This window comes from Dreissena polymorpha, chromosome 14 (assembly GCF_020536995.1).
Source record: "Dreissena polymorpha isolate Duluth1 chromosome 14, UMN_Dpol_1.0, whole genome shotgun sequence".
Taxonomy (NCBI): domain Eukaryota; kingdom Metazoa; phylum Mollusca; class Bivalvia; order Myida; family Dreissenidae; genus Dreissena; species Dreissena polymorpha.
Genome location: NC_068368.1, coordinates 2,459,669 through 2,522,464, shown reverse-complemented (window position 1 = coordinate 2,522,464; position 62,796 = coordinate 2,459,669). Strand labels below are relative to the sequence as shown.

General features: G+C 34.5%; 1 long non-coding RNA gene across 3 annotated transcripts; it reads left to right on the top strand.

Annotated features, from left to right (window-relative positions):
• Positions 1-19,510: 19,510 nt before the first annotated feature.
• Positions 19,511-28,280, top strand: LOC127858918 (uncharacterized). Of its 3 annotated transcripts, none has more exons than XR_008039193.1 (7): positions 19,511-20,046; positions 21,974-22,064; positions 22,324-22,469; positions 22,626-22,824; positions 23,372-23,392; positions 23,582-23,664; positions 24,720-28,280. It is a non-coding gene; the product is annotated as an uncharacterized LOC127858918 (long non-coding RNA). The 3 variants fall into 3 exon arrangements; XR_008039194.1 differs by lacking the exon at positions 19,511-20,046 and adding an exon at positions 23,101-23,122 and having other exon boundaries at positions 20,310-22,064; XR_008039192.1 differs by lacking the exon at positions 19,511-20,046 and having other exon boundaries at positions 20,310-22,064.
• The last annotated feature ends 34,516 nt before the right edge of the window (positions 28,281-62,796 follow it).

Sequence of the window (62,796 nt, the reverse complement as noted above, 5' to 3'; positions counted from 1 at the left end):
GTAAGCTTCAACTTACCCCACTTAAACCCAGTAAGGTCCAGGCTACGCAAGCCCCACTGATTGTTGACATGCGTAAATTAACAAGAAAGTGACCGACCATTCAAGTATAATTAAAACCCAGAGTGCCTTACAGTAAATTTACAGACGTTTTAATCTTAGGGCAAGTAAATATTATCTGAAAAGCGATTTTTGACTGGTTGCGTTAATATATTTAGCAAAATTTAGTTACTTAGGTTTTACAATAATGTTCCCAAAAAATACATTTTAAGAAATAACTATTCACGTGCATATGTTTTATTTTATCTGCATTTATATGCTTTACGTGACAATTGTAAAACATTTTTAGAAAAAAATATATGAGCCTTGCTCTGTGAAAATGGGGTTTTATTAATGTGCGTAATGTGTCGTCCCAGATTAGCCTGTGCTGTCCGCACAGGCTAATCAGGGACGACATTTTCCAACAAAACTGGATTTTTGCAAAGAAGAGACTTTCTGTATACGAAAAATACCACAAAAGCTGAAAGTGTCGTCCCTGGTTAGCCTATGCGGACTGCACAGGCTAATCTGGGACGACATTATACGCATATAAATCAAACCCCATTTTCACAGAGCGCTTCTCATATGTTTTCTTTTGCAATATTTATATGGTTGACGTGACAAAGATTACTGATACAGGTAAAACTAATTATTGTTCATCTGAACTTGCGGAAACAATTTTTACATATTTAGTGTATTAACAAAGTCAGTTGGTTATTTATATTTGTGAAGAGTTTTAACTTTAAAACAAATAAATTCATAAAACTTGAGATCTTCTCTATTGTGATCAATATGTTTCGCCATTCAACGTAAATACCCCATATGTTTTATTCCTTTCAAATAAAGGATAGTTACGAATATCCGAATACTGATAAAAGATAATCCGAATACTTGATTAAACTTGATTAAACTATATTACCCCTCTTGTAATGCACACAATATTCTTTATCGTATATTATATCGTATATTACGGCGCGAATTACTAGTATAACTCTCTTTTTCCACTTCCGTTTACTAAGAAACTGACATTGCTTGCCTCTTGGATCAGCACTGTCCCCCCAATTCCATCACACGAGAAGGCCGGTATGTTGGAACATAAGTATTCAACCATTTATGCCTTGTGGACTCTCCCATCCTTCTAAACTGGATCAATAAATTTCCAAAATTAGGGATTTCTAGTATACTTATTTCTATATTTAGAATAATTCTTACAGAAATTCCTTTAAGCAAATAACGTAAACCCTGATGAGACGCCGCATCATGCGGCGTCTCATCTGGGTCTACGCTGTTTGCCAAGGCCTTTTTTCTAGACGCTAGGCATAAATGGGTTAAACTCAGCGAAACAAAAAAACACGGTCTCAGCAAAAACGAACAGACAATAATACAAGCTCTGGAATAAAATAACGGTTTTTAAGTGATCAACATACTTCAAAATCCTACGATGAACTTCAGACAAAACATGTCATAACATTACGCGCTTGTGTATTTATTGTAAAACTAGGTCGCATAGTTCCAAGTAAAGTGTTTTGATTACGATGTTTTTATCTTATTTTATTGTATAAACATTTCTTTAACATATGGCAAAGGTGGTATTACGTTATTAGAAACATGTAAACAAAGTAAAAATTCACTTGCACAAACAGTAGAAAAATCTTATATAAATACGTTTTTCTTAAATTGTAAAAATAAAGCATTTGCAACAGTGTGACTCAGCACACATGAACAAGTCGCAACACAAACATATGTTACAAGCACAAAAACTTAATAAAAATACTCGGATCACGGCTTTGGAATATTCAATGTAAAGTATTGTGGTTTTACCGGGTTATAAGGAGCCAACTCTCACACTGTATATTGCTCAGGATTATGTACAAACAATTAGAGTGTAAATTAAAAACTTGGATGAAAGCATAACAATTCGAATCAAACAGTAGTAATAGAGAATACATTTCTATTTAATTTAAATTTAACTGCTCGTTTGTAAAACGCAAACCAGAACAATTGAAATGGAATTTAATTTGTAATTATAAATGCACATGACACGACATTATAATTGTTAACAACACGAAGTGCATTTGATCATGCAATCAAGTTCAACGTTGTTATGACGTCACATTTATTTATAGTACATCACTTCCTGTCATCATCCACATATCCCGAGAATAATTTGAACACGAATTGACACGTCGTCACCATCAACACCACAATCACAACACACAGTACCACGGCCTTTAGAAGGTTCGCATGCTGGAGAATGAAGCCAAATTTGTCGGAAAAGTTGACGTCGTTCGATGACGTTAATGTTGCGTTTTCTGCTGGAATGATCTCCTGTGTGTTAAGGATTTTCACCGAGGACATCAGCGATTCTTGTGTGTTACGAAGTGGTGCCATTATTGCGACGCTGATTAAAATAATATGCATAATCCAATGTAGATGTGTGGATAATTCGTTAAAGAATATCTCGGCCGTCGAACTGCATAAAATAAAAGGATAAACGCATCGTTATCGAAATTCATTCAATAAATTGTTAAGTCAATTCTTTTTATGAATGGTATGATACTATATTTCATCCTATACAAATATTTGCTTCAGAACTTTCACACTAGTATTTAAATTTGTTTTAGCTTATTTGTCCATATCATATTTAAACGCATTCCAATATTCCATATATTCCCATTCGTTCAAATATTTTAAATATCGAATCACTGAAATGTTTGCTTACCTTTAAAAACAAATTGTAGTGTTAAAGTTATTACTTGAAATCAAAAATACTTAAGCAAGTCCTTCACTGAGTCATTCAGAAAACTTCCTTTCTTTATAAATAACCACATTGAAAACGGTCTAAGCACTTCGTTTCTATAATATGCGAGAAATTGAATTTAATATGAAATTCTTGATATCCACGAGAGCAATAACTCACGATACTGCGCGCAAATACAAAACGGAATAACAGACGTGCCGAAAAATAACATTTCCGGCCGCTCTTCAATAACCCCAACTCACGTGTCTACATAACACATTTTCGCTATCTAGTCACATCAATGTATCAGAAATCCAAAATATTGGTACTGACGGACGAAGGCATTAATCTAATAAGCCGCCAACAATTACAGAGAACATTTGCCGGATATAAAATTGCTTCCAAAAACTGTTGTTATATCAACTACAGCAACACAATGAAACAATAAAGACACATCACATTTGGAGAAATCTTCTCCATATATCATTAGTACTAAATAAGTGAACTGATTTTATTGAAAATACCTGCTATGAAGCTCTTTTCACCTTGATTTTGTTTTTGTTTTTTTTTTGGGGGGGGCGGGTTAAAAGATTAACAATAAAACAAAAGGTGTTATAATAAACAAAGTGTATTGAATAGAAAGTAAAATACCGTCTTTGACGTAAATGACGTGAAGGCGTCGCGTGCTTTCGCGGGACGGTGTTTTGTGTATCACGTGACGGTGTTCCGTGATATGACGTGGCGGCATTCTTTGCAATCACGTGACGGCGTTCTGTCTTTCAAGTGACGGCATTCTTTGCTATGACGTGAAGGCTTCAATGCTATGACATGGCGGCGTGCTGTGACATCACATGACGACTTTCTGTGTATCACATGGCGTTCTTTTCAATAACGTTACGGCCTTGTGTGATATGACGTCACGATGTTCTCTGCTGTGACGTTAAGACGTTCTCTGCTATCACGAGGCGGTTTTCTGTTCTATGACGTGATGGCGTTCTGTGCTATGACGTTTGTGCGTTCTCTGCTATCACGAGACGTCGTTCTGTTCTGTGACCTGAAGGCATTCTGTGCTATCACGAGACGGCGGTCTTTGCCTTCACATGACGGCGTTCTGTGCTATCACGTGACGTCGTTCTGTGAAATGATGTTGCGACGTTCTTTTCAATGACGAGACGGCATTCTATTCTTTCACTTGACGGCGTTCTGTGCTGTGTTGTGACTGCGTTATCTGCTATTACTTGATGACGTTCTGTGCTATGACGGGAAGGCGTCGACAATTTTCAAAATGCTTCCTAAAGACCTAAAAAGGGAATAACACAAGTATTATCGCGATATATCACTTTTCAATGAACTAATTGTCAGCGCTATAAACTTCATTTTAGCTGTAACATTTCAAATTAAATTAAATTATCAATTAAATATTGGGGGTCAAGATCACATTGTACCACGTGAATATACCTACAGTTACTCCAGTGTTATATAAGGTGTATTTTCAACGGTGATTATCCTGGCGAATACAAATTGATTGGACACGTGTCAAATTATTTCTAAGAGGTGTCATTATGCCATCACATAAACATGTTGTGTGTAAATAATTTTTTAACGTATCTCCTTAAACATGACCATGAGGGAACCGTGGATGATAACATTATTTCCAAAAGTTTGTATCAGTCTAGTGGCTTGTACAATGACGTATCCCACTTCAGGTGAAGCCTCGAGTGTGATGCACTAAAGCGCAGGCCGCGAGACCACTACATACTATTTGAACGCTCGACCATTTGTTTGATTATTTACGTTCGCACACTTTTTTATAATGTTTATGTGGCAAACATTATTCCAAGAATACAGCATGGATTGTCTTGTCCTCTCTATGCAGTACAATGAAAACATTACAATCCAAGAGAAGAACTTCGGATGTTCTGGTCGGAGTCGGAAACACCGGATATTCTAGTAATACGGAATGTAAAAAACAGCGAGTTGCATGATGCGGACTCTATCTCAGTGATGAATAAAACTGTTAAGATATTAAACCTGTATATAATACTGTGTTGTGTCTATCAATTAAGTTAAAGCCAAGTAACCAAGAGTGTAAAATGCATAAACGTTTCTTTGTGTAAATAATTTTATCGAAGCTATTAATCCGATGCATTGTCGAGGCATATTTTAACGAACCATCCAGCCTGATAGTTGTCAAAAAATTAAAAGCGTTAACACTTTAGCGTTAAATGTTGCTGCAGTTCTTGTATTTAAGATTCATTTGTATCCCTTACGTAATTCCACCCATACATACGTCTAACCTGTATTTTTATTTCTAACATTGCATATGCTTATTCAATGTCGATGTATGTATTTGTGTCGTTTTTTATTGCCGTCATATTGGTTGGTAAATAGACACGCGCCTTAAAGAAATTAGGAACACGGGGTATACAAAGTAAGTTTTATTTCCGCTGAAGTTTTACTTTGTTCATAACTGTAAAATGGACGGAGATGGACAATTTACACTGGCATAATCCATATGTGTGCGCCTAAGTCAATTTTTCGGAAATATGTTCTTCTACAATGATAGAAGCCGCGCTGTGGAGAAAACCGAGCTTCATGCATGTGTCTAAATGGACGTCTCCGATTAGCCTTTGCAGTGTTGAGAGTGAAACCCGTTACCCGTAATGCGCTTCAGGGATCTAGATCACTCTGTACCAGACGACCTCATGGACCTTGTCCGGTAATTTTGCTGAAATGACGAAAACAAACAAATACGATGAGTGCGAACATTGTGGTAATTTCTCATGTCAGGTATTTCTTGTTGGCAAAAGGAATAATGTGAGTGTGATTCGCGTAATTAAGAGTGTATACAAATACTGGTTCGATGCAATGCATTTATAAATTTGATAGCATTGCGATTTTTTTCTACCAGTAACAAATATATTTATATACTTGTATAATATGTTTTACAGCGCACAATTTTAGTTTTCTTTAAAATTAAGAAGTATAAAGACAACTACATAAAGTTGTTGAATTTTGAAAAAAAAATCTTAGAAAATATCGCTTGCTTATACACAACTATTTAAATCAAGACAATACAAGGCCCATTTTCGTATCATGCGGCTCTTATGGTTAAAGCGTCAATTAGTTTCAGTCTGTTTTATTTATCTTAAATTGCAGGCCCGTATCCAGGGTTTTGAAAAGCGGGGTGCGAATCTTTGCCGTCGACGATTGTTATTGAGCAACGAAGTGGCGAAGGGGGTATGGGCGGGAGGGGATGTTCCTCCTGCAATCGGGGGCTTTGGAGGTCCTCCTCCTAGAAAATTTTGAAAATGAAACGTAAAATACTGCATTCTGGTCACTTTTTAACTGTATTTAGAGACTGAAGTTATAGAGCATTTTTATATGAAATTTCACTTTCATTGACCATACTCAGTGACTGATCGACATAAATATGATATAACATACATGTTTTTCCACCACGTTTTTCAACCACCTTTTTTATCAGTCACGGATATACAAAATTGTTTACGGTGTTTATTTAACCCGACACTGGTATGCGCGCACACACTTTGTTTACATATGCAACAAAACATTTATAAAATGTTAAATCAAACAATAAGAACGGTATAAAATATCATTATTTATTGGAATCTTGGAATCTTGATAAAATTGGTGTGTTTAACCATTCCAACATTCTACCATTCATAAATCGAGCAAATTAAATGGAAATATTTGATTTTTTTTTTTCAAAACAATATTTGTCTGCTTCTATGGATAGTACCAGAGGGTTAGCATTGCTCTTTACGTGCTAATAATGTATTGTACAACAAACACTGAATAACAAAACTGGGTCTTCTCTAATCTGCATCAATACTAAAAAGAAATTAAATGGTATGACTGGTTACTTACAAAGAAGTTATATTTATATAACACTTAAGGCTTTATTAAGACCCAATATCCACGAACTACTGGCCCTACGGTCTCAACATGCTCAAAGTCTTCAACAATGTATACCAGGACTTCGAAAAAAAAAGATGTACTTATTTGCCCATTATATGATCAAGATCCGTCACATTTGATGAACATTAAACGTTTACGACCACCTGATCATATGTTATAACGTTTTAAATTCATTATAACAACTGTTTGAGAGTAGGACATTCCTAGTTTCAAGTTTGACATAATTAAAACATTGTGAAAAGTTATGTATGTGGAGCAGAACAGATGCCATTAAGTGTTGGTAAACTACAAAAAAGCTACATTGCTTTGTAGAAATGATTTGTTTTCTTGTCATTCAACAACAAAATAAGCCTGTCTTGAGCTTATATTTGTGTTGCTGAAAAACCATTTAGGGGATCCGGAAATGGTTGTACGGGGATATAACAAAAAGACAACGCAGTCTATCGAAAATGCTGTGCACAATGTGTAATTGTTATAAGTCGTGGCTTCATCTTCTTGTTATGATATCTATTAAAGTTATGGCTTTAACAGTCATTAATAACGATGAAAAAAGTTTCAAAACAATCGTTTAGCATAAAATGTATATAAATAAGTATCGATCTTATACGGATTAGAGTGCCGGGTCAATAATTATGCATCATAAAGATAACAAATATCCATTTATAACAAAGATTCTAATTCCATTTTACGGGGACCGACTTCCTAGATCTTCTCAAATTTTGCTGTCAAAACTTTTATTGATTTCAACAATACTACGGTTAAAAATGATAAATAAAAATCGCGCGCTATCTTGGGATTGACTTAATCGAGAAAATAATTATATTATTTGCCTGTCGCACGCCGGATATGCGGATACTTTGACAACAGATGGCACTTCGATACCAGATAACAAAAAAAGCCACGCGCGAGAGTTGAGTTCATCAGCTTTTTTGCATTTATGTTTTGTTCATTGGTTTTCAGACACGTTTGGTCGATTAATGGAATAGTACTTTCGTATTGCGGAGCAAGAAAGTCGTGAACAAAAAAGTGGATCATAAAAAAGAAATAAAATTTCGTCGAAAATCGTCATGAATTCGATGATCAGTACGTATTTCAACAAAATAAAAATACTTGGAAATCAATCAAGAACGTGCCAACTAATCGAAATAAAAGATCAATACGTCCGTTAATGTTACAACATGTTAAATTTTAGTTGAATAACGTATTTGATAAAATTCATATGTTTTAAGAGTCGGATGCCAAATTTTCATGGACACTTCTTTTACCGATCATCTCAAAGACAATGGCACTTCGATTCCAGATAACTCGACACTTTTTACCAGATAAAACCCACTCTATTTAGTGAATCAGAAATGCAGAATTCGCTGTGGAATACTACTATAGTAAGCAGGCAATAAATAAAAATGTATGTACTGACGTAAATTTAAAAAAGAATTACCGAAACATGTTCTTTTCCCTTTGGAATATGATAATAAAAAGGAAAGGGAAATGTAAAGGGAAGTGCTTCCTATAAGTAGAGCTGAATATAAAGGGAGTTTTCCAATCTCTTTAAATTTTGTGACTACGCATTAGTATCGTCTTCATGATGCGATTCTAATGAGCACCAATGACAAAGGATTTTATGAGGTGTATTGGCCGCTTTAAGACCCCTTGCTCCCCTTATCTAGAGTCCTGCTATAATATAAGTTCAAATGACCACAGTCGTGTTGATCCACATGATCCGTTGTAATTTCAATTCTCTTAATCTCAATTTACCACTTAAAAACAAATGTATTATTTAGACAATTATTTTCGGTCGTCACTTGAAATATATTACTTCAGATATAAACATATGAATTTTATGTAAAAGTTGCACTTATTATTATATAAATTAATAGTAATACGATTTTTGAAACCAACAACGCCATTGGTTATATTTTACATGTGTATGTAACTACGTTATGCATAGATTCACAATGTGTCGGGCTTGACAATGCAATTTGATTCGTACTTCAAACTGTTTGGTAAGAATAGCCATAATATACATAAATTCATTTTAGGTAGAATATAAAACTCGGTTATCAGAGTGCCCAATTTGTTGAAAGTTTCTGTTATCCGAAGTGCCCTATATCGGGAATCAAAGTATCCGCAACTTCATGAATGCCACCTAATAAAACATGCTCCATCTTCGTTTATATTTCATTGAATACTATCAAAATTTCAGTATTTGAAGCACAGGGATTACTCTACATGCTGGAATATCAAACAACTTCTTGCAATATTTCTAAGTAGTTTTATTTAGTTGAAATGTTTAGTATTCCTCCAGTTTATGCTGTTTTCCGACCGAATTTTCTATTTTTGGGGGAAAAATCTACAATTCTTCCGTGATATTTTTCTTTGCAATTAAAAAGGATACACCATTTATAAACTCGACCATGCGCCTTGTCTAAAAAACTAATATTTATGATATAACTTTAAAAAAAACCGATGAACTTACCTCTCGCGCGTGGCTTTTTTGTTATCTGGTATCGAAATGCCATCTGTTGTCAAAGTATCCGCATACCCAGCGTGTGTCGGTTGCATATTGAATACAACATTATTTTAACGCATAAATACGAAGACTCACTGGGTTCCTGGAAAAAAAATAACCGTTTTTGCGTCAAATAAAGTTTGTTGCAACTAATAGTACATTTTTTACTCGTCAAAATAAATTTGGTGCGAACGCACCCAAGGCAACCCCCCCATCCCCCCCCCCCCGCCTGGCTACGGGTATGAATTGCGATATTGAATGTTCGGATATGTTTTGTATCGTTATATATCTTTATTTCTTATATTTGATACATCTCCATTAGACATGTATATATGTGCAATTCTAGTATTGAACTTTTTTTTTTTGTATTATACCCACGCAAGGGAGCTTATCTGATATTGCATTTTTATATGCGAGGAGAGAGTTACATACCTTTACGATCTCCGTTGCTCTAATATTCGAAAATCAAGCGTATTGATTTCAACAAGATGACACATAAGTAAGTAGTAGAAGAAATATCACCTAGTACAACTTCTCGTATAGTTTATTTGTGTGAAGCATTTGTTTTTGAATGCACGTATTTCTTTCGCCGTTTACGTAACGCTCATTGTTTTGTAAAATAGTATTATAAACCGTTGCATCACCGTATTAACAAACATAATGCATTAACAACAAAATCGATGCGTTGCAAATCTCTTCTTTAAAGAAAGCACAACGCATTTTCACGTTTTCAACCCATTTATGCCTATCGCCCAGAAAAAAGGCTTTTGCAAACAGCGTAGACCCAGATTAGACGCCGCTTGATGCGGCGTCTCATCAGGGTCTGCGCTGTTTGCTTACAGAACTTTCTGTAAGAAATATTCTAAATATAGAAATAAATATACTAGACATCCCTAATATTTTAAATAAATTGATCCAATTTAGAAGGATGGGAGAGTTCACGAGGCATAAATGGGTAAAACTCAGTCTTCTATCACATATACGTTGCGCACGGAATACATTTCAGGACACCGTTCATATAAAAAAGCTGATTGGACGTGTTACCTGTCATTTGAAATTTGATTCCGGTCGAAACTTTACTTGTTCGGTATCAACGGCCGAATAAGAATACCACATATGTCTTGTACGATAATGTTAACTCGCATGTTAACGAAATGAAACTGCAAAATGAATGAAGTAGAACTCTCTTTTTTATTTCATTAAGTTATATTTTCCTTCGATTTCATTATGTTATAATGTTTTAACATACAGCCAACATTGTTGTTAGACTCGACATGGAAGCACAAAATTATTCAGACTTACCAAAAATATTCTGAAATTACCAAATAATCGTTTAAGATAAAACGAAACTGCCTAGAAAATTCTAGGCGTTAGAAAAATACATTTTCAACAGATTAATCTGTTTTTCTTGCACAAGAACCAACCGTTAAGAGCTACAGCTAGAAGCTAGAAAAATAAGTACAAGATTAATATGCATGCACCCATTGGTCGATGTTCCATAAAGGTATAAACCAATGGTAGATGTTTACACAGGTGTATGTTTCTGTTTCTGTTGCTGATGCTTACCTTAAACATAACAAAGGAAGAGCTAATTGATGGCAGATTTCGGAATGAGACAGGACAATAAAGAAAATAGAATTTAGTCCGTATGTCATATCAATGACGTCAATGCAAGAGAATAATATATATGAATCAGCAACATATGGTTTAACTCACAACCAATGTGGAGTTGATGATTAAAAATGCAAAAGTGGTGGGAACGTTATTATTACTATAACATGATGTCGTCGCGGTACTATTAGATGGATTTTTTTAGCGAAATCGAAAACAATGACCAAAACGAATAAAATACGAAAGAACATGTATATATCTGGAAGCACGATAAACTGAACCCATTTATGCCTAGTGGACTCTCCCATGCTTCTTTATTGGATCAATTTATTTCCAAAATTAGAGATGTCTAGTACATTTATTTCTATATTTAGAATATTAATTACAGATATTCCTTTAAGAAAACAGCGCAGACCTTGTTGAGACGCCGCATGATGCGGCGTCTCATCTGGGTCTACGCTGTTTGCCAAGGCCTTTTTTCTAGACGCTAGGCATAAATGGGTTAATATGACATTATTTATGTACTTTACTATGTTATTTTATTTGGTAAACTGTATTTTTTAATTTTCATTCTCTTGTATTATTTTCAACATTCGGAGATCATATAACTAAAGCAAATGTAACCAAGCGTATTGTAATAAGTCATGATTTACCGATTGTAAATAGTTTCTATTGCGAATATCCTATTAGTTATTTTTGGTTCGAGGAGTTTACAATTATCTCTATTTTAACGTTACTGAAATGTTATTACAATTTATGCACATATTTACTTATAAACGCTAAATTTGACATAAAACTGACCGATATTTTATGAAGACCAAGACCACTACAATTTGGACGTTCAGCTTTGAATTAAGGATATTTTATGACGATATTAATTTCGACTGCTTGATAACAAAATTCCGTTTTATTAGTTCTCGTTGGTGTTACAATATTATTTTTCAACGCATGACCATAAGTCCTGTTTTGAATATGCCATAGGCCACCAGCCTTTAATTAAGGCAAACGGACCAGGTTCTTTGTCTTCATTATCGCAATATTTAATTGGGCGATTAATTTTTTGTGGTTATGTGTTTTGCCCTTTTAACCTCTCTGGCTTTCATTCTTCCTGTTTAATTGATGTGCATCCGAACGTGAAAAAGATTACTGTGTATCGTACATTTTGTCCAATTAATTCCATCAGTAATCAATCAAATGTTTATAAGACAAAACATTGTTACCAACACGAAATGCCCTTTGTCCCACTAGTAAAGACATCGTGCAATAATTTCGGGATGAGGATAAAGTGGCTGCACATGTGCTACTTGGAAAGACACTAAAAATGAACATTCAACCCACGTTAACCCATTTATGCCTAGCGTCCTGAAAAAAGGACATTGCAAACAGCGTAGACCCAGATTAGACGCCGCATAATGCGGCGTCTCATCTGGGTCTGCGCTGTTTGCTTAGAGGAATTTCTTTATAAAATATTCTAAATATAGAAACAAATATACTTGACATCCCTAATTTTGGAAATAAATTGATCTAATTTAGAAGGATGGGAGAGTCCACTGGGCATAAATGGGTTAATGCGGGAATAAGCTTCATATGGATACGGTCAGTTTATTTGATGGCAACTTTGTCGTTAATTGATTAATTCGAAATAATAATTTAATGTGTTACATAAGTTACCTTCTATTTGCATTCGATATCGATGTGTACTACTGAACACAAATACGATTAAAACGAATTCAAAAGGTATATCCTTCAGTGCGTTAGCAACCACACGATCACACTATGACACATGGCACAATGAAATAGCAAGAAAATAATATGAGCCGTGATTTGTAGAAAGGGGGTTTAATGCATGTGCGTGAAGTGTCGTCCCAGATTAGCCTGTGCAGTCCGCAGAGGCTAATCAGGAACGACACTTTCGGTCAAAACTTGAAATTTTGCAAAGAAGAGACTTTCTGTAAACGAAAAATACCATAAAAGCGGAAAGTGCCGTTTCTGATTAGCCTGTGCGGACACTACAGGCTAATCTGGGACCAAACTTTACTCACATGCATTACCTCTTTCAGTGCTGGAACCGAAGTTTGAAGGCCTTTGCAAACAGTTTGGATCCTGATGAGACGCCACAGAAAAAAATCGAAGAAAATGCTAATTTTATAAATTCAGCAGACGACATTTAAGCAGATGACAAATTTCCCAGCATGCAAAGGGTTAAACCCCATTTTTACAGAGCACGGCTTAATTATAAGCATCTTCACATATTGTGTGTCCTCTCCTTGACCTTAAGGTTAGTGCGTTTGGTGTTCGCACATGTTTAATTCTGCTTCACCTATACGCGTCCCGTCTAGATAGGTAAATGGGAGAAATGCCTTTCACTTAAGAGCTCGGCATTTCAGAACAGGAATGGGAATCAACATACCGCGTACGTGTCTCTTTTTTTAATGGACCTTTTCACGTTTTTGTAAATTGACAAAATAAAACAAAATGTTACAGATTCGCAAAATTTCGTTTTAGTTATGATATTTGTGAGGACACATTAATACTGAACATTTACCATGCTCTAAAATATCCATTATTTGCATCTTTTGTCGATTTAAAAACCTGGAAAGTATAAAGCGTTGCAACGCGAAACGATTGAATAATTTGGAGAGTTCTGTTGTTGTCGTTATATTTTGTAATACAACGAGGATTGCTTATATTAATTGTGTCAATACGGATGGCCGAGTGGTCTAAGCGATAGACTTTTACTCCAGGGTTCAGTGGGTCGAGCCCAGTTAAGGGTTGCTTTTTCCTTTCTTTAATTTTATTCTTGTTTTTTACTGGAGCTTTTTAGATCCAATGTTTACATTTATCAATATAAAGCATTTAATGACAAACTTCAATACACGCCAACGTCTGTGAAAAGGCCCCTTTAATGACGGTGTGATATTAACCCATTTATGCCCAGTGGACTCTCCCATCCTTCTAAATTGGATCAATTTATTTCCAAAAGTAGGGGTGTCTGGTATATTTATTTCTATATTTAGAATATTTCTTACAGAAATGTCTTTAAGCAAACAGCGCAGACCCAGATGAGACGCTGCATCATGTCCTTTTTTCAGGACGCTAGGCATGAATGGGTTAATCGTGAATGGTGCCACTGGTGTAAATACACATTTTATGTGTATGAACTTGATGCTAAATAGGTTTGCAAGCCCTAGAATTGTGACACAAAGCCATCATATACACTCATTGCAGGTTAAGCAATACGGAAATTCTTTCATGTCGTTTTTTTGTTCAATTGCTTAAATAGTCTAGGCGTTTTGCGCTTATATGTTTAAAGCCATCGTATAAAAACACTATATACAACATGTCTTGCATTGTCTCAAAAATTAATAGTTTCCAAGAGCGGCATGCAGAAAAAGTTTATAACCGAATTACCTTTGTTTATTATTATAACTTATCAAAGTGTATACATGCAGCTAGTCATCAATTAATGCATATAGGTTATATGGCGTATCTGAAGTTGGGTGAAAAAGGTACAAATTAGTATAGCAATGTTAAAAAAATGTGGGAAAAATGAAATATTTCTTTTCTTGAGATGGGGAAAGAAAATATATTATTGGTATCCTATGTTAGACTTTTTCCACTATTTGTATTTTTAATATAACAGATATACACAAGCGTTTATAAAATACGTCAAAATCAGACGGACATTTAAATACTTTTTAGCAAATGTGTTAATTGCAAATGTACTCAAGTGAATGGGGCAATGACTAACTTGAACATGGCCCCCAGTTTTGACCCTATATACATGGCGGGTACATTTAGAGTTTACCCTTCTTAAATATCAAATAACCGACACAGTAACCAACACATCATCTGAAGTAAATTTGCAAAATACTCAGTAAAATGTTATTTTCTGAAAAACAATATTGAAACATGAACCAAAATTTAGTCATGGGTTTTAGAAGCACAGCTCCTGTAACCAGCGACCTTGCAGCAAATTTTACCATATTTTTTTTAAATAAATTATAAATGGTTCTATGGCGTATTATCAATGATATGTACGAGTCTATGGTTGTACACCATGTAAGCAAGTGTTGCAAAGATTGATTGAACTACCTTCTTTTTAAATCCACGTAACTTAGTGTTGACACCTTATGGATAACAATAACATTTTGAGGTACCATATTTAAAAGTTATGAAACTTACAAAATAACTTGCACCTACTGCACAACACGCAGTAAACATGTACCATTTAGACAGAACTACATTTGAATACATGTATAACATATTCAGACATCAAAATTGCGAACGTTTAATTGAGTTGAAATAAAACGGCGATGGCTGTGCGTCTTTGTCTGGAAGGCCTTACCATTTAGTAGCCAAAAACTTCAGCCTTGCCAGTCAAAAATCAAGCAAGACTACGTTTATACCATTCAATAGCAGTTAATGATATCTATAAAGCAGATATATAGCAATAAAGCTGCATGCATTTTCAGTGATGTACCAGCAAGTAAGCTAGATGCATAAAATCTAGCTATTAAAACAAATACGAAAAGCAGTCAAAGTATTCATGCCAAGAAGTATTTTCAAAGAAGTATTTTTTACACACAAAATCATGCAAACTAGTTCAGTTATTTGGTGGCATTGTACCCCCACTGAATCAATAATATATACAATATTCCATTAATTATACGCGTTCTTGCTTGCTGCCAATACTTCTAATATACAACACTCCTGTTGTAAGACATAGAGAGAAGGGAGACGGAAAACGACAACGGGGGAGGCATGGTATGGTATTGCGCAAGGGGGGTTAGAGGGTTAGGGTGAGGGTTTGGGTTAGTGTTAGGGGTCGGGTTAGGGTTTGGGTTATCCTTAACCCAACCCTAACCCTAACCCGACCCCTAACCCTAACCCTTACCCTCACCCGTTTTCCGCCTCCCAGAGAAACACTCGTGTGTGTTGTCTTACGGTACATTCAGGTAAAGGTTACTAAACCCCCATATTATTGTGAGATAAATACACACACACATGCTCCGACTTAATTTTATACATCTGAGTGTATTTAATGTAACCCATTTATGCCTAGTGGACTCTCCCATTCTTTTAAATTGTATCAATTTATTTCCAAAATTAGGGATATCTAGTTTATTTATTCATATATTTAGAATATTTCTTACATAAATTCCTTTACGCAAACAGCGTAGACCCTGATGAGACGCCGCATCATGAGGCGTCTCATCTGATTCTACGCTGTTTGTCAAGGCTTTTTTTCTAGACGCTAGGCATAAATGGGTTAAAAATAAACATAATGTTGCAATAAAGAACTTATAATACAATAATGATGGCAAATTAAACAAATATGACACAAAACATAATTGTTCGTGGTGGTATAAAAACACAGTGCTGTTGAATGCAAAACGCGATATTTCCGACACGAAACAAACTTAAAACAGGACTAAGGAATGTTTTGAGCAAAGACTTTCATAAGTTCCGTCACATGGTACAAGCACGTTTTGATAACGACGAAAAAATATAACAGTACTACATACTTTATGTTTCCTGACATGGAATCCTCGTCAAACAAACGGTAGTTATTCCCAGTATGACGTTTCTCAAACACCAACCTACCAACTAACCTACCAACTAACCTACCAACTAACCTACCAACTAACCTACCAACTAACCTACCAACTAACCTGCCAACTAACCTACCAACTAACCTACCAACTAACCTACCAACTAACTTACCAACTAACCTACCAACTAACCTACCAAATAACCTACCAAATAACCTACCAACTAACCTACCAACTAACCTACCAACTAACCTACCAACTAACCTACCTACTTACCTACCAACTAACCTACCAACTAACCTACCAACTAGCCTACCAACTAACCTACCACTAACCTACCAACTACCTACCAACTAACCTACCAAATAACCTACCAACTAACCTACCAACTAACCTACCACTACCTACCAACTAACCTACCAACTAACCTACCAACTACCTACCAACTAACCTACCAACTAACCTACCAACTAACCTACCAACTAACCTACCAACTAACCTACCAACTAACCTACCAACTAACCTACCAACTAACCTACCAACTAACCTACCAACTAACCTACCAACTAACCTACCAAATAACCTACCACTAACCTACCAACTAACCTACCAACTAACCTACCAACTAACTTACCAACAACCTAACCAACTAACCTACCAACTAGCCTACCAACTACCTACCAACTAACCTGCCAACTAACATGCCAACTAACCTACCAACTAACCTACCAACTAACCTGCCAACTAACCTGCCAACTAGCCTACCAACTAACCTGCCAACTAACCTGCCAACTAACATGCCAACTAACCTACCAACTAACCTACCAACTAACCTGCCAACTAACCTGCCAACTACCTACTAACCTACCAACTAACCTGCCAACTAACCTGCCAACTAACCTACCAACTAACCTGCCAACTATCCTGCCAACTAACCTACCAACTAACCTACAACTAACCTACCAACTAACCTACCAACTAACCTACCAACTAACCTACCAACTAACCTACCAACTAACCTACCAACTAACCTGCCAACTAACCTACCAACTAACCTGCCAACTAACCTGCCAACTAACCTACCAACTAACCTACCAACTAACCTGCCAACTAACCTACCAACTAACCTACAAAATAACCTACAAACTAACCTACCAACTAACCTACCAACTAACCTACCAACTAACCTACCAATTTGGGATCATTGTATCTTTAACCCTTTCAGTGCTGGAACCGAATTTTGAAGGCCTTTGCAAACAGTTTGGATCCAGATGAGACGCCACAGAACGTGGCGTCTCATCAGGATCCAAACTGTTTGCTATTCGGATAGTATTCTTTGAAACAAATCGAAGAAAATGCTAATTTTAGAAATTCAGCAGACGACATGTTAGCAGACGACAAATTTCCCAGCATGCAAAGGGTTAACCTACCAACTTGAGATCAGTGTATCTTTAATGTGTGAGACCGCGTTAACCTTGATATATCTTAGATGGTAAAGACTCCAGAATAGATAGATTACTTGTGATCCGGCCAGCACGATCATTAACGGTGTGGGTACATATGCAATAATTTGGCAATTACGGTAATATGAAACAGAGCATGAACACAATAATGACGCAGACATACATTGCTTTGTAAATCTCTTCTTTATGTCATTGGAATGAATAGCACATGTGTCGAGCATGTTCGGCCAATCAAGCGGCGTCGCATCTCATCAGTTTAGAGTGAGGCCCCAAACTCCTGTGCTGTCACTTTTCGCACATTTTGTTGCAAGTAATTTAATGACCGCAGACCAATGAAATAACCATAAGCCACAGCAGGTTCCTCATTATCTCTGACAGTTGCTTGATGCCTAACCCCTCGTTTACAGCCCTTTGCAGGGATCAGCAATTGCCATACAGTGGTATCAATAAATAGATAAACACATGTATACATCTGTCTGGCATTTTCGTATTAAAATCAGCATGCTGACCGCTTAAAAAGAACAGATTACACCATTGAAGCAAGCTCTTGAAATAGCAAAATAATGTACTTAAATATTTCCAAGAAAGGTTTAAACAATATATATAATTTAATGGGCGTGATATTTCATAATAATTTCTTAGCTTTAAGTACAGTGATGCCTGGTTGAACTTACTCAATATGGCTAGTATGTAACTATCACAAAGTTCCAGTGTATATTATGAATATTAAGAAGAAAAAGTAAAGAGATGTAAATAAAATTTCCTTTACAAATGTACTTAAAACCAACTATTTGCGGTACTTAAAACGAACTATTTGCGATACTAAAGATATTAAATGCAGCTTGTATTTGAGAGTAAACTTAACATAAAATGCATTTCGGTTTTGCATTGTTTTTTAATAAAGAGTAGAAGCGTAGAGGAGTTATTTACAAACAACAATTACAAATGTGAATAATTAACAAAAATTTACTAAGTATGAAATTTCATTATCTAAAAAGATCACTCTTCCATACATATAATAACTTTGAATTATAAATATAACTTAAAATCTAAATCAGTTGTTTAAAGCATGACTAATATCATTGTTTTACTCACAGTAAAATGAGCACTGTTTTTTTTTAAATCTTCATTCAAGGAATCAAAGAAACATCTGGCCTGAGCTAATCAGCCCTGTTGCATATGATTAATTAATGTAATTGATACAAGATAGTGGGAGAGTAGTTTCTACTCTCTCTCTTGGGCCTGACGTAGAACTGTCATGCTCAATATGACGAAATGGCTATTTTATTGCTAAAATATGGGCATTCCGAGTTTTCAAAAAGATACATAACATATATTTCTTTTTGGTATAAAAGAGTGACTGCATTTGACATAAAATTACATAATGTTTGGCATTGCAACTGTATTGAAAAGATATTCATAAACTTTATTGTGACTTGATTTCATAAAGCACCGTCGAGGTTTTACGCATTTTCATTTTTCGTGTATTTATTTCTCTTAGCAATGTTTCATATATTGGACTTATATTTACAAGAGAAGTTAAGTTGAATATTTTATATCTCTAACTTTAGGACATTAATAATATTGCTTTGTCGAAATGAAAGATAAAACATGTACGTGTGTGCGTGCGTGCGTGCGTGTATGTGTGTGTGTGTGTGTGTGTGTGTGTGTGTGTGTGTTTTTGTGTGTGTGTGTGTGTGTGTGTGTGTGTGTGTGTGTGTGTGTGTGTGTGTGTGTGTGTGTGTGTGTGTGTGTGTGTGTGTGTGTGTGTGTGTGTGTGTGTGTGTGTGTGTGTGTGTGTGTGTGTGTGTGTGTGTGTGTGTGTGTGTGTGTGTGAGTTTGTAAAACCTACCAACCGGGGAAAATCGTATGAATACACACCAACAAACCGGGGAACACCTACCAACCGGGGAATTCCCCGGTTGGTTTTAGGCGCAAATCTATAATCTACGTGTATAAAATACCAAACTGTCAATTTAAATTAGAAATCCAACGCCTTCCCCGATTAGCGGGTTTGTGGCATGCACAAAATATACACAAATCTTGACCAAATTACAATCGAGTGTGTATCCAGGCATATAACAGTTCCCCGGTTGCGCTGTTTAAAAATCATACACTCGGTATTTATATCATTTAGTGAAAGTAAGTTGGAAAAATGGAGTTTCGAGCGAACAAACGCATTAAACTAAGGTAAGTTTTTTATTTATGTTTTCAACTTACAATTACTATTGAAAAGCGTTTTTATGTAAACGTTAAAGTAATACTGGAAGACGAATTCTAAAGATCGATTTATATAAATATCATTTGATTACAAAGCTTGTTTTACGGTACATATTTCACGAATATATTTTATAAATATACGTTAAACAAAGTAGAGCTCTAGGCAGTTTTTCGTTAGTTATATATATATATATATATATGTATATATACATATATACATATATATATATATTAGAGCTATCCTACTCACCCCGGCGTCGGCGTTAGCGTGAGTGTTGGAATGTTAAAGTTTGCGTACCACCTCAAATATTGTCTATGTCCCTTGACATATTGCTTTTATATTTAGCATACTTCTTTACCAACATGACCCCAATCTATAAACAAAAGCAGACAACTGTTACAAGCATTTTGTAAGAATTATGGCCCCTTTTTCCACTTAAAATATGCATATTATTGATAAATCTTTGTTAAAGTTTACGTACCACCGCAAATACTTTCTATGTCCCTTGACATATTGCTTTTATATTTTGCATACTTCTTTACCAACATAACCCCAATCGATAAACAAGAGGAGACAACTGTAACAAGCATTTTGTAAGAATTATGGCCCCTTTTCCACTTAGAATATGCATATTATTGATAAATCTTTATTAAAGTTTGCGTACCACCTCAAATATTTTCTTTGCCCATTGACATAAGGTTTCATATTTTGCATACTTCTTAACCAACATGACCCCAATCTATAAACAAGAGCAGACAACTGTAAAAAGCATTTTGTAAGAAGTATGGCCTCTTTTTCACTTAGAATATGCATATTATTGGTTATTCTATGTTAAAGTTTGCGTACCACCTTAAATATTTTCTTTGTCCCTTGACATATTGCTTTCATATTTTGCATACTTCTTTACCAACATGACCCCAATCTATAAACAAGAGCAGACTACTGTAAACAACATTTTCTAAGAATTATGGCCCCTTTTTCCACTTAGAATATGCATATTATTAATAATTCTTTGTTAAAGTTTGCGTACCACCTCAAATATTTTAATTGTTTCTTGACATGCTGCTTTCATATTGTGCATTCTTCTTGACCAACATGACCCCAATCTATAAACAAGAGCAGACAACTGTAACAAGCATTTTGTATGAATTATGGCCCTTTTTCCACTTAGAAACTTTGACTATTTTGTTAAATTTTGTGTTTACATCGACTTTACTTCTAAAGTATCAAGGCTATTGCTTTCAAACTTCAAATACTTTCTTACTATCATGAGGGTACTGCACCTGGCAAGTTGAATTTTACCTTGACCTTTGACCTTGAATCTGAAGGTCAAATTAATAAATTTTGATTAAATTGCCATAACTTCTTTTTTTAGGATTAGATTTGATTCATACTTTGACAAAACAACACTTACCCCCCCCCCCCCAAAAAAAAAAAAATGTTTTTGTTGTCCTTATTTTTTTAACATGTTAAAAAAAGCATTTTTTTTCTTAAGACCGTCCAACCACCCCACCCAGCCTATTGCAATCAAACTTGAAATACAATCTTATTAGTTTGTTTTATGTCTTTACAAATGTTCAATACATATGTTTTGTGGAAACCTGAACTCAGAATCGTCTATAATGTACCACTTCTTTAAAACATAAGCGATCAATATGTTTGGTTTAAGCTTATTTATTAGGACATAGTAACATATTCACAAGTTACATGACATTGACATAGGATCAATATGTTTCAATTATGGTCCTCTTCCAGTTAGAATATGACTATAGTACCTTGACCTTATTGAATATGAACAATTTCCCCATGGTGGCTTACTTTATACTGTCAAGCACTTGAATAGTCGAGCGCGCTGTCTTCTGACAGCTCTTGTTGTTTTTCTCATCGACATTTCAGGGTCCAAGTCCCCTTGATCTCGCAAGAATGTACTGCCAGAATTACGTTGATCCACCAGGTTTTGAAGTAAAAACCGTCAATGATGTCATAGGTACAAATATTTTTGTATATGGTTATGTTTAAAGTCGTTTAGAAATTATAAAAGAACATCGTAGCCCCTTTCCATTAAAACGAAGAAAACAAACATGGACTATTGGGTTACTTAATACTGGGCAGAAGTATGGAAGTAGCATAAAGATTTATTGATTATTTATGAATAAAACACTATTGGCGCCTATATCTAGCCTTCAATTATATGACCAAAATGATTATTAATATAAAATGTCTACAAATATAAATATTTTTTAAAGCTTTTTAAAAAAGGAGACTTTCTTCTCGAATACAAAGGGGATCTGATAACACGAGTAAAACATGCACGGCAATTAGAAAAGGAGTATGAAAAGGAGAGTCAAGGCAGCTTCATTTACTTTTTTAAATACAGAGACAAATCTTGCTGGTAACTACAAATTATCTTTACTTTGCACATCAAACGTTTAAATCACGCCATTAAAAGAAGAATTATCTTTACTTTTTTCACCATAATAATTAAATATGGCATGCGCTTTATTTTAGTTTAAAGCACCAGAAGTGTTTATTTAAATGTCTTATTCAGCATTGACGCTACCAACGATATATTTCATGAGGGTCGAATGATAAATGATGCCGAAAATGGAGACGCAAAACAAAATTGTGTAATGAAAATAGTTGAAGTCAACCAAGCTCCCCATCTATGCACTTTCGCCGACAGAGACATTGCAATTGGCGAGGAACTCCGATATGATTATGGAGTACCAACACTTCCATGGAGAAAGGTACATTCTATTGTAAAGATGTCAGTTGTGATGGATTTATTACTGATATTTATCACATTTTAAATTAGCTTTAAATGTCTTTTGAATTATTATTTTTATAAATATAGCCAATCAGTTTTATGATAACATTCATGTTCATTCATGAGTTATTCATTTTAAATACAGATATTCAAATATCTTTTTGCCGTGAATTAAAATGTTTAATCATTGAACGTCGTCAAGCTCTACTTTAATGCGGTCTGTCTGATAATGTGTATTTGTTATTTGAATTGTCAGAATTGCACGGAGCAAAAAATGGGTATGTTTCACAGTGATTTGTTATTAATACACATGCATTAATACAAATGCGTTGTACTTAATGGTTTCATAACTAACGAACTTTCTAACACTGACTAGATTATGTGGAATACCAATTTTTATTGTTGTTTTGAATAGGCAACACAATACCTTTGAGCCGTGAATTAAAATGGTTTATCATTGAACGTCGTCAAGCTCTACTTGAAATGCGTTCTGTCCGATAATGTGTATTTGTTTTTTGCATTTTCAGAAATGTACGGAACAAAAAAGGGTATGTTTCACAGTGATTTTGTTATTACTACACATGCCTAAATACATATTATGAACATCATTAAATTATTGTAATTGTTGTACAAGGAATTAATGCCAATGTGTTGTACTAAATGGTTTCATGAATAACGAACTTTTTAACTCTGACTAAATTATGTGTTATACCATTTTTTATTGTTGTTTTGAATAGGCAACACAATGACTACTAGATCTACGGACAGCCAAGAACCAGGACAAACAACATCCGTACACACGGAAGAAGTCGATGAGACGGTTTGTAATATTTCACTATGTCGAAGCTACTAAGGCGTATTTTCTGGTTTGGTTTAGTCTTCAGTGAAATGGGCGTAATTTTGCCGTAAATTATATTGTGCCAATATTTATTCCGGGTGATGCTAATTGGTATTTGGGCTGAACATAACACGTACGTCGATGATCATTATATTAACATGTTATAGCACACGTTATGCGAATTTTAAAAGAATAAAATATTGTTTACCAGTTGTAGTGACTATGAACTACTTGTCTTTCAAAATCTTCATATACACAAAGAATTTAGAATTTACACCTGTCAATGAAACTGGTGAGCATGTGTATAACCACTGTAGTCTATAAACATCGAATTCATCATAATCACAAAAACGTTAATTATCGCTTATCCAAGAAGTGTAATATCATTAATTTTAATTTTCAGTATAAGACTTATACGCTGCCAATTACTGTGTATGAAACTCTGAGACATTAGGAAATTTAACTTGCGTGTTACATATGGACATTGATTGATATTTTATCTTAACGACAAAAAAACAATAGCGTCTACTCGATATTTTGCTATACGATACATTCTGACATGGGTAAGAAAAGATAGTTCATGTTATACCCACCACCGCACAATACATACAGGATTTACCGTGAACCACAGTTCGTTAACCAGTTCTTTTTTCTTCCAACACATTTGTCCAGAGAAGTACAATATCTTTCATTTAACCGTGCATACATTTTGTCTTATTAGTATCTGAAAAAAATATTCATTGTATACTTTTTCGAACTTTGATAACATGTTTGGAACAACCTGGTATATGTTATGACATGCTACGTCGGTGTATTCAGCCAATCTTTAAAAAAGTAATTGTTTGATTCATTAGGCAAAAAAATGTTTCCAAATTTGTCGTGTGACATCGATGTCATTATCAGGTGCCGTAAGTACCTGGACGCTTTTGTCGTAATTTTGCTATGAAAAATTGTACTGAAGTATATATATATTCAATATGAATATTTGACACATGGCAGTTAGCGACGTCATATGGTGTTTTATTATCCATGTACAGAAAAGGGTACTTCAAATACCAGGAGAACAAAACAGGCAGCCAAAAAGCAATGGAGTGAAAACGAAAAAGGAGCTGTTCACAGACACTTTGATCGTTTTTTGATAATGGGTAAATTACCAGGGAAAAAAAGAAATACTTGCATGTATTGAAAGTGAGAATGACCTTCACAACAGAAGTTGGAAAAATGTCAAAGACTTTTGCAGAAATTTAATTAAAACAAAAAAGCGACGGGGACTTTTAACTTAAAAAAAATATTACACATATAATGCACGTTTAGGAGAATACGTTAAAGGATGACGTTGCCACATTTTTTGTGTTTTCTTGTTCTATATACTCTTTTCGAAAACGATATATGTGTGCTTCTTGTATTTGAATGTGTTATTAATACGGTTCAGTCAAAAACGATATTTGTTAATAATCATATCGCCGAACAAATTAGGAATGGTATATAGTTCGGCCAAAGAGTGTTTCTTTGTACTTTCTATTACGAGTTTCTACGAGTTACTCACTATACAAGTTTTTTTTACCCTAAACTTGGTGAATATGAATGAATATAGCAAACATGATAACAAATCAATCTAGAAGGCTAAACGTTCAGAGAAGGCACAAAAAAATTCAGTCGGATAAATGGAAACAAACATTTTGTTCAAGCATAACAAACAAACACTTTTAGATGTAATAAGATAAATGTAAATAACATAAAAAAACTACTGCTAAACTACTGCTACAATATGAAGAATACAAATGAATATTTTGTCAATTTTTTCAAAATTTGTTTTGAATGACAGGTGTCTGACTGGCAGTTGAGTACTTAAGAGTTATTTTAAAGTAAACATTTACCAAAATGTAAATTATTGCGTAAATATCGCACTAGAATTGATTAAATAGTTGTTAAATATTACAATAATTTCCTACACAGATTTTTGTGCATTTGTTTTGCGTGTAGATATTCACATTAGCTATCAATTCACATATTTGCTTTGTGTATATAATTGGTATGTTTATATGTTTTTCATATCAAAATTGCTTGATCTACAAAAATTCGCGAGGAGTTATGCATTGTTTCCCATGTTTTTGATTGAAGTTTATAATTCAACGACGATGAAAATTACTAAGATGCCAGATTTAGTTATGTTTTTGTCTCATTTATGGTTAAAAATCAATTAACATACCCATTTCCCAGACTAAGATATTGTTAAAACAATTAATCGCGTTTGCGACTGACCTCTTTTATGCATTCTAACACAAGCTATTTACTTGTTTTTCGAATACTCTTCATATACACACACTTGAACAAGCTGTAGATTACCTAGAACAAAACATATTTGAAACATATATTTATATGTGATATGTAAATGCATGCACAAAGCTAATAAGTAATCATGTTTATACACTTTGCGATATTATGCTATAATGTCGGTTGTTTTAAGTGATTAATCATTATGTTAACCATGTTATCTGCCATCTGGAATGTAATTAAGTGTTTTGACATGTATGCGAAATTGATCTTGTTCGGTTTGGTGCTGAATATTCAGAATTGAGTCACACTGTTATAATTTTCCTCTTGGTACATATTATTTTTAAGTTGGCACCAACAAGACACTAACAATTGATCCACATGTGCACTCCCAGTAAGTATATATACTATAATGTAAGTGATTTAAAATAATATTAAACTACGTGTTTGATAAGTGTTTGCTTTGGTTCATATTTAATTATTAGTGTTTTTATATAATGATAATGCTGTCAAAGTCAGCGGTGATTATACGTGTATAACAACATTAATTATAACTTTTATATTGTTTTCAACAAATAATATATGGATGACACATCGGCATAACTTTTCAGTGCTTAAAATACACTCTTTCTATTATATTTTATGCAAAAATTAGGTACATAAGTTGGTTTACATAAAGGTAGTTTGAAAAAAATACGTGAATTCAAATCTTAAAAAAGGTGTTTGGTTTGCAAGGGAAAACAAAGCGATTGCCAGTGACTATTTTCCTTAAAATATAATCTGTTATTTCGACAGGTAGAATTAAATGTAAGTTCATTATTAACGTTAACCCGTTTTTGGCATTCTCTACTCAAACAAGTGCATACATACTGTATTTTTTTAATACAGCACATGTGTAATGGTATCACAGTTGTAGAATAGGAATATATATATTATAACAATAAATACTGATCATTATTCAGATTGACCTACCGCCGTAGACTAAGTCACTGGCGCATCAAAATGCATTGTTATCAAGTCGTTTTGCTAGTTTACTAAACTATTTAGTTTCTCAGGCCTCGCCACATTCGTTGTGAAACGTTCATGATTGTTTAAAGTTACAGATTTTATTATTTTTGAAAATGCAATAAATGTATTTAAGACAATTTAAGTGAAGTGGAAGTTGCCATGCGTGTGAATGAATTTTCTGATGTTTACCTGTTTCAGGGGATTAAATGCATGAGTTATTTTATAATGTCAGAGTAAGGACAAAGTAAATTTACACTACTCAATCTACATGCATATGGGCAGTTCTACTTTTTAGGATAAAAATCTTCATAGTACGTGAAAATCGTGAATGCTTTTTTTCTGATGGAAAAAGGAATTAAACAAAAAAGCCGCCCCCCCCCTCTTCTTCATTCGGTTTGACAAATAGCGTGGCCTGAAAAAAAATAACATTATTTTTTAGTTTTAAGAACGAATTGTATTCATTTGTTGATTAATTGCACCATGATTGTTATGGTATAATGCAGCACTTGCATGCTTGTAGTCGGCTTATAGCTGATGAAGTCATAAATGTATTGTTTGATTTGCGTTATGTCTCTTATGCTTATTTTGATGTGAATAATATTTGAGTCAATCAAATAAGGCATTTTTGCATAACTTATATAAGGTCATATGATAAACATATTTAATTTAAATATTGTTTCATACATATTCTTTTCAATTTTTGTACTAACTTAAATATTATCCATGAACGTGCACGCCATTGTCCTATTAACAACGGTACCATGATTACACACAATTACCCCTGTTGGTAAACGCAAATTTCCCGTTGGACATTATTGAAGTTCCACGGTTATAGCGCGCTTAAGTTGCTCTCTTGGTTAACACAATTCCCCTGTTGGCACACATTAAAGTTCCACGGTTGGTACGCACATAGTACCCCTGTTGGTATACACCGTTCCCCAGTTGGAACACATTGAAGTACCACAGTTGGAACGCACTAAGTTCTCCTGTTGGTATACACCATTCCCCTGTTGGTACACATCGCAGTTCCTCATTTGGTACGCACATAATTCCCCGGTGTGCATGTAAAATTTTCTTTGATTTATTACCCTATTTATCATAATTTTTATATCAAAATCTTATTTCAGGTTCGAAACTTGTCTGTTCTTTATCACTTTCAGCTTTCTAGAATATGTGGAAATGGTGGTCCCCGGTTGGTAGGTTTAGAACACATTTCCCCGGTTGGAAGGTTTTACAAGTATGTGTGTGTGTGTGTGTGTGTGTGTGTGTGTGTGTGTGTGTGTGTGTGTGTGTGTGTGTGTGTGTGTGTGTGTGTGTGTGTGTGTGTGTGTGTGTGCGTGCGTGATAGAAAACCGGACTACCTGGAGGAAACCCAACATGCCCGTTATGGTAGCCCCCAACTAAACTAACCCTCCCCAAACCAAACATGCCCGTTATGGTGGCCCCAACTAAACTGACCCTCGCCAAACTCAACATGCCCGTTATGGTGGCCCCAACTAAACTAACCCTCGCCAAACCCAACATGCCCGTTATGGTGGCCCCAACTAAACTAATCCTCGCCAAACCCAACATGCCCGTTATGGTGGCCCCAACTAAACTAACCATCGCAAAACCCAACATGCCCGTTATAGTGGTCCCAACTAAACTGACCCTCGCCAAACCCAACATGCCCGTTATGGTGGCCCCAACTAAACTAACCCTCGCCAAACCCAACATGCCCGTTGTGGTGGCCCCAACTAAACTGATCCTCGCCAAACCCAACATGCCCGTTATGGTGGCCCCCAACTGAACTAACCCTCGCCAGGGGTGGTGATTGCACCGGGTCACCTTGGTGAGGAGCGCTTGAACCAACCAATGATATAACAGGGTCACCTTGGTGAGAAACGCTTGTACCAACCAATGATATAAAAAGGTCACTTTGGTGAGAAACGCTTGTACCAACCAATGATATAACCCACCGGGTCACCTTGGTGAGAAACGCTTGTACCAACCAATGATTTAACCCACCGGGTCACCTTGGTGAGAAACGCTTGTACCAACCAATGATATAACCCACCGGGTCACCTTGGTGAGAAACGCTTGTACCAACCAATGATATAACCCACCGGGTCACCTTGGTGAGAAACGCTTGTACCAACCAATGATATAATCCACCGGGTCACCTTGGTGAGAAACGCTTGTACCAACCAATGATATAACCCGCTGGGTCACCTTGGTGAGAAACGCTTGTACCAACCAATTATATAACCGGGCAGCCTCGAGCCGGAATAATAATATTGCAATAGAAAATGTTGCGCAAAGTTACCAGTAGCTTCAAACGTGTTTTTGTAAATAGCAACATGTGTGCTAAAAACATTTTCAAAACGTGTAAACATTTTGTCACAGATTCACAAAAATAAATTAGTTTGTGCATCAGTGAGCGAAATAACACTTATGACATAGACTTGTACTGAAAATACATCTTCGTTTACGAATAATAATCGTTAGAAATTGATAGAATTGTAAAGCGTTAAAAAAGCGAAACATTGAATAAGTCGGGTAGGTCTGTTTTTTTCTTTATATGTTTTACATTACATGGATTGCTTATATAAAGTATACACATGCCAATAAATATATCTTTATAGATGACCTAGTGGTGAAGGCGCTAGCATTTAAATATGTAGGTCACTTGTTCGAACTCAGGTGCTTTTCACTTTTTTTCGTTTTTTCTTGCTAAAGTTTCATTCCTGTTTTATACTCGAGCCCTTTAGTTCCGATGCTTAAATTTATAAATTTAAAACATAAAATAGCACACTATAAAGCATACCGAAATCTGTAAACAAGTCCCTTTGAAAAACATCATCAAGATTACCGACATTATATTTTTCATGTTACTGCTAGTATTTAAACAAAGCGGAACTCTTCAATACTTAAAATTTTCAATAACAGGTGCATTCAATTTTTTTTCCATATTTTTACCGTCATGGGGAGGTCCCTAGTGATAGAGACCCCATGTTTAATGCACAAATTCGTAACCGTTTCTGCTAAAATAGTTTGCATTAATAATAAAAGATGGCTGCACCTTCAAACAAATACATTTCTAAAACTGAAATGAAAACCATTTTAAAGGGGCCTTTTCACAGATTTTGGCATGTTTTGAAGTTTGTCATTAAATGCTTTATATTGATAAATATAATCATTAAAATTTAAAAGCTCCAGTAAAAAATCAAAAATAAAATTTAAAAAAGGAAAGAATAGTAGCCCACAGCAGGGCTCGAACCAGTGACCCCCGGAATCCTGAAGTTAAAACGCATTAGCCAACTGAGCTATCCTGCCTTGCATATATAAGATGCCTATTTTATACGTTATATAAGCAATCTTCGTAGTTTCACAAATGTAAACGACAACATCAGAACTCTCCAAATTATTCAATCGTTTCGCGTTGCAACGCTTTATAATTTTTAGTCTTTTAAATCGTCAAAAGATGCATATAATGGCTATATAAGACCATAGCAAATGTCCAGTAATACTGTTTCCTAGCAAATATAGTAACTAAACCGAAAATTTGCGAATCTGAAACATCTTTTTTTCAATTTTGTCAATTTACTTAACCGTGAAAAGATCCCTTTAAACAGAAGAACACAATGGCGATATCAGTCATCCTGTGACACAATTAGTGTCAATTTTATGAATTTGTATAATCAATTATTTTGTGTGCTGAAATATTCTTACTCTACACGTGAAGCTGAAGATTTCCTTCATTTTATTTGTAAATTCATAAAGTAAAACTACTTTCATTTTGTGTATATTCCACTATGTGCATCGCTATGATGACGCTTGTCTGAGTTATTTTGGAAAGCAGTAACGTCCAAATTCAGAATTGGACGTTGCGCATGTAAATTGTCATTATGTACTGCAGTTTGTTGTCAGTCGAAAAATAATCAAATAAATGTAAGGATTGTGGTTTATTCTAACACGACATGTGCCTAATTTCATATAAACAACGAACAAACTCGTCTATGGGTTATTCTGCAATACTTATGGGCGGAGCTCATACACTGAACGCACGCGCTGTAACTAAACAAAACATGCCGATACATTTCCACCAGCGTAATAATAATGTATTTAATGAATGAAAGTCGATCTGATCGACAGAACAGACGAAAGTTTTTTTATGGGCGGAACTTTACATAAAATAGTACACAAGAAAAATAAGATACATTGTATAAATCTGTAGTAAAAACCGTGTTAGAATCGAAATAATTCGTGAACGTTATAGTTTGTTGTCGATTCTAACACGGCAAGTGACTTGTTTTCTATAGACAAAGAAGGAAATCAAGCGTGGGTTATTCTGCAATAACTTATGGGCGGAGCTTATACACTGAAAGCACGCGCTGTAGCTAAACAAAACATGCCGATACATTTTCCACCAGCGTAATAATCCGGTATTTTATGAATGAAAGTCACGTGACAAAATACTACGCTATGAACAGAAATGCGTATACTTGACCCAATTTCCCACGGTGTTCGTCTGCTGCTTCGATACTGAAATGGCTGAAGTTCGAATCGGAGTTGTTGTCTTGTAGATTCAACACTCTTGCGTTAATTTAAAGAGTACAATGAAAACATATTAGTTTACGCAAGTTGTTGTTCTTAGTTAACCAAACGTGAGAAATGAAATGGGTTTTTTTCCATCCAGTTTGGCTGTTATTGAGGGCGGAGATCTGACCAACAGAACAGCCGAAAGCTATTTTTATGGGCGGAGCTTCACATAAAATAGTATGCAAGAAAAATAAGATACATTCTATAAATCTTTAGTAAAAATCGTGTTAGAATCGAAATAATTCGTGTACGTTATAGTTTGTTGTCGAATAACCCACGGCCGGAAGTTTAGATGCGTGGTTTCAAATCACTCGTGCTTCGCACTCGTGATTTAATCCCTACGCATCTAAACTTCCGGCCGTGGGTTATTCGACAACAAACTATAACGTACACGAATTATTTCTTAAATAACCCACGGCCGAAAGTTTAGATGCGTGGTTTCAAATCACTCGTACTTCGCACTCGTGATTTAATCCCTACGCATGTAAACTTCCGGCCGTGGGTTATTCAACAACAAACTATAAAGTACACGAATTATTTCTTTAATATCAAAACATTCGGTAATTTAATTGAACGCCGGGTTAGACTAATCCTTGAGGGTACGTACCGTAAGAACACAGATCATGGTTTCAATCAACTGTTCAGGCATCATGAGCATTAAGTTATCATTATTTATGGACTGAACCTGGGAATACCTTTGAATTTCACTTTCCACTTTGAGTTTGATGTGCTTGACTTTAATAGGGTTAAATGATATTCAGGGCAACAATCGTCATGTTTTAATTGGGCAATGCTCTGTGGAAAGGGGGTTTAATGCATGTGCGTATAGTGTCGTACAAGATTAGCTTGTGCAGTCCGCAACCCCATTTTCACAGAGCACGGCCCAACTGTATTGAGTAAATGTTATATTAAGTTCAGATATTTGAATACATTTTTATTTAAAAAAAGCACATTTTGAAATTTGCTATTATTGCATATTTTAAATGCAAGTTTAAATCGATTTTTTTTTCATTTAATTAAACCATTTGAATAATGCATGCCGATTTCGATTGTAGCACAGTGTACGATGCAGTTTTTTTGCTGGGGATGCTCATATATGTATGCTCACAGTAATCAGCGTTCGAAAGTCATATACCTTAAAATTGTATGTGTATACATGATCATGCAAAGATGATTGCTTCAATGGCTGATCAGCAGATGCAGGCTCTTAAGAACAAAGATGTACTCGTACTGAAATAACACAATACGTAGCAGCGGCAATCAGTTCTACTGTTGCACAAGATTAATGGTTGGAACAAAGATATAATTAATTGAAACAATTGCACAAACACTAACGAGATGAACGCATGAATATTTACTCTATAATACGTTCACGCGGGGGGGGGGGGGGGAGCATCCATAATGTTTCATTAAAAGCATAAATGCACCTTGTTCAAAACATATGCAGTATCCACACAATTGTTCAATTCTATATAATTATTTATATTGTACACTTGAACACTTTTATAATTGTCATTAAAGTCCATCATCAACGCTAAGAGGGTCTTGTTTACAAAATGAAGGACGAATTGACAATTAATCGATTGTTTTCATTCATATGTTTCATATTTTAATAAAGATAACGCACTTACTCCAAGTAAATACTGCCGGCTAGTCAGCATGATGCCCCAGCAAACAACTAGTGTTTAACCCATTTATGACTAGTGGACTCCCCCATCCTTCTAAATTGGATCAATTTATTTCCAAAATTAGGGATGTCAAGTATATTTATTTCTATATTTTGAATATTTTATAAAGAAATTCCTTTAAGCAAACAGCGCAGACCCAGATGAGACGCCGCACTATGCGGCGTCTCATCTGGGTCTACGCTGTTTGCAATGTCCTTTTTTCAGGACGCTAGGCATGAATGGGTTAAGGTTGAATAAGATAGGCAACACCATGTTTATTTTTTTTTTAATTTTTCTTTCGTGTTAAATGTATTAGATTTTAACATTTAAGTTCAAAACTTAAATCTGTCTTTGAGTTAGTATCTGTTCATTTTATCTTAATAGCGCTACTTAACTATTAGTATTTGTTCATTTTATCTTAATAGCGCTACTTAACTATTAGTATTTGTAGCATTGTTATTTACAGAGTCATTTTGTATAAGAATTGTCCTCATTGGATTGTAATAACATTGTTTGTAAACTTTATATATCCTTAATCTTAACTTCATAAAGGTGCATGTTATCAATGCAGTTTTGATGACGCCACATCCATCCATCCATCCATCCATCCATCCATCCATCCATCCATCCATCCATCCATCCATCCATCCATCCATCCATCCATCCATCCATCCATCCATCCATCCATCCATCCATCCATCCATCCATCCCCGACATTTGTCTACCAATCCATCCGTGCCTAAATTCGAAAAAAATGTAATTATTATCATACATGTATGACGCCTTGCATAACCGAATGTTATACAACTTATACAAGTTCATTTCTTTTTCGGCCGAATGTGCAAATCGTTCGACGAAAGTAATTAGGTACATTGCGGAATGGTTCAGCGTATGCATGGAAATTACTGTGCCAAATGTGTATGCATTTATATCACATTATAAAGTGGTTTTCCGTGTAATCATAACATAAAGCCAATAACAGATGCAATCTTAATAGGCGTTGCTTGATGGATAAGTACCAGTTTTGTTCAGACTAGCATGTAACGATTATTACAGATTCATTAATATTGAACACACGCAATGTGTTGTTTTAGCCTGGAGTCATCAGCCTTCTTGACGTTAGGCTCTTTTATGTTTGAAACCATGTATATGAGTCGTGTTCTGAGAAAATTGGGCATCATGCATGTGCGTAAAGTGTCGACCCAGATTAGCCTGTGCGGACTGCACAGGGACGACACTTTCCGCTTTAATGGTATTTTAAGTTTCAAGGAATTCCCTCCTTACCGAAAATCAAGTTTAGGCGGAAAGTGTCGTCCCTGATTAGCCTGTGCGAACCGCACAGGCTAATCTGGGATGACACTTTACGCACATGCATTAAGCCCAATTTTCTCAGAAAAACGCTCATATATCCACACTTCAAGCGGCTATAAAGACATCATGTACGTGCGCAGGTCTGACACATCGTACATTGTGAACAACGGCATGGTAGATCAATGAGCACATTAACCCATTTATGCCTATTGAACTCTCCCCTCCTTCTTAATTGGATCAATTTATTTCCAAAATTAGGTATGTCTAGTATATTTATTTCTATATATATAGAATATTTCTTACGGAAATTCCTTTAAGCAAACAGCGCAGACCTAGATGAGACGCCGCAACATCTACGCTGTTTGCCAAGGCCTTTTTTCTAGACGATAGGCACAAATGGATTAATACACTTAAAGACTTTTCTACGGCAACACGATTTTCTTTAAATTTGCACCGATAATATTTCAACGGATATATGATAATTGCTTGAAATATAATTGAAATTGATTGACCAAAAAAATAACAATTTAAAAACAACAACATCACTTCAAAAGTCAATTTTCGCAAAATGGTAGAACTTACAATAATAACAATGTGAAGAGTCACGAAGATCACAAAGTCGAGTGGCTAATACCTTGTATGTCCTCCCAGGTCTCTAACAACGTGCACACATCACGTCCTCATTGACATCACGTAGTTAATACAGAACAGAACAGACCAGAATTCTTTATTTGTAAATACAGGCCTCCGGTCCAACCAAAATACATGTCATTAACCCATTCATGCCTAGCGTCCTGAAAAAAAGGACATTGCAAACAGCGTAAACCCAGATGAGACGCCGCATGATGCGGCGTCTCATCTGGGTCTACGCTGTTTGCTTTAAGGAATTTCTGTAAGAATTGTTCTAAATATAGAAATAAATATACTAGACATCCCTAATTTTGGAAATAAAGTGATCCAATTTAGAAGGATGGGAGAGTCCACTGGGCATAAATGGGTTAATACAGAACAGAACAGAATTCTTTATTTGTAAATACAGGCCTCCGGCCCAAAATACATGTCATTAATACTGTTATAAGTGTTTGAGTTGTGTCAAATTTCAATTTTCATGAGATATCAATAACATCAAGTGGTACACATAAAGAGAGACTTGCTTAACAAAATAGCATCTTGAGATGACATCAGTACATCGAAATCTTGAGGATCAATACCATGTTTATACCAGTTAAACAAATATGAATTTCTAACATCATCATATTTATGACATTTAAAAAAAGGCATGAAATTCACAATCAATAACTAACGTGTTTAAATTTTGTAGACAATAACTACATATACGGTTTTCTTTCAATATACCACTATGTCTACCGAGTTCAATATTTCATTTATGGTTTGATAATCTAAACCTGGACATGGCTGTACGGTATTTGAAATAAATGTCTATTGACAAGTATTTCTCAATATTTAAAAGACTTTTAAAGTGGCTATAGTGATAACATCTACTCGAATTTTCAACAGAAGCGTACCACTCTAGCGTACAGCAATTAATAACACGCTGTCTTAACATTCAAATAAAGTTAATTATGTTTCCGATATCTTGACTTATCCATATGAACCCCAAGCCATATTTGTATAAGAGAGTTTTGACCTTGGTTACCCAACATGTTCTGCCTACATCGTCAAACGATTTCAACATATTGTGACATTGTTTGTGTATCTGTGTGATGGCATGATTAATAAAGTACACCAGTATCGAATACAATTGATTAAGTATGTCGTGCATAACGTTAATTTACCACGTTCCCCTAGAACCATACACGTGTTTGTGGATTTTGCAACGTGCAGTATATTTTGCAATATTTGTTTTGAACAGCTTCAATAGAATCAACGTTTTCATGACCCCAAATTTACGACGCATAACAAAGAATTGGCTTCACCATAGAGTCAACATTTTTTAATGAGTCTGGAGTTGAAAAATAGCCAGAAGGTTTTTGAAATGTTTTGATCGAAAATAGAGCTCTTTGAGATTGTGATATTAGTTTTGAGTAGGCAGACTACCATGAGAGACTTGATGTTAGCAATATACCCAAATATTTATAAACGGAAGATACTTTGATTTCATTTCCGCAATTAAACCAGTGTTCGTATTTGCGAAGAGGACCGCCATTTCGAGAAACGGTTATCTTAGTTTTGTCCAAATTAATTTCCATACCAGATTCATAACAAAACTTGGTAGTGATATAGATGGTAATTTTACTTGTATCTCAAATGATTGTGCAAGTGTAGTGGACTACATGTTAGCGTCTTCCGGTTTATTTTATAACATAAAGGATTTTTGTGTGATCGATCGAGATGAATCTGACCATTTCCCAATCTCATGTTTGCTTTTACTTAACCAACTACCTGACCAAACACCTGTTAATATAATGACAGGGAATCTTCTACCTATTAAAAGATTTAAATGGAAACAGGACAAACTTATACAATTTACGGCTGATTTTAAGCACTTGCTACCAATCATATATGGGGTAGGTGTGGTTCCATATTTTTGCACGTGGAAATGTTAAAACGCGATTTAATTCTAGTTTTATTTAAATCGAATTAATTTAAGTGGGTTCTTACACAAGGAAAACATAAAAGTAATTTACAGAACAATATAGCTCGTATGAATATTCAGGAGCGAAATCGCGCGCTTTGCATTTTACAGGCTATCTTTCCCACTTGCTCAAGCGTCCGATCGTCACGGATGAATGATTTAATCGTTAGCTTGCACATATTGTAGTCAAATGATCACATGTGCAATTTTAAATAAAAATATTTACTCATAACTGAGAAATGTAAGATTTAAAGCCTGTAAAATGCAAAGCGCGCGATTGCGCTCTTGAATATTCATACGAGCTATATTGTTCTGTAAATTACTTTTATGTTTTGCGTAATTTTTTAATTAATTGTAAATTACTTCTATGTGTTGCGTTAGAAAAATCACCGAGTGCGGTAAAAGGCGATATACATGTTATTTAGAGGATAATACACGGCTGAGCCGGGCCGGCTAGTGATAATCGGCCCGCAGGGAGCATAACGGCCCGAGGGCTTTAGCCCGAGGGCCGTTTGCGACCTGGGGCCGATTATCACTAGCCGGCCCGGCTCAGCCGTGTATTAACGTCTATAATATATATCTTTCTTTTATACTAAATTATAGATGGGCACAGGTTTTGAGTCATAAAATCATACTATTTTGGTCCTTCACTAAAATTTATGAAGAACCAGCTTTCCGTACTTATATTTTCATTGAATTGATTACGCAATTTATGACGTATCTCATGTGACGTAATTTAAATGACGAAACTAGCTAGACGCTTTGGATTTAAGGACAACAACAAATCGGACTTAGAGCGTTTTTATTTAACCGTTAAATATTGTTTAAGCATTGAACAATTAGTGTGTGAGCGTGTTTACGATGGATTATTATACTTTTATGAATGTGAATAACAGTGTTGGGATATAAAACTGGAATGAAACTGGTGAGACTGCATTTTCGATTTCGTTAAAATGTCGAATAACGCGATGTCTTGTTGAATAATTGATTGATTAAATTTAAGAAAAGTGTTAGTGAATTGTTCTTAAACTGTTCGAAAGAAATCGATGTTGAATTAAAAGGGTAATTTCTTTGATGAATGAGTCGTTCCTTTGTCAGTCGATCAAAGAATGTCTATCCACAAAGAATTGCCTGCTTGCATCCAGTGCTTTAAAATGGAAAAGGTGGATGGCGATGAAGAAATGTGTCCAAAATTTTAACTCGTCATGGAAGCAAATTAAACTTTACGAAAATAAACATGCCATGGATATTACACAACTTCGGTGAGTAGAACAATAACCTAGATGTTTTACTTTTTATGGCAAAGACTGAATGTGGACGCCATTTTTTCCAGTTCAACGTCACGCGCACACATTCTGAGGGCCGAATATAAATAATCGGCCCTAGGGCCGAATATTTATAATGACCCCACAATGGTGATAATGGCATGAACAACTGTACAAATTTGTTAATATATATAGTAAGGTATGTATTATTCCGATATAATACATACCTTACTATATTTAGTAACAAATTTGTACAGTTGTTCATGCCATTATCACCTTTGCGGGGTCATTATAAATATTCGGCCCTAGGGCCGATTATTTATATTCGGCCCTCAGAATGTGTGCGCGTGACGTTGAACTGGAAAAAATTGCGTCCACATCCAGTCTTAGCCATAAAAAGTAAAACATCTAGGCTATTGTTCTACTCACCGAAGTTGTGTAATATCCATGTTTATTTTCGTAAAGTTTAATTTGCTTCCATGCCGAGTTAAAATTTTGGACACATTTCTTCATCGCCATCCACCTTTTCCATTTTAAAGCACTGGATGTAAGCAGGCAATTCTTTGTGGATAGACATTCTTTGATCGACTGACAAAGAAACGACTTATTCATTAAAGAAATTACCCTATTAATTCAACATTGATTTCTTTCGAACAGTTTAAGAACAATTCACTTACAATTTTCTTAAATTTAATCAATCAATTATTCAACAAAACATCGCGTTATTCGACATTTTAACGAAATCGAAAATGCAGTCTCACCAGTTTCATTCCAGTTTTATATCCCAACACTGTTATTCACATTCATAAAAGTATAATAATCCATCGTAAACACGCACACACACTAATCGTTCAATGCTTAAACAATATTTAACGGTTAAATAAAAACCTTCTAAGTCCGATTTGTTGTTGTCCTTAAATCCAAAGCGTCTAGCTAGTTTCGTCATTTAAATTACGTCACATGAGATACGTCATAAATTGCGTAATCAATTCAATGAAAATATAAGTACGGAAAGCTGGTTCTTCATAAATTTTAGTGAAGGACCAAAATAGTATGATTTTATGACTCAAAACCTGTGCCCATCTATAATTTAGTATAAAAGAAAGATGTATCTATAGACGTTAATACACGGCTGAGCCGGGCCGGGCAGTGATAATCAGCCCCAGGTCGCAAACGGCCCTCGGGCCGTTATGCTCCCTGCGGGCCGATTATCACTGCCCGGCCCGGCTCAGCCATGTATTATCCTCTAATTATTTTCAATTGCATAATTCAAGGTAAGTTTTTACACATGAAAAACATAACATTAATTAAAGAAAAACAATATGGCTCGTATGAATATTCAGGAGCGAAACGGCTCAATCGGCAGGTTGCAAGCCGGTCAGTTATTAATACGTGTAAGTTTATGCCTTTTACTTTTCACATCGTTATTATTTAAAGTTGTACGAGTTTGCGAATTTGACTTTTGAGGTGATGTATTTAATTTGTTAAGTTTTATATTTTGTTGTCTTTCAATTTCAATTAAATTTTCAGGAATAATCAGACATGCGTTGAATTATTCTTGGTCCAAATTTCAACACAAGCCGTTCAAATTTAAGGGAGCTATATTGATCTGATTAAGTGATGCGTTAGAAAAGTCTCCTAGTGTATACGAACAGTGTAATGATCTCAGAGCATAATTATAATTATGTTATATAAAAATATAATGCAGATATTTTCCATAACACATAATTATCAAATTATTCAGAAATAAACAATTGAATATTCCTTATTTTTTTAATGTACATCTATTAATGTTCATATAAACACGTTGAAATAGCATAAATAGTATGCCACATAAACTTTAGAGAATTATTGTCAATTTATAATAAAAATTTATAATTTTTATAGAATGATCAGCTGCTATATACATGTATATTTAGTACTGTCATGATTGTAACCCAAACTTTTCTAGCAAGGAAATTTCGTGGAAAAAAACATTAATTTTTACTCCAAATACTTCACCTTTGTAATTCACATAACAAATGTTCACATAATATACATGCCAGGTAACTATGTTACTAATCAGTAAATTAAAAAACATTTTTTTAACAATCAACTTTACTGGAATTATCAACATGAGTATCCAACATGATATTTGCTAGTAGAGTGTTGAACTGGGCTTAAATTATATAATTAAATGAATTAATGGGATGTAGTCTCCTGTGGTTAATACATATTAAATACCAATATGTCTCAACTTAAAGATCAACATGAATTTTCCAAATATAACACCTGGGTTCATTTATTATCGCCAAGCAGGCTGTTGTCAGCCTGACAGGGGAGTGTGCTTTATGACCACAGAACAGTTAACACTAATTAGTTCTGCTGATAAGCCGTTGGCTAAAATCTAGCCGTCCTGGGAGTAACTTGGTAGGGGTGCCATGGTGTAAGAATGAGGCGAAATAGCCGCCTAGCTCGTAGTCCCGAAGCCGCCTAACAACAATTTTAGTTCAAACGGGTCTACCATGCATTCCAATAATTGATGCGCCGTTGTAACCTTTTAGCGAGGTTTCCTCGGCACATCTTCTGTAAAATGAGCACATTTATAATTTAAAATAAAAATCTTGGCTCCTTATTGTGATATAAAAGTTTGAAAAGTGTTGCGTTAGAAGCATCTCCAAGTGTATAAAAATATGGATGTTAGATGAAGAACAAAGAACATTTAAATAGAATTAATAAATTCATCAAATTAAATAAACGTGTGCGGGCGCAAATTAATGCAACCGGCATTTCTGAAACAAGTTTCCTATTTTCGAACAAAAATCCTCAAAATGATATTTGTGCGAGTAGACACAACTCCATTAAATACACTGTCGATTCTGTAACACACAATCTCTTTGAAACTTAATAATAAATTGTGTTTTTTTGTGTCTAAAACATATTCTCCATCGTTGATGTATGTGCAACACACAATGTTACTAATAAATTAAATATCTATTTGCCTCAACCAATACCATGTGTTGAGGGAGTGGCACGTGATTGAGGGTCGACACTGAGCAACTTTAGGCCAACCATAATGTTTGTTTTGAAACCAAACTATCGACATGAAGAGGTAAACAAGTAGTGAAAAAAATATGGACCACATTCTCGCTAAATTAAATGTTGATTTACTGGAACGCTGTAAACCTTTTTAACTATTTGAAAGTGTTGTACATGCAAATGCAACGCTTGTGATTTACAACGGTTTGTTGGCATGGCTATTGTACGTAGATGCACGTTCCAATATGAGTCTTCCAAGTGTTCTTAACGCTCGAGAAAAAACACACTCAGGCGCATTCTTAGCATTCAGGGTCGACACTTTCCGCCTAAATTTAATTTTTCTAGGAATACAGTTTCTTTAAACGAAAAATATCATAATATTTTTAGCGGAAAGTGTCGTCCCTGATTCGACTATACGGACTGCACAGGTTAATCTGGGATGACACTTTACGCACATGCATTAAACCCCCTTTTCACAGAGCACAGTCCAATTATATTATGTATGTTAATTTCATTCCGACGTACGTCAAGCCATCGTGTATATCTAGGTTTCCATGACAACAAAACCATTTTTAAGCATAATCTTAATGTTCCTCCATTTTAAACATTTCGTATATCTATAATGACCTTCAGTTTTATACTATTACACACAATGCTCGAACTATAAAGTGCCGTTTGCAATCCGTTTACCGTTTTGGACATTAATGCTGATTCATCGGCCAACATTAATACAACTATTTCCGTTTAATATGGGAACACTTTCCTCTTGGTTCATAATCGCCACAACATCATACTGCTAATTAATGAACAACGAAAACTGCATCGGACAAAAGCAACAGTCCTTACGTAATGCATGTTTAAACATGTATGGTATAAACTGGATGTCATAATATAAACACACACATGTATTAAGTACTGGAGCTAAACGCATATTTGTATACACCTTATGCAACGTCTCCACATTCCTGCCCATAATGCCGAGCAATGCATGTGATATGTGTTCAATTAGGAAACTATGAACTCAACTTGGCCCTATCCGGATTCTGTAATGAACACTCGACACAAACACTCACACTCACAGTTATTGTGGTTGAGCCTAGCTTGTGCGAGAATTGCTTAATACCTGTAATGACTGATAGTTCCACTGAGCCTTATCCTGTTTGCTATATAGTAGTTTATCCATAAAAAACAATTTTCTTAACCCATTTATCCCTAATGGACTCTCCCATACTTCTAAATTGGATCAATTTATTTCCAAAATTAGGGATGCCTAGTATATTTATTTCTATATTTGGAAAAGTTTCTACAGAAATTCCTGTATGATAGGAAATATGATAACGTGTTGCCGTAGAAAAGTCTCTAAGTGCATTAACCCATTTGTGCCTAGCGTCTAGAAAAAAGGCATTGGACAACAGCGTAGACCCAGATGAGACGTCGCATCATGCGGCGTCTCATCTGGGTCCTAGGCTGTTTGCCTATGCCTTTTTACTAGACGCTAGGCATAAATGGGTTAATATATATTAATCGGATGAAATATTTACCAAGTAAACGCATATACAGACATAATGAGTTATCTGTTTGAATATCAAAACCATCATTCCATGAATTATTTTAGTCATAAAACCTCATTATTTCATGTTTAAATGTAACCCTTGTGACCCAATGTAACATTATTAGTGTTTTTAGTAATTTGATGTTTTATACATTTTCATTTCGATTTAATAAAACGGATATAAAGCGCAATTTCATTTAAACATGAATTGCATTGCAGGGAATATATTGGTGTATCATTAAAACGTTCTTCCAGAGTCATTTGGTACATTTGAATTCACCTATTTCAATATATTGAGTGTCGAACATAAACTCTTTTTATTTTTGCATATATGAACAGCGTGAGAAAATTCTAAAACAAGGATTTACAAATAAATTCATCTACCCCCCCCCCCCCCCCCCAAAAAAAAAGAGTCGAACAACAACAAACTATGATAGTTGCTTTAGCCGATGTTAATAAATTTTGTATAAGATTAAACTTAGCAAAAGCTCATAAATCAGCCGTTCATTAACATTTCATATATAATTTAATTAGATAGACGTATAAAGGTTATAAATTGTTTTAAGGATAGTCATCTCATCTGCTTTTGAATTTCGACAAAACCATTATTGAACTTACAAAGTTTTTCCTTTTGTTTTGCATTGAACACTCAAGGACGGCAGAAGCGAGAGCGAAAACGGAGCGTGAGGCAGCACACGGCGATCTTCCACTAAATGTATTATTACCTTACCTTGAACATTTGAATAATTAATGTGTTTAATATATTGAGTTTAACATTATTCGTTTTATGATTATACGATTGACAGGAAACCCACAATTAGCTTAGCAGAAGCACAATGGGCTGAGTAACGTCAAAGGGATTTCCATTTAGTTATGTTCGTATTGAAGTTAGTGATGTATAGTTAAAAGGGCCTTTTCGCAGATTTTGGCATGTTTTGAAGTTGGTCTTTAAATGCTTTATATTGATAAATGTAAAGATTAAATTTTAAAAGCTCCAGTAAAAAATCAAATATAAAATTTAAAAAAGGAAAAAAAGTAGCCCGCAGCTGGGATTTAACCAGTGACCCCCGGAAACCTGAAGTAAAAACGCATCAGCCAACTGAGCTATCCTGCCAATCATACATAAGACACGTATTTTATACGCTTTATAAGCAATCTTCCTAGTTTCACAAATCTAAACGACAACAACAGAACTCTCCAAATTATTCAATCGTTTCGCGTTGCAACGCTTTATAATGTTTAGGTTTTTAAATCATCAAAAGATGCATATAGTGGCTATATTAGACCATTGCAAATGTTCAGTAATACCGTTTCCTCACAAATATCATAACTAAACCGAAAATTTGCGAATCTGAAACAACTTTTTTCAATTTTGTCAATTTAACAAACCGTGAAAAGATCCCTTTAATGGCGATTGGATGGTTTAATAGCTCTATCGGTTGTTATGTTTTAGTTTTTTATAAATCAAAATGAACTTATATATCTAGGGACAAATACATGATATTAATGCATCAATTGTGTATTTTGTTTTGAAATGAAGTCTACCAAATACTGTTTAAAAAGATTAAGCATACCATATATTTCATCGTTTAGGTCGTCGAAGGTAAAATGTACAATGTGTAGGGGAATGGACCCGACATCCGTTCACTGACCTTTGGTACCCTGATTATAATGTTTGTATAAGGATGTGAAACATTCGTACATCTCGTGGTAAAAAATAGCAACGATTTTTAATGTAGTTTATTTGTCATCTTCGTAAAATATAATTATTTACCATAATTATTTAGCATTCGCGGCCATGCCGTTATGTTGTAATGCCTTATTGTGTTACACTAGCATACTATCTACGTGCACTCACACTGTTATGTAAATGCTATACTTTGCGATTATGCACCAACAAATAACAATTAATGCACGCTTGGTAACGAAAATGCATACCTTGTTATAACATGGTTGTACACTTGTATTATCTCAGTCTTTTTCATTTGCTTCTTTGTAAACATAAACATCTTCTGGGTTTAATACTAAAAAATCAGAATCCAGTGAGTGTGAATGCGTTTGCTGTAATAAAGTTTGGATAAGGATAAGCATTAACATAAGGGCATTGTATAATCAACTGACTCTATTCGCATGAACGTTCTTCGTCGTTTCATAATTACATGCGTTTACACGATGAAAACAAAGTGCAAAACAACTACGGATCTTCACTATAATAATAAAAATACAAAATGCATTTGTGGTTAGGTGAATTATTAACGCATTCTATTTGCGACAATCAATTTTATGACATCATTCAGTATTAGCTTCACAATTAATAACAATGAAAATAAAATGAGAACAAAATATGACACATATCGATTAAAATCGTTTTTTTTTGAACATGTTTCTGACTATATCTGGCAGAATGACACATGTTCAACACTGTCATTTTACTGATTATTGCTCCATTTTTAGAGTTAGTCATACACCACATGGGAACTACGGAAATAATCAAGTAGGCTACTAAAACATTTTCTCAGGCAATTAATATTCGTATTTATTTTTCCTCCGCTGACGTGCAAGCATCAATAAGGATATTAATAGAATCGCTAACTATCTTCTAGATCCTAATTGCATCTGATGTTCGTACACCATCAACACCATGTATTTTGATACAATCTGCGCAACACGCATTTTGCATATGAGATGTGCTCGGTTAAAAGAAGGTTTAATGCATGTGCGTAAAGTGTTGTACCGAATTAGGCTCGATTGGTCATTGTCGGCTCGGGTACTACTTGTATGTACCCCGGGTACTCTTAAGTATACTTACATGTACACAGGGTACGGTAAATATACTTAATCGTACCCGGTCGACTTTATCTGTACCCGAGTAATGTTTCCGCCCCAAATCCGATGTCGTAAAACGCGCTACCGTTTATGCTAAACCAACTTCTCTTTAAAAAAATGCATCAACATGCTTTTTGAGTTTCGATTAAGATGGAGGCCATTTTACAGAAAATTGACATAAATGTGAATATAATACATTAAAAAAAAAGCAGACAACGACCGATTTCGGCTAGGCCGATTTAGCTTTAAATTTCCCGGGTACGTTTTAGTATATTTACCGTACCAGGGGTACATGTAAGTAAACTTAAGAGTACCCGGGGTACATATAAGTTGTTCCCGAGCCAACAATTACCAATCGAGCCCGTATTGGCCTGTGCGGACTGCAGGGACGACACTTTCCGCTTTTAAAATATTTTTCGTTTCAAGAAAGTCTCTTTTTGGCAAAACGTCAGTTTAGCCGGAAAGTATCGTCCCTAATGATCCGTGTGGACTTCACAGGCTAATCTGGGACGACACTTTACGCACATGCATTAAAACCCTTTTTCACAGAGCTCGGTCCATATTTTTAAGCTGTGTGCCTTCAACATCTGGCAAATCACACGATCATGAAGAAATAACAAATAATTTGAATAAATAAGCATGTTTTGAATGATATAAGAAAATGTTTGTAAATGTTTTAATATATTCGGACGATAAACGTTTACACATATTAAGCTACTTATACAGGAATTTAAGTGCATTTCATCGAATATATTATATATACCAATATTCTCGTGAAGACGTCAAACAGTTGACATGAGTATTCAAGGAAGGTAACTGACTCAGGTCTCTTATTGCATATTGAACCTTTATTATACGTTGCATGGTTATATATCTGAAATACCCAGATCGCACGTGGTTAACTCAGCGTTATAAGTAAATCGATCAATGTGTGGGTACACGTGTAAAAACTCAATAACGTTAATTGGACACAAATGTAGAACACCTTGCTGACGAAGACATGCATTATTCTCAATCGTGTACACTGTATTTCTGGAATGTATAAAATATGTGTCAAATAGTAATTTGGTCCATAAAGAGGCGATTTATATTTAACGCAATTGCCTATATGTCTATTACAGTTACATTATGGGCGCTCAATGTCTACATAAGAGTATTAAATCATCTACGAGATACATAACTTGATCTTGGGTTGTCAGTTAGAGTGCGTGGCAACACTTCGCTTCGTTAAAACTGGATTGCAATAATTAGTGAGTTCATTTGCCGTGACTATATACATGTGTATATATCACCTGTGATGTTTTACACACTACCGAACTATTGTCTTTATTGCCTTAGGTAAAGAAACATACAATATGGAAATGTTTCAGTTAACTGTTATTGTGATACAAAACTAGCTCACATAGCACGCCGATATTATTCAGGAAAAGGCTTTTACGCATTCATCATTCATATATTTACAAAACGGTTACGATGGATATGATTTCATAAGTTGTTTTCGTATAAGACGCGATTTTAATCGATTAAAGCGTACCGTATATGTATGAAGTTATGTACCCAATAAACTCGTATAAAACACATACAACAACGACCGCAGTGGTTGAAACAATCAAATAGTATATTTTTTCTATATGGAGTGACAGGTTAACTATTTTTCTGTTTTTAAAGTGTAACTAAATTGATTTATCAAATCCTTAGTAAGAAAAATCAGCTTAACTTATTTACATAACGACGTTTTGTAAGTTAGTCCTAATAATGACAACGAATTCTATCTATATACTTGTATACTAGTTCAAGGGATGTGACACAACACATTATAGAAACACATTAATAAATAACAAATCAAACCGAAACCTGCGTATGTTTTTCAGTGTTTCCTTTTTGTTCTCTGACTTTTGCATAAACACCAGCTATAAAAAGTTGGGTTACTATGCTCACCAGTTATGATAATGGGGTTTATTTTAGAATTTTGATGCATATATTGCGATTGCCTGATGGAAGAATTCATGCAAATAAACTATGATGTTTCTTAAGTCCACCTGTCTATGAAATCTGCTGAGACAACATTTATATGACCTAAAAATGCAGATGCAATGAAGTGTCAATCGTAAACAATCAGGCACTTGCGTAAAAAATCTTCACTATTTGTTCGTAATATTGATGATGCACCTACAATATTTATGTTTAATAGATATCCGTAGATCATTCCTACGCGTAAAGATAATGTCAAATAAGTATGTTGGTCGCCACTTTGAGAACCATTAATATGTGTTTCCCTAACGCCACATTAGTTACTTGCGTACAATTGATCTCCCGTTTAGACAGTGGTTGAAAGTTGACACGAAAATGTGTACCTTAACCCATTCATGCCTAGCGTCCTGAAAAGGACATTGCAAACAGCGTAGACCCAGATGAGACGCCGCATGATGCGGCGTCTCATCTGGGTCTGCGCTGTGTGCTTAAAGGAACTTCAGTAAGTAATATTCTAAATATAGAAATAAATATACTAGACATCCCTAATTTTGGAAATAAATTGATCCAATTTAGAAGGATGGGAGAGTCCACCAGGCATAAATGGGTTAACTGAGTGAGGTTAGCGTCATCTTCTGTGTTTTGTATAAACCATAAGAATCAAAGAACTGACATATATTTGCAAATAAATGTTGTTGTTATTGTTGTAAATTAATACAATATGTACCATGCAAATGTTTGCACGGCACTTACATCTCTGTTAATCCTTCTCAGATTAATGTTTATACTATTTCATGTTCCTATCACTTTTCACGCTATAATTGTATTAGTGGCTATAAGTATGCATTGTGCTATTTTATGCCAGAATAAAGATATGTTATGTTATGTTAAAAATATTTGGATGTGCTATTATTATTCCACCAGTTAACAGTAAATACGTTGTCTTAATATTTGAAACTGTTCCTGTCAGATTAGCAAAATGCCCTCATGTCATTGACAGATCAAACATTAAAACATCCACGAATATCTTACGTTCAGCAACTTGTTAGTCCCCTTTTATTTTATTTGAAAGGCGTGTTGTTAAAAGTAACACACGTCGGTTTTCCGAAAATATTTCTTTAATCAAGATAAGCAGAGAAAGGTACCGAACTTCTGGTGACTGCTTTGGACTTTTTCACATTTAAAGAATATGTTCGGCGAAATTGCGAGATCGCCTAAAAGCATTGATCACTCCATGAACTCAGAACCGCATAGAACGCAAGAAGGTCTTAGTAAAGACGTTTAAGTTGCCATGAAAACGCAGAAAAAATGTTCATTGATAACCAGAGTCAGAGTGTCACCCCTTTTATCGATTACAGAACGTTCTATGCAAATTCCACGCACGCTTTACTTAAACAAGGAGTAATCACCGTATTTCCAAGACAAGGTAAAAATTTGTAATACACACATTTTAAATTTTGATACCAATATTTTACTAAACAGCGTTCCTACACAAGTCGCTTAAGCCTTTTCAAAAACATAAAAAAGATAATTCCTAATATATAATACGTTTTTCAAACACGGCTGAATGAAACACAGATGCGTAAGAGAAAACGTGAGTGTGATAGTATTGACGATGTTAAAATTATCAAAATATTAGGACTACTGCTTTTCAAAGACTTTGAAAAAAAGCTTTCACAAGAAAAAAATAAATTTTGTGTTAAAATTCTTGCACAATTTAAAATTCTTAAAAGACCTTCTTCATGGTGTCCAATGCTTAAATAAATATCTATCAAATGTAATCGTCAATAACGGTCAGCGTTTGAATACATTTAAATCAGACGATCAGACAAGGTTAACCCATTCATGTCTAGCGTCCTGAAAAAAGGACATTGCAAACAGCGTAGACCCAGATGAGACGCCGCATAATGCGGCGTCTCATCTGGGTCTGCGTTGTTTGCTTAAAGGAATTTCTTTATAAAATATTCTAAATATAGAAATAAATATACTTGACATCCCTAATTTTGGAAATAAATTGATCCAATTTAGAAGGATGGGAGAGTCCACTCGGCATAAATGGGTTAACTATCCTCCACGTTGTATATTGTATGGCTATTGTCATATAATATAAATAAAACACCAAATATTGATGGTATATCTATTGACAAAATAACAACACATACAACTTATTATTTGGTGATGATGGAACTTTCTTTCTTTATGGTACTCAATATCACTAGAAATCTCAATTGAAAACCTGAACGACTACAATGAAGTATCAGGCCTAAATCATATTATCCTGTCCTGTATCTGTTATTGTAGTTGTATTATTGTACCTCATATCGTATTTGTAAATGTGCTGAGTGTAATTATACACTGGTAAAACTGGTAATATTCATTAAACACAACAAATTTAACCCATTTATGACTAGTGGACTCTCCCATCCTTCTAAATTGGATCAATTTATTTCCAAAATTAGGGATGTCAAGTATATTTGTTTCTATATTTAGAATATTTTATAAAGACATTCCTTTAAGCAAACAGCGCAGACCCAGATGAGACGCCGCATTATGCGGCGTCTCATCTGGGTCTACGCTGTTTGCAATGTCCTTTTTTCAGGACGCTAGACATGAATGGGTTAAAAACAACAAATTTAAGAACTGGTTTACTAGCAAAATAAAATATCAAATTTTGTCTAGAATAAACTTTGATATGGTCACTACGAAGTACAAGAAAGTTAGGCGTGAGTTTCTTCATAACAATTTCTTAAACATTATCAATAATCTTACGCATTAAAGATTAAAATATTTGTCTTAAACAATGGCAACATAGTAAACTTACGTTTAAGGTAATACAACCATTTAATCAGTCGTCCTCCAAATAATTAATACAACCATTTTAGTTCTTTCAAACTCACCAAAATTTGTAATAAATTAAATAACTTAATCAATAAATGTTTAATTGGAAGTAAGATTTGACAGGATTAATTTTTATGAATATCGATGGTTAAAAATCACAGATGCTGAATGTTTGAAAAAGCTATACTAGCTGGTTGGCTAAAATGTTACTTGGTGAAAACAACGGAAAATGGAAGTTCTTATGAAATACAAACTCAAAACATATGAGTTTATTTTCGATAGGAATATTAGTATAGCAATAAAACGAAAAATATGCCGGAACAATCAATTTTTACAAACCACACTCTCTTTCTTGGCAGAAATTAAACTAAAACTATTATCTGCAAAGAAACAAACATACAGTTAGCTCTGAAATAATTATGAACAAACCAAAAAACATTTAAAGCCACACACCTTGAAATGAAATACATAGCATAGTAAGTTTAAGTGTAAATAAGAAACATATTTTACCCATGTCAATTAAAATATATCTGGTGAATACAAGGTAGAAATCCGTCTCTTTTGCGCTTTAAAACTTAAAAATAATCGCGTTTGTCGAAATGGACGTATACGTCTAGAAATCCTACTTTCGGTTTTAATAGCGGTACCCTTTGAAAAATAATAAATAACTTGCAAACTAGGCTATAAATTTAATTTTAACTATCTCAATTAGAATATATCCTGGTGGTTACAAGGTAGAAATCCGTCTATTTACGCTTTAAAACTTAAAAATTATCGCGTTTGTCGAAATGGGCGTATAAGTATAGAAATCCTGCTTTCGGTTTTAAAATTTAAAAAATAAAATAAATAACTTGCTTACTAGACCATAAATTTAATGACAATTCTGCACACTTTCAAATTGCATTGATTAACATGTACTTCATTTCAAGGTGTGTGGCTTTAAGTCAAATTCAATATTTTATAAAGATTGGCATAAGAGCGGAATAGCAATTTTCTAACACGTGTACAACTAGAAATAGCATGTATTTTACACGTTCAATAAAAACTTCAAACATGAAGTGTTAAATCAACAAATCGGACTCATCGACTATAGCTGTATTATTCTAAAAATACGTCCTTTAAAAGAGTAGACTGGTTTGACAACGAGTGTCGCCTAGCAAAATCCGCCTATTTCAAAGCTCTACCAGAATACAATAAAAGCAGATCAGATAGCGATAGACTGATTATGATAAATAAGAAAACAATTTACAAACGAACTGTTAAATTGAAGCGTCAAAAATATAAAAACAAAAGATTAAAAGAAATAGTAAGTCTTAGACACTCGAAGCCTCGAGTTTTTTGGAAGCTTTTAGCAAAAATAAAAACAGCATAAGTGATTCATTGTCCGTTGATTATTTTTTATGAGTATTTTTCCTCTCTCCAGAACGATTTAAAAAAGCGTAAATAATACCCAAGCGGAACAATTTTGCAATTTGCATAATTTTAACACTGATTACGGCAGATTTGAAGAGATAGATTGTCCAATTACTATAAAAGAAGTAGAGAAGGCAGTTCATCGGCTCAAACGCAATAAATCGTGTGGCGCTGACTATTTGATAAACGAATATTTTATCGAAAGTTTTGATATACTATCACAACATCTGTTAAATATATTTAATGCTATATTGAATTCAGGTCATTTCCTTACAAATTGGTCCAAACGTTTCATTGTGCCTGTTTTTAAGAAGAATGACCCGGACGACGTGCGTCATTATAGGGGCAATACTCTGGTGAGCTGTCTGTCTAAACTGTTTACGAGCATTCTTAATAGTCGATTAAATAATTGGATTGAAAGTAATGACATTTTAAGTGACGCACAAGTCGGCTTTCGAAAAGGCCGCTCAACTAGTGACGCAATATTTGTACTTAATGCTATTGTTCAAAATATCGTGAATATTCGCGGACGATTGTAATGTTGTTTTGTCGATATGAAACGTGCATTCGATTCCGTCTATTTAAATGGACTTTGGTATAAGCTTTACAACGCAGGTATTAACGGTTAATGTGTAACAATCATGAAAGACATATACTCCCAAGTTAAATGCTGCGTAAAAAAGTGTAATTCCTACTCGGACTTCTTTAATTGTGCATGCGGACTGAAGCAGGGAGAAGTATTACCGCCCATACTATTTTCTTTATTTTTAGATGACCTTGAACTATTTTTAGAAAAAGACATCAATTCTGGACTTTCATATGACAACTTGATATTCATACTTATGCTTTTTGCTGATGATATCGTTATATTCGGCAAGTCTGTAACTGACCTACAACAAAGTATTAATCACTTAAGTGAATATTGTGATCTCTGGGGTCTTAAAGTAAATATAAGTAAGACTAAGGTATTGGTTTTAAGAAGAAGAGGACCGTCTTTTCATAATGAAAAGTGGTCATTTAAAGATGATAATTTAGAAATAGTAGATGACTTCAACTAATTAGGAACAGTATTTTATTACACGGGTTCGTTTTTTCTTAACGCAGAGTCTCTCGCTGGAAAAGGTCTCAAAGCACTAAATGTTTTAATGCATAATCTAAAAAATCTAGATATTAGACCAGGAATTGCTTGCCAACTTTTTGATGCATTCGTTGGTGCAACATTGAATTATGGGTGCGAAATTTGGGGTTTTGATAAGTTTATTGATTTAGAACGAATACACCAAAAATTTTGTAAAATGCTCCTAGGTATCAAATCTTCTAGCAGCAATATGGGAGTATATGGGGAACTAGGAAGGTATCCACTCTACATAAACAGAAACGTTCGTATAATAAATTTCTGGTGTAAACTCATCAAATCATATTACATAATTATATCTAAATTGTATGAACGATTCAAAAGTATGAAAACTTGTAAAAGTAATTGGGCCTTAAATGTGAAGAAACTTCTGGACTCATATGGGTTTTCATACGTTTGGCTCAATCCCTCTTCTGTCAATCTCGATACCTTCCATATCGTTTTTAAGTCCACTGTTGTAGATGTTTTTAAACAATCTTGGTACAACTCAATTAATAATAGCAGCTCATTTATGACCTACAAATTATTTAAATGCACGTTGGAATTCGAGTCTTATCTTGATTATTTGCCGAGGAAATTGCGAATTTGCCTCTCAAAATTACGACTTTCGTCCCATAAATTAGCCATTGAAAAAGGAAGACATAAGAATATAGAAAGATCTCAGCGCTTATGTACAAAATGTCATGTCAGAGATATTGAAAACGAGTACCATTGCATTATGATATGCCTAGCCTTCAGTTCACTGCGAAAAGAGTGTATCAAAGCATACTACTATAGAAAACCAAGTATGTTTAAATTTGTTTAATTAATTGGTTCGTCAAACAAAAAGCAAATGAAAAACCTGAGCAAGTATATTTGTAGAGCCCTAACACATGATCCAACATAACTCATCCTGGACATAGTTGTCCAAATATTAATCTATCTATTCCTCTTCATCTGTAAGTGTTGTGTTGTTGTTGTTGTTTTTTCTTACCAACTCCTCTTGTCTAACGTTCTTATAACTGTATTTGTTTATGGTTTTCATCCTCCGTCATTGTTGTGAAACTAATCGAATAGTATATTCGCATAAAAATCAACGCATTTTTTTTTGTGCTACCAAATATTTAAATTAAATTTATTCTTTAGTGTACTTGTTTGTCTGACAAAACGCTGTATAACTCATTTTTAACCTTGTACTATGTTTCATCCTCTAAATTCTATGTACAATTTAATAATTAAATTCATTACTTCCAGCATTTATACATGTGTTTATTTGTCGCGCAAAACCTTAATATTGTAGTTGCATATTTTGTAATTTGCAAAGACGTGTTTGTTGAATTTATTATATATATTCAAAAATTGACTATTCATTTATAAGTCGAACAAAACTCTTTATAACAGTTGCATTTTCTGTTATTTGTGTAAAATCACTCAAAATGTATTATTATGTATGTAATAAACCTTACGCGATCAAGATTATATTTAGTTAAATGCAATTATGTTAACGTTGACATAAGTATATGTTGATATATGAATTAACTATTTGTAAATGACAAAAGACTGTAAAGTTTACGTCAATTAAACATTATGTCTGTCTGTATGAAAGTTTTACCTGATTTATACATTTTTATATGATAATAGGATCTTGGTTGGTATGATGAATGGACAAACAAGCACCACTAAACATCACAGATTTATAATTCACACTTTTATATCATGGCAATTTTGCATTCCTGTTAAATTCTCTGTGGATCTTATTTGCTTATGTTATGTTAACAAGCGGTGAATCAATGTTAGTTCTCATTAAAACCCTAGATTTACAATTTTGGACGACAGCCACAAAGTGCTTAGGTCCCATGTTTGACTTTAATAATTTTCGTTTACGTTTTACTCTACTAGTTGTTTTGTGTCTTAAAATCTTCTATAAACTTCGACAGTTTGCATAAAATAAAGATATAATAACATAATACCACTTCTATACATTTGTATGAAGAATAAATACACAAAAGGAATTGTCTCTTTATATAAAAATAAATTATTTTCTACCAATTTTGATCACGCTTTTAAAATTAAGCATTACTAAACAATCAAAGCAGAACCAAAATGGTAATTCAGGCTCACACAACTAATGTATAATCTCTATTTTGTATTAAAATGAAAAAAAGTGAACCAAAAATTAAAAAAGAACAAACATGTTTGTTACTTCGTAGTACAAAAGTTCTCACGTTTTATTATATTCTGTATGGCTATATTCTGTATGGACACTGGATCTAAGATCTCAGCACAAGCTGCAATCAATACTCAGAAGATCACAAACATCAAGCTTTGTGTGACTTGGGACAACACAATGTTTATAATAAGTATGCAATACTGATCCAGCAGCTTAAGTATCACTTCTTTATATTGGGAAATGGGCATGTTACAAGAAAAAGATAACGTTATTTTCAACCTGATCTGGGTAAAATTTCATAATCTGCAAATATACTTAAAGCACACCTTGAAATGAAAGTAAATTTAAGAATAAATAAGAAACATATTTTATATATGCAAATTAGATTATATCTGGTGGTTACAAGGTAGAAATCCGTCTTTTTATGCGCTTTAAAACTTAAATAAAATCGCGTTGGTCGAAAAGGACGTATACGTAAGAAATCCTACTTTCGGTTTTAATTTTTTTTTAAATTAAATAATTACTTGCTCACTAGGCTATAGATTTAATGACTTTTTTGCACACTTTTAAATTGCATCTATATGTATTGATAAACATGTATTTCATTTCAAGGTGTGTCTTTAATACAACGCATAAAACTTCCAACATAAGCTTCCAATCTATTTTTGGAATACAATTGTTTTAAATTGTTAAGGAATTATTATGTTCCCACTTGTGTTTTAGTTTATAAAATCAAATCCGGGAGACTTTCACAACTCCCTCACTTCGCATGAGCCATTTGGAACAGCACGCTCCCCTGTTTTATAGTTATAATCCTTTTAAAAATATTTTATGCTTAGGTTTTTTGAGTTTCAGTAATATAAGTAAACAAATTGTTTGCCTTCCATACAAAATTACACATTAAAAAAATGCGATAAATTGTGTTTTAGTGCTTTGTTTTGAACCGTTTATTTGTGTAAAATTTAAACAGTAAACTGCTCACTGCACACACATACACACATTTTAAATATTAAGTCTCTTTGAGTAATCCCAGCGCGGTATATATAATTGGATAACAATGTTTCATTATTTAAACATTATTACAAAATCTTAATCGAAAAGAGTAAATGCAATTATTACAAGCTCGTTTAAATTACATTCAAATACATTTACATGTAATGTGCAACAATTTCAAAATAATGCACTAATGTTGAACTAATTTTAAACAAATGTCTCTTGCTTTTGCTGGCTGCGTAAACAACATAGACGTTTGGCTCCTGTATGTTTGCAAAACCTCAAATTTATACACACATCTTTTGGGAAATTAATTCTTCGTTAATGTTTATAAAGGTCTAAATGATCGTTGATTGCGTTCTTTGGCATTGTTGTTAACATTGAAATCAAAATATGCTCACTTTTCGCTCTGAGGAAATACCAGAAGGGTTATAAAAAGAATAATAAAAGGAAACAATTACATTTGTCATTATCATGATCCTTTTATATCAATAAAACATCATTTATACTTATTATACCAAAATTATGTTTAGGAACTTCAAAGAATGGAGCATAAATACGTAAATTTTGTATTATTCTTCCCGTCATTACCGTCAGGGGATAAGCAACTAATGCGATATGTTTGCGGATCAAGTGAAAGAAATACAAATTCTTGAAAAACAAAACATAACAACAACAACAAGAAACACACACACACACACACACGCATGCACGCACGCACACACGCACGCACGCACGCACGCACGCACGCACGCACGCACGCACGAACACACACACACACACACAAACACACACACACACACACACACACACACACGCACGCACGCACGCACGCACGCACGCACACACACACACACACACACACACACACACAGAATTAGGTAAATCATCAACGCAGTTGATTTCGGTTAGACTACATGTATATGTAAATACCTCGTAAATTTACATTGCAAAGATATTCTTATTTTTTCTACTTAAAAGTAATGTAAAATACAATGTCGGGCATGTACTTTTTAGGATTTTAGTTTCAAAATCGATAGCATTGAAAACGTAAAGCTAGATAAAACATGATCATAAACATAAGCATATATTTAATTTAAAACTTATTTAAAGTCAAGTTCAAAATGTAATTAATGCGATTTTCAAATCCAAATTAACGATTTAAAACTCATTTTCATATTTTCAGAAGAACAAACTTACGCCACGTGCCTTTTACTTTGAACGTCGCCTTGGTGAGTTCCTTCCAGTATTCAGTACCATTCGATTTTCTGAAACAAACTACTAAAAACTGCGGTTTTAACCAGTGAAAGGGACGTGCTCACATATTGTCAAAAATTTCCTAAAGTACGTCTCAGATAAAAAAATCCAACACCAACATATATCAGGGGGCGAAATACATGTTATGACGTAGACGCGTGCAGAAAATAAAGCTTTGTTTATCAATAAAAATAATACGAAATGGATGAAATTATCAAGCGTTACACACGCTAATTGATTTATTACCTTTTGCTTATCTTAATAATGTCCGATTAAAATGACCAATACCTACCTTTATCCGTCTAAGTTTACCATAGCATAAAATAGATAATTCCAAATGTTCGACCATTATATAAAACACAAATAAAAACTTTTCTAGAGAGACAAACATTATAATGGGTATATTGATCTATAAAACTTAAGAAAATACATTTGCCATACGAGTTTCATCAAGTCAAGCAATAGATATATATGTATCTTATAGTAAGACGGTATTTGATTATTAAAATGGTAAGATAGGAGCGACCGTTGCAATTATAACTTGTTTGACTTAAAAAAAAATCTCAAATAAAATAGACTACATTGACAGTAACAACGGACGGATTAACATAAACTTATTACTAAGACACAGATACTTGTATGACTTTAAACTTGGAAGTTTTGTCATTGATATGTAACATAACGTGATTACTTTCACGGATAACCAAATATTACATATTTGTGTCTTGTTCTGATAAAACTGGGCATAATACATGTGCGTAAAGTGTCGTCCCAGATTAGCCTGTGCAGTCCGCACAGGCTAATCAGGGACGACACTTTCCGCCTAAACTTGATTTTCGGTGAGGAGGGACTTCCTTAAAACTAAAAATACCATTTTAGCGGAAAGTGTCGTCCCTGATTAGCCTGTGCGGACTGCACAGGCTAATCTGGGACGACACTTTACGCACATGCAATAAGCCCAAATTTCTCAGAACAAGACACATTTTATCTAACACTTCTACGTTCGTCTTCGTTAGAACCCTATGCATCAGAACTTTGAAAAACAATATCGCTGTTTACTGATTAATTTACTACGATTGATTGTCAATTTCTTATAGTGTCAGTATCTAATCCAAGATTTTAGACAGCTGAACATCTATTCCCAGCATAGAAAGCCGTTTGTTCTTTTGAGTAGCGTCAAGTAACAAAGAGATTAGGATGTGCTCAATACAATTCGGTGCACGTATACAACCTTATAATTAACGTGCATCGCATTCTCACGTAGAACAACGACACCGGCAAACATTCCATTGACATCAGTGCAACATTAAGGCGACTAAACCTAGATACATTAAGAAACTCCTTTGCACCAGAGAAATAATATCATGTCGACCGACATGATCCCTTATATATGCCAATCGACGGATTTCGCTACAATTCGACAGCAAGCACAAGCGAGCTAAACATGCAAAGGAAAACAACCAACTAAAATCATCCATTTGAACAGTCAAAGCCGATAACCGCTTGTGTGATTTCAGATGTTTTGGGTCTCAAATTGTTTAACCCATTTATGCCTAGAGGACTCTCCCATCCTTCTAAATAAGATTAATTTATTTTCAAAATTAGGGATGTTTAGTATATTTATTTCTATATTTTGAATATTTCTTACAGAAATTCCTTTAAGCAAACAGCGCAGACCCTGATGAGACGCCGCATCATGCGGCGTCTCATCTGGGTCTACGCTGTTTGCCAATGCCTTTTTTCTAACGTAAGCTCTCAATATCATCTTACGAGTATTGTTGTCTTTAATACTGTGAGACTGATATAGTGGAATTAGCATAGAAGTTCACTTCAAAGTACACGCTTAACATAATAGGCGTGTTTAATGTTTGATGCCTGTACATCAGACGTCAGGTTTTTAATATGTTTATAGTTGTGGTAATAGTTTTATACTTGCATTTCAGGTAAAAGTATCCAGTTTGCTTACATGGAATGCTGGATTCGAAACAACCAGACAATCTTTATTAATCCTAACATTCAAGTACAAAGTGGTAATTGTTGTAAGGGATTTCGTTTATGTGTGATAATAGAAAAGTAATATACCTGCGCAGTGTTTGGTTTATACAATATTTATGGAAAAATAATATTGCCAAATAAAAGGTAGATCAAAAGAAGCAGTTCCTTAAGTACACAGTTAACCTATTTAAGCCTAGTAAACTCTTCCATCCTTCTAAAGTGGATCAATTTATTTCCAAAATTAGTGATGTCTAGTATATTCATTTCTATATTTCGAATATTTCTTACAGAAATTCCTTTAAGCAAACAGCGCATACCCTGATGAGATGACGCATAATGCGGCGTCTTATCAGGGTCTAAGATGTTCGCCAAGGCCTTTTTTTCTAGGCGCTAGGCATAAATGGGTTAAACTGTAATAAAATGGGCCATGTGCTGTGAAAAGGGGGTAAAATGAATGTGCGTGAAGTGTCGTTCCAGATACCTCCGCACAGGCTAATCAGGAACGACACTTTCGGCTTTTTGTGGTATTTTTCGTTTACAGAAAGCATATTGTTTGCAAAAATCTTGTTAAGGCGGAAAGTATCGTCCCTGATTAGCCTGTGCGGACTGCACAGGCTAATCAGGGACGAGACTTTACGCACATGTATTAAACCCCCTTTTCATATAGAGGCTCAAATATATACACTGCAATGGTCAGGTAATGACCACTTATTGAATACTTCTTTCTTTCCCAAGGCGGATAAATCTTATTATACATTTTTAAGAGGCGTTCCTGGACACAAGTACATTATAATATGTTAATAGTCTTTGCTGGATACGAGTAGAAGCTTTGTGCTAAAAGGTGGCAACGATTATTACAAATGCAGCCATTGTAACGTTTATCATAGATGCATTCATAATAACGAGTATTACAGATTCAACCATTGATACGCTTGTTTTAGATGAAGCCCAAGTTACGAGTATTACAGATGCAATCAAAGTAACGATTATAACAGATGCAGCCATATGCGCGTTTATAACAGATGCAGCCAAAGTAACATTTATTACAGATGCAGCAATTGTGAACATACTGCAATAATGACAACTACATGTGTTCATTTTCATTGAGTTCCTAAAATAGTCTAAGAAGATGGACCCTTTAAAATGGAAGAACTCAACGTGTCCGAAAGATATCGCATTCGTGCAAGGTCATTGGGGAGTAATTATACCTTAAATATTACAATTAGTTTGATAGAGCTTACGTTGATCTATTGGTAGTCTTTTCGTGGTAAAAACAATAGAAAGAAACACAAAGTCAAATGATTCTACAGGTATTACAAAATTATAAAACCTAAAATAGAAATGCACAGCTGTGCATTGGGTGTTCATCAGATGTTTAAAATGGAAATGCATTGTTGTGCATTGGGTGTTTAAAATAGAAATGTACAGCAGTGCATTGTGCGTTCATCAAATGTTTAAAATAGAAATGCATAGCTGTGCATTGGGTGTTCGTCAGATGTTTAAAATAGAAATGCACAGCTGTGCATTAGGTGTTCATCAGATGTTTAAAATAGAAATGCATAGCGGTGCATTGGGTGTTGGAAAGTTTTTTCTTAGCAAAAATAAAGTTAAGACGGGAAGTGTCGTTCCTGGTCTGCCTTATCTGGGACGACACTTAATGCACATGCGTTAAACCTCCTTTACACAGAGCATATCCCGTGTGTATTCCTGTTTTTCTGTGGACAAGAGTAATAGTTTTTTGAAGTCCAAAATAAACTAAAGCGCAAAATCCCGATTCCGTACAAAGATACACATAACTCTCGTTTAAAATTAACTATAGTTTTGAACCACATACATTTTGTTGTTATTAATGTGTTGTTATTATAAATACACCTAATTATTGTTTTCTTAGACTCCGCATTAGAACTCGAATATTTGCAATGACATTGTGTGTGTTATCTTGAATTACCACAGTTATATAGATGTAGATCTACGAGAAATAGCTTCATATATACTATGCGAACCAATGCGTAGAAAATATAAGGAAACAAAAGGCAATCATTTCACGTTTGGACGAATTCAATATGGTGAACTTATATAATAATATAATGGTGAACTAATTTCAATATGTGTGTCTTGAGCAGAACAGAACAGAATATTTTATTTTAGCTTAAGCATACAGCTCATCGCCATAAACATACATATGCAATAACAGCATGCGTGACAATTATATACAAAACATACATCCTTTTGAGGAAAGATCAATTTAAAAAGTAATGACATACAACATGTTTTAGTGAGAATGTCACATGGATGGGGTTAATACAAAGTGATCATGTAATGTTAACACGAAATTTAATAATTGTTACAAATATAACATTATTCTAAGCTTAATGTCTTTGTGGAAGATATATCATTTATACTACACATATAGCACATCTTCTCGTAACTTAAAGCATTTTAAACAAAAAATGGCAAGTTTTCTTAACACTATTTTGTTTGAACAATTAAGTAGTTCGATAAACTTGAACATACTAGGTCGTGATCTGTAATACTTTGGAATTAATGTATTCCTAATATCGGCATAATAAGGACATTTAATAACACAGTGATATTCATCCTCGATATCATTGAGGTTGCATAAAACACATTTGCGTTGATCTCTGACAATGTTCTGGTGTCTACCCGTTTCAATTTATAATTTGTGAGACGACAAACGTAATTTAGCAATAATATTCCTATGTTCTTTTATTTTCAACAATATCAAGATACGCAGATCTTTCGAATATTGGTTTCAATTCTTTATATAAAATCATTGAACTAGATGATGTGACACTTGTATTCCAGTTAGTGATATACTGGTCTCGTAATCTGGTTTTAAGTAGCGATATTAATTGATTAGAGTTCACAGATTCGGGGAATAGCCATACATCGTTAAAACCGGTTTGGTTTAGAATGTTCCGTACTTTCGATGACCAATTGTTTGTGTTATTTTTGCGTTCAATTTCTAATCTCTGTGATAATAAAATGTGTTTAAGAATACAATTACCCTCTTTAACAGTATATAATTTCAAAAAGTATTTCACGATCCTGACATATCTGTCTAAATACAAGGGGAATCGACCAACTTCGGCATATAGCGATAATGAGTTTGTTGACATCTTAACATTCAATATTCTTTTACAAAATTTACGATGGACGCGCTCAATGTTTTCCGCTTTCATAAATCCCCATACCTCACAGTTATAGTTTAAAATTGATGATACATATGCGTTAAATAAATTTA